Source organism: Hydra vulgaris, chromosome 01 (genome assembly GCF_038396675.1).
Source record: "Hydra vulgaris chromosome 01, alternate assembly HydraT2T_AEP".
Taxonomy (NCBI): domain Eukaryota; kingdom Metazoa; phylum Cnidaria; class Hydrozoa; order Anthoathecata; family Hydridae; genus Hydra; species Hydra vulgaris.
Window position 1 is genome coordinate 50,436,872 of NC_088920.1, and position 72,089 is coordinate 50,508,960.

General features: G+C 28.2%; 4 protein-coding genes across 4 annotated transcripts; 3 read left to right on the top strand and 1 right to left on the bottom strand.

Moving 5' to 3' along the window:
• The first annotated feature begins 5,721 nt into the window (after window positions 1–5,721).
• LOC136075413 (uncharacterized) lies at window positions 5,722–25,402 on the top strand. The gene is made up of 9 exons (XM_065788499.1): window positions 5,722–5,930; window positions 6,005–6,132; window positions 17,152–17,256; window positions 21,184–21,431; window positions 21,511–21,680; window positions 22,222–22,909; window positions 23,034–23,508; window positions 23,607–23,759; window positions 25,030–25,402. Exons 4-5 carry the CDS (start codon window positions 21,197–21,199, stop codon window positions 21,597–21,599), a joined length of 324 nt encoding a protein of 107 aa, XP_065644571.1. The 5' UTR covers window positions 5,722–5,930; window positions 6,005–6,132; window positions 17,152–17,256; window positions 21,184–21,196; the 3' UTR covers window positions 21,600–21,680; window positions 22,222–22,909; window positions 23,034–23,508; window positions 23,607–23,759; window positions 25,030–25,402.
• On the top strand, window positions 18,126–19,518 carry LOC136074499 (piggyBac transposable element-derived protein 4-like). Its single transcript, XM_065786825.1, has 2 exons — window positions 18,126–18,729; window positions 19,007–19,518. The coding sequence occupies exons 1-2, from the start codon at window positions 18,126–18,128 to the stop codon at window positions 19,516–19,518; spliced, it is 1,116 nt and encodes a 371-aa protein (XP_065642897.1).
• Window positions 25,403–32,211: 6,809 nt separating the features above from the next.
• On the top strand, window positions 32,212–32,931 carry LOC136074500 (uncharacterized). The gene has a single exon (XM_065786826.1). It carries the CDS (start codon window positions 32,212–32,214, stop codon window positions 32,929–32,931), a length of 720 nt encoding a protein of 239 aa, XP_065642898.1.
• A 33,783-nt stretch (window positions 32,932–66,714) lies between these two features.
• LOC136074501 (uncharacterized) lies at window positions 66,715–67,473 on the bottom strand. The gene is made up of 2 exons (XM_065786827.1): window positions 67,125–67,473; window positions 66,715–67,031 (listed from the first exon to the last, which is right to left on the bottom strand). Exons 1-2 carry the CDS (start codon window positions 67,471–67,473, stop codon window positions 66,715–66,717), a joined length of 666 nt encoding a protein of 221 aa, XP_065642899.1.
• Between the last annotated feature and the right edge of the window lie 4,616 nt (window positions 67,474–72,089).

A 72,089-nucleotide genomic window follows, 5' to 3' on the forward strand; every position in this document is an offset into this window, starting at 1 on the left:
CACGCTTCAATCCATTTTTATATAAAAATGGATTGAAGCGTGCTTTTTCAACATAGCTTGAGAGACATAGTAGATTTTGCACTTTTTACAGATTCTATCAGCTAGGCTAGACTGAATTGATGGACAAAACGCATCATACGGCAAAATTAAAAATCCTTTAGCAGTGCGAGGAAGAATACTTTCAATGCTTGATGCGATGAGCATTAAGACGGATGATGGAAACAGTTCTTTTGCTGCTTCTAAGACATCTACTGCCTTGAGCACGCCTCTCGTTTAGTTGACAGGGACAGGTGGCGGAAGAAATCTTGCTCTAATTAGAGTAAAATAGAAGCTTCTAATAGTCCGACAACAAGAACGATTCTCACATTTCACAATTTGAGTAAAATGTTTACTTGCACGAGATGATCGGCGATCCAACGTTGATCTTGTAATAAAAGGCTCCTTGACTCTAGCTCTGGTTTAAATAAATATAATACTAAATAACTTACAACTATTAATATTCTTCTCCCAGTGTTCCAGGGTAGAAAAGATGTTGTTTACCTTAAGAAAATAAATTAAATAGTGTATGCCAAATAATATAAGATGGATTTCCCTGACTTGTCCCTGATTCTCAACCTGTTTTTGCTGACTTAACTTAAAGCTACGACAGCTCAACTTCAGAGAAAATCCACTTAAATTCTTTCGGAAAAATGGTTTAGTGCAAATATATATAAATATAATTACAAGTAATATTCAAATTATCCATAGATGGCCATAACAAAAATCTGCTAAATAAATTTTAACATTGTGCGTATGATATAAAACTGCCATACGTCATGTAAGTTTGCCACATTTCTGATTTCCCCCTGGTTTTTTCAAAACCCAACCTGATTTTCCTGATTATTCCCTGATTTTTTTGCAGAAACTTGAATTTCCTGATTTCCCTTGATCTGGCCGACACCCTATAATAACTTCCACATAATCTTAATACATATTCTGAAAACGAAATATTGTATAACTTTTTAAAATATTGAAACTAATTATTTTAAATTAATTGCACAGTTGTAATAGTATGGGAAACTATTGGGGTATGGACTTTTCCTTAAACAACTAAAATTCAATATGATAAATAAATCTTAACCATAGTCTGTTTAATATTATTATTAACAACGCATATACTATATTTTATTCTAATATATTACAATTAAACACTTAAAATCGTACACTATTATTAAAAAGCCTGTTTTTGCTAACTCATCTGCAAGATTTGCCATAATTAATTAATTTTGCCACAAATAACATACTTGAATTTTTATTTTTGCAACCATTAACAAGTTTTTGTTCTGTGTCCATCATGTTCGTCATATTGTGAAAACATATTAAATTTAACTGAAAATTGCATTATATTAGACATACTATATTATATTAGGAAATATTTAGGCGTTTAAAAAATATTTACATCTTTCTTACTGTGCAAAAATTTGTGCAAAACATAAAGTATAAAAATATGTGCAAAACATAAAGTAGTCCTTCTTATCTTACTTCACATTCCATATTAAGTAGTTTAAGTAGAACGTTGGTGTTACTCAACTTATCCCTATAAATTATTATTGGCTTGTTGAACCTGCTTGCCATTATTTGCTTCTACATATATATTGAACTAAATACGTAATATTATTACAAGAATTTAAAATTATAGGCTAATGTTTTATAAATATATATATATATAAATATATGTATACATATATATATATATATATATATATATATATATAATATATATATACATATATATATATATATATATACATATATATATATATATATACATATATATATATGTGTATATATATTTTAGGGCCCTACGAATCACTATTTTTAGTTTCGAATCACGATTTAAAGCAGCCTTTGATTCGCAAATCGAATTGAATCACAATTCCAATAAGAATTTTGAGGATATCTAAGTTTAACTAAAATATTTTTTGATTTGAGATTCAACTCGATTTGTAAATCAACACTTGATTCGATTCGGATTCGATACCATAAAAGGTGATTCACAGGGCTCTAATATATATATATATATATATATATATATATATATATATATATATATATATATATATATATATATATATATATATATATATTTATATATTAATATATACTTATTTATATACCTATACAGCCTGCAAAACTTGATGCCGCAGCAAAAGCCAACCTATCTTTGCTTTACGACACCATACAACTGCCGACTTGAATCTCATGAAGTATTGGCATGCTAAAATAAATATATGTAAAAAATAAATAGTATTTGTTTAATATAATTTCATCATTTAGTTATTGTAATTATTTTTGGATAAATTTTGAAAAATTTAGGCTTGGCAAGTTTTTTTATAAAAAAAAAAGTTCATTATTTTGTTTTCAATTCATTTTATTTTTCAAATTTAAATATAACAAATTTTTTCGCTGACCTCGGCTAAGTATGGCGTTCTCGTGCCAACCTGAAATCCTTCAAATTTTGCAGGCTATATATATATAAATATATATATATATATATATAAATATATATATATATATATATATATATATATATATATATATATATATATATATATATATATATATATATATATATTTATTTATATAAACAAAATACAAAAAATTATTTTTTGAAGATTTTTAACTATTAAAAATTTTCGTCTTCTATCAAGTCCCATCTAATTTATAGCTTTTGTCAACAGTTGTTCACCGAAGCGCTTTGCAATGGGTTCTTTAATTTTTGCAATTAACACACAAAATTGTTCTTGGTAGCATTTTCGTGCGTTTTCCCCAGTATAGTTTCTTTTCGGATCAATTATATATATCTTCAAGTTTTCCGAACTAATTAATTTTGATACCAAGTTTATGCCATATTTGGATGGCTCATTCTTAAAAATGGAGTATAGATTAATTCGTGTATCTACAGTTACTAAAAAAATTAAACTACTATTATCATTATTATTATGTAACTGTTTATTTATTATTATATTATATTATTATATATATTATTATTATATATATATATTATTATTATTTATTATTATTATTATGTCTACTCAAGGAGAATATATAACTTCTTAGAAGTGGCAAAGACTAACAAGAAAAACCATTGATGTTCAAACCACAAATTTGTGTATTTTTAAACCCAAAGTTTGATTTTCTTTTAAAGTAAAAAAAAAATGAACAACTGTGGGTCAGACCCTGTATTCTTCAAATAATATAGTAATTAGTCACTTACAATTGGTTTATGCTTCCAACTGGTTCTATGCTTCCACAAGTTGTTGCAGTATGCCCAATGTTCTTTTCCTTAAACAACTAAAATTAAATATTAGAACTAAATCTTAAACAAGACCTGTATACTATATATCATACATACTATAAAGCATACATTTTATGATGTACTAAATTAATGAAAAACGAAGGAAGAAAAAGAATTTATTTAAATAAATATTCTTATTTAAAAATGTAAATCAGTTTATAGGTAATCATATTAACGACGTCATGACTCTAAAAGAAATCAAAAGACAAGTCATGCTGAATTTATTATAACAAAAACATGAAACGTTCATTGCACAGACTTCTAGAAAAAAGCGTAGAAGAAAAATGCAACAGTAGGTTTTGAAACAACGCTTCATATTTTGCCTTTCCATAGTTTTTAAAACTGCTTAACAGCGAACCCACTTGTAATGCGTTAGATACGTTTTTAGGTGTAATATATTCAGCTAACCCTCTTCCGTGTCTTGTTTTTCGAGTCTTCTAACGGCTATAACGTCTCTGCCTTCTTTTTCTTTAAGCTATGTTCCATAAAATCTTATAACAAAATTTAATAATTTTTTGTATAAGATTTCAAAATGTTTTTCTTGCCCGTCGTCCTATATAAAATCAATATTCAGTGTATTATTTGAACGAGTTACTTTAATAAGATGACTATGTTTCAAACGACACAATAATGAAAAATCGTTTCGCATTGCTTTGCAAGTATCAAGTATTAAAGCATAAAAAGTAGATAAACGTGGAAATGAATAAAACTCTTCTACATGTTTCAAAATCCATTTTTTTTATAAGAGACTTTCTTCTTCGAGTAACCATATATCAAGAGTCTTTAATTAGAGCTATTCCGTCTTTATATTCATATAGTAATATGTATTCCCCTCGTTCGCTCGTGCCTGTTCTTAAGTTCTGGATTCTGTTTCTATATCGGCTATATTTATTTATTTCTTTTAACAACAACAAATAATCGTTCCAATTTTCTTCCACGTGCTTTAAAAACGTTTGTCCGAAACAACTTTTGCAATATTTTTTGTTATGAATTCTACGATGGCTCTTCTTACACTTCTGTAATGAATATATTTTTATAATAAAAAACTTTTTGATGGTCTACCTTTTTTATGCTTGTTTTTTAATCCTATTAAAATACTGTTTTAAATACAGTACCAAGTATAGGTATACCTCCTAATAAGTTGCCAAGGAAACCTTTACCACGTTTTCTAAGCAAACGTTTTCTACCTTTCCTTATTAAAGCATGATAAGTTCTAGGATGTGCTGTACGTCTTTTATGTATAAAAGTATATCTTTTATCCTGTTTCCTATAATGATTCTTTCTCATATTTTTAAAATTTGATTTCTTTGTTTTTTATGATCAACAGCAGTCCAAACAAAATGATATTTCGGTGTACCCACTCGTCCTAAATGTCGATTTTGTTTATTGTTTATATACTTGCTTTTTGTTTTTCGATAACATACGAGTCCTTTTCTACAAACTTGATGCTTTACTTTCTTTTAATTCTTCTACCGCTTATTGTTCTTAATTCTAAATTATTAGGATCTGTTAGCTCATTTTCATCAAAAGAAGTCCTATCAAAAAAATCAAAAAAAGCATCTCTATGAAAAGGAAATTTACCACCTACTGTATACTTAGGAAGTTTAGTTTTATATTTTGGAAATAAATTACGTTTCACTACTGAAAAATCAATATCGTCTGTTAAATGCATGTCACTTTTTACTTGTATTTTTTTTTAACTTGCATTTTATTTTAATATCTTTTTTACAAGATAAAAAGATGGTGTCACCCTGACACAACCTTACTTATTATGTCTTTATTTTCTCTTAGTAGGCCTACTTACTTATCTTTTACTTATAGTGCCTGCTTACTCACACACTCGTGCGCTCACTCGTTCTCACACACTCAGACATCACTTGCCGAGTATATGCTACTCAACGTTTTTTAAAATAGAACTTTCTAAACTTTCTAGATATTACTCGCCGAGTATATGCTACTCAACGTTTTTAACATAGAACTTTCTGAGCTTTCTAGATATTACTCGCCGAGTATATGCTACTTGTGGAACAAGCGAGATTTAAACCCTTACGGGTAAATGATATGGCGTTTGAAACTTAGTGCGGAATGGTTATGCACTAAGCTACGTCGATGTGATGGTTCACATATTTATAAAATTATTTAAGATTTTATTTTTACACTTTTCGTAGTTTTTTTCTTCACAGAGTTTTTAAAAAGTTGTTTACCACATTTTTATTAATTAAAAATTGGTAAGTTAGTCGTTTTTAAAAAGCGCGATTAAAACTCTCTAATTTTAAATAACATAGCCCAGCACTTTCTTTTTACTTGATAAAGTTGCATCACTCTGTCTTTTATACTCGTTAATCTGTAGAGATTAAATTTTTTACATAAAAAGGGACAAGCTTATTACAGAAACGCTAACTACAAAAAATGCAACAGGTAGATATTATCGACGAGCAAAAACTAGAAGAAATGATTACAAACAATTTACAATAGATTGACAAAAATGATTACAAAATATTTACAAGATTTAGAAAACGGTCAGGTCTTGGAGTTTTCGCCATTCGATTTAAGTATAAAAGAGTTGTTTCAGCCTATGAATGTAAGCGATAAGGTATATATTTTTTAAAACATTATTTTTTAAAAAAAACTTTTTTATACTTATTTTAAAAAGTTTTTTATATTTAGGAAAAAAAAAAGTCAACATCATAGAAGATGATGATGATAAACACGTGCTCATCTTCCGTCCATTAGCAAACGACAAAGAAATGGGCGAGTACGAAAAGAAACGTGACGTTAATTTTACGATTGGAAAGGTATGTTATTTTTTATTTAAAATATTTTATAAAAAAAAATCTTTTTTTGTAAAGAATTTATATTATTTAGAAAAAGAGATCGAAAAATAAAAAAAAACGAACCACATTAGGAAAATTAAAATATAACATTAATAGAGCTTTCTTTATTAAATTATAAAACTATTTTTTATATTATTAGTCTCTTTTTATACATTATTTGTTTATAATTCTTCTTTTTGCTTCTTACAATTGATGTTTAATATCGACATACAATTCGTTTGTCGTTTTCCAACCTTTTATTTTTCTTACCCACTCTTCCTTGTTTGCGGTTTGTTTTATTATCTTTGTATAATTTATTTGTTCTCATGATAATATTCTTTTACAATTACTCGGTAAATACTCGCTTGCAGTTTGAGTTGATGAACTATGTTTTGAAGCAGTTTGCGTTTGAATTGGTTTTTTTGTTCTAGGAACTGTTGTTTTTGTTCGTCCCATATTTTCTTTTACATTATTTATTGATCTAGGAGTATACCTTATTTTAGGCATTTTTTTAAATGGCATTTTATTAAAGTTTATATTTATATTTTTTTATTTATTGCAAAAAAAATAATGCGTTTTTTTACATAAATAACAGGAGCTAATATCAAATTATTTTTTAAGCAAAAATAAAATGTTTTTTTATTATAAACAAAATGAAATATGAAGCTTTTTTGACGGAGACAAAATGAATTCTTATATCATTCATAATGGGAAGAGAGTTTTAATAAATATTGTACAACCACATAGTGCTATGAAAGGTAAAATTATATTTTGTTTTGTTTTTTACACTATAACAAATCTCTTTTTTTTTTTAAAAAAAAAAAAAGAATTTTTCAGACCAACGTTTAGAAATGTTTAATAACAAAAGAAAACGAGCTTATTAACATTATTCACCACATAAGTCAGTTTAAATTAATACTTAGTTTTTTATAAAATAAAAATTTTTTTTCAAATTTTTCTTCTTTTTTTTTTTTTTAGAGAGTCCTGATCCACAAAAATTTTTTATTTTATACATTGTATTTTTTTTTATAAATGAATTAAATATATTTTGTCTTTATTCTTTTTTTTAATATATGGTTATATATAGTTTTAATATGTTATTTACGATTTTTTTTATAAATACAGTATGAATATAAAACAATTTATAAAAAATGTGGGTATACAACTTGAAAACAATTGGCAACAATTGGCCATTTTTAAAAATTATCAAAGAAGAGATATTAAAGTTATCGATTTTAAATATGTTAGAGACTGTGATAAAATAAAAAATTTTAGTCTTGTATTTGTTGCAAAATCTCTCGAAAAAGAAAGCTTTAAAACGATTATTTTATATTTTATCACGTTGGCAAGATTACGAAAATAATAAAGAACTTTTAAATATTATACATAACACGAAATTATTAGTAGAAAATTATCTTGTATATCATTATTGCATGTAAAAATTTTTTTTAGCATAATGAATATTCACAAATAAAATTAAAAATAACAAAACGTTTTCAATGTCGATGGAGAACACTGGCAGAATATCTGGATTTTAAAAAATATGAAATGGAAACTATCGAACAAGATCATAAAAAAGTAAACGAGAAAATGTATAAGGTTTTAACTTTATTATTTCAAAAGAAGGATTCAGAAAGTGACGCAATAAAAGCTTTATACGACGCATTTTGGTGTTAGTCGTTAGCAATGATATATATTACATAGATATCTAACTCGAGCCGCGGTTGTGAGGCAAATTTGTTTGTTGAAAGCCATATTGAATACTGGCAAAAAACGCAAAAAAGATATAATATTTTAAAAAACATCTAATTTTACTTTACTTACTAAAAAAATGGTTATACCTTGCTCTGCTTATGGTTGTGTAAACCGACTTACTAATGGTGTTGCGATATCTTTTCATAAAATCCCTTTAAAAATAGGGAGCTGTGTCAAAAATGGGTTGTGGCAACAAAACGTGCTTTGTTCTTAGTAAATATAGTTATATATGTTATGTTCACACTCATAAAGAAGATTACAATTATTAAAATGCGAATAAATCTCGTTTAAAGGCTAATGTTGTACCATATATATTCGATTTCCCGGCGAAAATGCATTGTAAAAAGCCAATCAAAAGAAAACATGTTTCCAGGAATGTAACCGAGACATACAATCAAAAAAAGATATCTCTTTCGTTGCCATCTTCTTCTCAAAATCATATTTTAACTAGTGTTGAATTTACTATTGATAATCTAAATAATAAAGTTGACTCTCCATCTAAAGTTAAGCTTAAAAGAAAATTTAAGACTCTTAAGCAAAAACTAAGAAGAAAAGAAATAAAAATCAATACAATGGCTAAAATTATTAAAAAACTTGAAAATGATAAGCTTATATCTGCTGATACAGCTCAATTTCATGATAATAGTTTTTCTTCTCTTGTTTGTGATTTATTTAAATCTGAACTAGCGAATAAATGCAAAGATCCTAGAGGTCACAGATATTCAGAAGAAGTAAAGAAATTTGCTTTGACACTTCATTTTTACCTCGTGCCTTTACTTTTGTCAGATCATTGTTTGTTTTGCCTTGTATAAGTTCTTTATCAAATTGGTCTTCATCTATAGATTGTTTACCTGGGTTTTTTAAAGATGTTTTTTCTTACATACAACAAAAGGGATTAGAAGATAATACATATAAATATTGTGCATTAATCTTTGATTTTATGCATATTAAATCAGGTCTTATTTATAATCAAAGTAATGGTAACTATGAAGGCTTTTCAGATTATGGAAACAATATATCTGCTTTTGATCCAAATTGTATAGCTACTGAGGCTCTCGTCTTTATGCTTGTTGGACTTCAAGGTCATTGAAAATGTGAAATGATTTCAACAACAAACTTGGTTTGTCTTCTAAAGCAATTAATTTGTGTATTCAACATGGTATAGATGTTCACAGCGTAACTTGTGATGGTGCTTTTTCTAATTTTAGTGCAATGAAAAGTCTTGCTTGTTCATTTGATAAAGTTGAAAATATGAAAACTCATTTCAATATTGAATCTTATGATAAAGTTATTTATTTTATTCCTGATCCTTGCCATATGCTAAAACTTGCACAAAATGCATGATGTGTTCTTGGTTTATTTATTGATGTTCAAAAAAGATTTGTAGAGTGGGAGCACATCACAATTCTGCAAAATTTGCAAGAGGACATAAGATTAAAGTTTGCCAATAAGTTAGGCAATGGCCATATTAATTTTCAAAGACATAAAATAAATGTAAAAATAGCCGCCCAAACACTTAGTAAACCCGTAGCAGATGCTATTGAATATCTAATGCTATCTGGCCATCCCACTTTTCATGATGCTCAAGGAACATTAGATTTTATAAGAACAATTAATAAACTTTTTAATCTACTTAATTCAAGAAGTCCATTTGGCAACGGTTTAAATAAACCCTTATTTCTTGATGACAAAATCCATTGGTTTAATGTTATTGAAAAGTCAGTTAAATATCTCGCTAACCTAACTGATAAATATGAGACTCAAATTCTTATTCATAGAAGAAAAACCTTTGTTATTGGTTTCATTGTCTCTGCAGCAAGTATTCAAGATTTGTCTAACAATTTACTATCAAGATCAGATTCATTTAATTCCTTCAAATATGTGTTGACCTACAAAATATCTTAAGATCACCTGGAACTGCTGTTTGCTTGTATTAGAGGAAAAAATGGTTTTAATAATAATCCAAATAATATTCAATTAAAGGCGAGCTTCAAAAAAATCTTTTTAAGAAACTTTCTGATTGGTTCAGAGCATGCAAATTGCCTCACTTTTGAAAAAAATTCAGCTGGTTCAATATTTTCATGGAACTGGAGTAAAAGCAGATCTCCAATCATAGACACAGAATTAAAAGATGAAGATGAAAATATAATTAAAAACTTATCACATAGCCTAGAAGAGATTTCAACATCAATAAACAAAGAAGCAATACTTGGTCATGTAGCTGGTTTTATTATTAGAAATCTTAAAAAGAAATAAACTTGTTGCATATGTGCTGAAGCACTTAACAAACCAGGTAATTTAGTTTGTGATCATGACTACACAGTATTTCACAAATCGTTGCAGTTATCTTTTATAAACTTAAAAAATTTTGGTGGATTAAATATAGCATCTATTAGCGTCATTAAAATTATTGAAAATGTGACCAAATTTTCAGAGTTTTAATTATAGGCCTGAATTCAACAATATTAACCACTTCTTCACGAAAAGACTTGAAATTAATAATGGTTTATAAAATTAATCTTGACCTTGCATGTGAAAAGTTGTTTCCGGAACTAAATGAGCATGATTTAGATCACGAGATTTTAACTGAAGATATGCACTCCTCTCAACTTTTGAAAAAGACAACTAATAAATATCTCTCAATTCGTCTATTTCCTTATGGAAAACAGTATACTAACGATATTATCCATAAAAATAAAGTTAGTTACGTCAGCAGTTTAATAAAAAAAATTTATTTAAAGGCATATAAATATGTGTTAAATTTTAAAAGGAAGTAAAATTGTTTTGGAGATAATGCAAATAATTTCGTTTTCTAAGATATTCTATTTTTATGAAAAAAATTTATTAAATTTATTAAAATTTATGTTAAAATTATACATTTTATTATATAAATTTTTTTTTAAACATCTTCATAACCAGGTTTTGTGTATATGTATAAATATATATGTATGTATATATAAAATATATTATATATATATATATATATATATATATATATATATATATATATATATATATATATATATATATATATAAATATATATATATATATATAAATTATGTTAGTGTATTCTACAAAAAGAGTGCTCAATGTTCTTAAGGAGCAGAGCAATAATAAATTAGTTAAAACACTTATCTAATTTTTTCTTTCTTCTCACAGTGTTTCTCCATCAGTAGGTTCATCAGGAAGAATCTTCCTAATGAACCTACTGATGGAGAAACATTGTGTAGAAGAAAGAAAAAATTAGATAATTGTTTATACTAATTTTTATATTTATACATATATATATATATATACATATATATAAATATATATATATATATATTTATGTATTTATATATAGATATATATATATATATATATATATATATATATATATATATATATATATATATATATATATAGAATAAATCTATTGCGGCGGTAAATTCCGCCACCTCAAGCTGAGAATTTTGCTAGAGTGGCGGTAATTTTTCTAAGATAAGGCAAGCGACTTAAAACGAAGCAAAACCGGAAAAACACACACAACGAGCTGGTGAAAAAAATGGATCTACATAAGGAACAATGCTTTTAAACAGCAGCTGAAGCTCAAGATTTTATTACAAAATTTGCAAAAACTCATCGGCATCCTCTGCGCCAAAGAAATAATGTAACAGCTTTATCATATAATAAGAAAGTGAGTATATCACATTTTATGTAAGGTCACATTTTATGTAAAATAATATTGACGCACCTTTAAAAAAACATTTTTTTTATTTTTCTGTGACAAACTAAATTCTGTATGCATTAGTGTTTTAACAATAATATTTCTTTAAAATGATAAAAAAATATTATTATTTATCTCATATTATTAATAGATGATTGATTTTTGTTGTTAGAGTTCAGCTGTTAGTGTTAATGTTACAACAACAACAAGAACAATATATTTACCAGTAAATATTATACAAAGTTGTTAAATAACATAATACCGATTGGAAGGTTCGCTTTCATATAGCTTTTCTAAAACAAGTAGAGCAACCTTGTAAAGAATACAAATTTATAAAGGACAAAGACAAGAAAATAAGCAAGTGTAAAAAATAAATATGAATAAAATAAAGAATAATCAAAAACAAACCCAAAAAAAAAAAAAAAAATAGAATATAATATACATAAATATATATATATATATATATATATATATATATATATATATATATATATATATATATATATATATATATATATATATATATATATATACATATATATATATATATAAGGTAAGTGTGGGTATTAAGGCCCACCTAAAAAAATGAAAATTAAAAAATAAATGCTGATTTTTTTTTTATGTCAGTGATAAAACCAGATAACTCTAATATTTTAATGTCGAAAAAAAGTTTCACAATTTATTTTTTCCCTAAGTTTGGATTAGTGGGCCTTATTACCCGCCGGGCCTTAATACCCACACTTACCTTATATATATATCACTATAACATTGATTAGGTACGTAACATGAAATTTTTAAGTTAATCAAACACTAGATTGTTATATAGCATTAAAAAGGTTTTTAATTCAGTATTTTCAAGTTGAAAAAATTATTAAAATTGAACAATTCTACAAAAAGTTATGGCATTTTGAGTACCGAATTTTTGATATATGGATTTCTTGAACAAACTGCTATCAAATTTGAGGTTTTTTTTAACATAAAATGCATTGTACTTCTATTGCTTCTATAGAATGTACAAGGTAATGATTTTATTGATTTAGGACAGATGCATGCATTGTTTATAAACATCAACATGTTGACTGTGAAAAAACAAAGTATTCTAATCATAGCCCATTAGCAGAAAAATTTAGTCAAAGTTTTAAATTATATCTTTTTATTCGTCACACCTAATATAACAACAGTAGACTTCCATTAATTGGAATGGTCACTTATTGAAGTTCCCGATTATTTGAAACAGTTTCCATTTTCGAACTTTCTTTAATGGACTCATGCACTTATTTGAAGTTTGGGTTATACAAAGCAAATTCTTATTCCCTGTGGAGGCATGAACAACCGTGAGTTTTCTGTAATTATTTTCGTTACCGGTATATGCAATTAACATATTATCTATTAGTGAGATATTATTTTATATCAGGTATATCCCCATACTATAATAATCAGAGGTGTAACGGATATGGTTTTTTGTGTATCCAGCCGGATACGGATATGCCGGATATTTATTTTTATATCCAGCCGGATATGCCGGTTTTATGGCGATATTGAATATCATTATTTGCCTAATCAGAATAGAATTGAGTAAAAGGATTCATTTTTAGTGAGTTATTTTGTATACAATATCATTTAGAGTGACAATAGGCATACTCAATGACAGATTAAAGGGTGCAGCTTTCCCCGGCCCTCTAAAATTGGGACTCAGCAGGGGCACCCAACTTTTTTAATACATGTTATTACAGTTGCGGGTCTAATCTAGCCTTTCGTAAATTGTGTCCCTTTTATTGTTTCATTGAATTATTATTATCTAAACTTTTTAAGCTAAGTTTCTAATATTTTTAGCTGTCATATAAATACTTTAATATTTTGCATATATATATATATATATATATATATATATATATATATATATATAAATATATATATACATATATATATATATATATATATATATATATATATATACACATATATATATATACATATATATATATATATATACATATATATATATATATATATATATATATATATACATGCATATACATATAAAATACATATATATATATATATATATACATATATATACATGCATATACATATAAAATACATATATATATATATATATATACATATATATATACACATATATATATATACATGCATATACATATAAAAAACATATATATATATACATGCATATACATATAAAATACATATATGTATATATACATGCATATACATATAAAATACATATATATATATATATATACATGCATATACATATAAAATACATATATATATATATACATGCATATACATATAAAATACATTTATATATGTATATATATATATATATATATATATATATATATATATATATATATTTATATATATATATACATATATATATATATATATATATATAAAATATATAAAGGTATATATATTTTATATATACATTGCAAATAAGAAAAAAAAACTTGTTAAAAAAAATGCAAATGTAGCAAAGTATGTTTCTTTGAATAAAATACATACTTTGCTACATTTGCAAAAATAATAAAAATATTATACTGAATTTCTTAAATGCATAAATAAATTTCGAGGAGTTTATACTTCTACATAATTGGAATTTTGATATTAAATCGTTTCTTTGAATGAATATTTTGAAATCATTTTTCGAAACAACAAATTTTTATTACATTTTATTATCTTTAAATTGAGTTTCGCAAGAAGCTTTCATTCATTATTTTTAAGCTAACGTTCTATTTGTTCTGTAATAAAAGAATAGTGTATAGGATATAACGTTATTATCTATAGTATAGATAATAACGTTATATCGAAATTATCATTTATTATTATAGATTCTATACCAACAAATATTTTGGTATCAAATGTGTGTATTATAGTTAAATATTTAATATCAATTGTGAATACGTATAGTTTTATATATCAGGAAAATTTAATAATGAGGAGCTTTATCGGGTCATTATATAAAATAAATGACGCAAGTGATGCGTATGCAACCTGTAATATCTGTAAAAAACAATTAAACGTGGAACTAAGGAGGCTGGGCAAAAGTGTTTTAGTACGACACCTCTGCATAACCATATTAAAATAAATCATCCAAAAGAATATAGTTAAGAGAGAAATAAAAGTGAACAGAAAAGAGCAGCTCAGCTCACACCAGCAGTTTTCTCAACTGGTACAACAGAAAGTGAGGAAATCGCTTGTGAAACTTCTGAGCAGACTTCAATAAATGAGTATTTAAAGTCAAAAAAAGTATGGAACATAAATGATTCTTGATCCCAAGCTATTCATCGTAAAATTGGGTTAATGATGGCCTTAGACAACCAGCCGTTTACTTTAGTTGAAGATACAGGTTTCAATAATTTATTAAATCATCTAGAACCTAGATATTCCTTACCAAGTAGAATATATTTTTCCCAAACAATAACTCCTCAACTTTACATGAAATTAAAGAATAAAATTTCTATTAAGTTAAAAAAAGCAAACCACATAAGTTTTTTTTCAGATATATGGACATGCCCGATATCTCACGAATCGTTTATTTTATTGTCAGGACACTGTATTGATAAAGATTTTAACAGAATTGATGTGGTATTACATGCTTCTCATTTTTCTGAAAGCCATACAGGAGTAAACATATCTAAAAAAAGTTAGAAAGTATGTGGGATAGCTGGAAAATTCAAGTTGAAAGACGACACCTTCTAGTAAGAGATGGTGCTAGCAATATGGTTAAAGGGAGTAATCTAGCCGAAATTCCATAAATCCATTGTACCATTCATTTACTTTAATTAGCTGTTTCAGATTCAATCATGAGTGAAAATATTGTAATTGATGTCCTTTCAAAATGTCGTCGACTTGTAACTTATTTTAATCATTCGTCCCTAGCATGTAGCAATTTTAAGAAAATTCAGCAACAACAAATCTTGACAATCTTTGTCTTGTTCAAGATGTCCCAACAAGATGGAACAGCACTTATTTGATGCTTGAAAGATTAAACAAATTAAAAATTTCAGTTCAACTATACTTAGCAGAACGTTCTGACTTATTGACTTTTTCTACTTTTGAATGGACACTTATATCAAGCATTATTAAACTGTTAAAACCCTTTTTCCACTTAACTCAGGAAATGAGTTCAGAAATAACAACTTTGTCCTCTGTTATTCCAAATATATGCACATTAAATAAATATATGTCCAAATGTCAAGTTGATTTAAGTATTCAAAAAACTCAGAGTCAACTTAAAACATCTTTAAAAAATCGATTTTTTGCAGAAGCAAACGATGTAAAGTCTTTGCACATCACGAAAAATAGATGCTATGTTATGGCTACATCAATAGATCTAACATATAAGTTTTCTTTTTTTGATGATGATACCAAAAAACAGGCTAAGTATTGGTTAATAAATGATGTTTTATCCTATGAAAAAACAATAGTTTGTTCAGAAGAAGTAGATTTTCATGTAAATGAATCACCACAATTAAAGTTTTCAGTAAATACTAAAAAAGAAAACTCACTTGAATCGTGATTTAAAGAGATTATAAATGTAACATCTGAAAAAACGATACCTTCCAAAAAAGGAAAAGTAGAAAAAAAATCGAATGAGATATTGATTAGAAAAGAAATAAAAAAAATTTATTTTTGAACCACTGGTAGACAGAAAATGCTGTCCATTGAAGGCTTGGATGCAAGAAGAACAATTTCCTCTATTAAAAGAAATTGCTTTAAAACACCTATGCACTCCAGCATCATCCGTATTTTCAGAAAGAATGTTCTCAGAATATGGTAACATCTATGAGAAAAAAAGACCTAGATTATTACCTAAAACAGGAGAAATGCTTTTATTTATTCATCACAATGGTAGGAAAATAGATTAACTCTTTTATTTGAATTTACTTATTTGAAATTAGTTATTTGTTGAAATTTTGTTTGTTATTTTCTATGTATTTTTTCTTTCTTATGTAATATAAGACTTGTTGCTTCATAAAATTTGTTAATTGGAGTTACGAGCCATCCATAAAGTATGTAGACACGCATGGAGTGTGGGAATACCAAAATATCATACCTGGCCATATCCGGCCGGATAAATAATATATCCGGCCGGATACCGAGTACCGGATTATCCGGCATTTTGGCCGGATAATCCGGCCGGGTATCATATCCGTTACACCTCTAATAATAATTGCAATATATATTGCATATCCAAGGAAGTTGTTTTATGCAGCCCCTTACATTTTGAAATTGCAATACTGTAGCAGTAGGCCCACACTTTCCGAAAGTAATTTTACAAGAGTAATTTATGGCTCTTGAAAAAATAAAAGTTTAGATATGTTCTTGATATTTTTAAAAAGTGGGTTATAAACATCACCAAGAATATATATATATATTTTTATATCTGATTAATAAAATAATAAAATTTTACATTTTTTGGATTTATATTAGGTGATCATTAATTCAAGATCACTTAAATTTGTTTGATTTATAATATAATTAGAATATGCTTTTTCTTTGCTTTTCTTAGGTTTCCCCTAATAGCCAGCTCCCATTAGAAATTTAGTACCAGTCATTAAACTGGGAGTGTAAACATTCTGGAGCAATTAAATCTCGAGGAAAAGGAAAGCGTCAGGTAGTCGTAATAACAAAACAATATTTATAGTTAATATTTTTTTATATTTAGTTATTTCACAATGTTATATATATACCTAGCTTATTTGTGTATGAATCCTACCTACCAGTGATTTATTTAGTTTTTATTTATTCCAAACTTCAGCTATAAGCTTTAACACTAGAAGGCTAAGGTTTTTTATATACTTAGAAACCGCAAAGTGGATCAATTGATCCAACTTAATATTTATATGCATTTAGACTTATTTTCTTCTTTAAATGTATGAAACTAACAGTTAAAACTGTTAATTTTGATGTAAATTATATAAAATATATAAATTTCTTTCACCCTACATATGTATATATATATATATATATATATATATATATATATATATATATATATATATATATATATATATATATATATATATATATATAGGTTTTATGGTCAAATTACGGCACGTTTTAATCTAAGTAGAAGTTTAGCAGCATGATTTGCCTAAATCTGAATTACTAGCTGAATTACTGAATTATTCAAACAGATTATTTAAACGGAAAAAAAATGAAACAAAATGAAAATATTAGCGAATAAAATAAAATATTGTTCCCGCATATATGGTATGTATATACTGCCACCACAGTACACTAATAATACTGTTTTACACTATGAAACTTACTACTATATTGCCCTGGAGAAAAATATCGTAAAAGCTAATGATATTAAAATGAAACGCTTAAGTTCAGCAAACGCTGATGGTGCTTCATCATCAGATGATGCTTCATCATCATCATTCATTCAAAACCTCTGTTGTAGCACATCCTATTTCAAATGACCAATTAGTTACATATCAACGTCTACAACGTGTGTCGGCGCAATAGTGTTTGTTCATGTTACAAGAACACTCGGAAATTGACAATGGTGATGAATCAGATTCAACAAAAGAAAATGACGAGGCAGATGTTGCTGAAGATAATCTTTCTGATGGTGATGAAATTAATATTTTTATTTACAATTCAGAAAGTAGGGGCAGTCATGACGTAGAAGAAAACTCATGCGGTGGGAGTAATGATTTAACTGTTAAAACTCAAAGAGATGATGTAAAATGGACTATTGTGTCAAAAGTTGAGGTAACTGGAAGATTTCAAACTCAGAATGTGTTTACTGCCAAGAGCGGAACAACTTCTTATTGTCGTAATATTTTGACACCTATTGATGCATTTAGAATAATTATGGATGAAGGGTTTACACGCTTTATCAAAAAATGCACTATTTTATCTGCCAATTTATCAAATGAAGGATGTAATATTAGCGACATTGAACTTGATGCTTTCATAGGCTTAATACATCTTCGCAGATGCATGAACGCAAGAAATTTTCCAGTTAAATTCCTTTGGTCTGAAAAACATGGCAACAAAGCTTTTATAGAAACTATGCAGCGTTCTCGATTTAAAGACATCATGAAAAACATTAGATTTGATATACGTTCAGAACGTAGAGAGCTCCTCTAAAGTGATAAATTTGCTCTTACACACTAAAAAATAAAGGTAGAAATTTTTAGTTAAGGTAAGATATGTGATATACCCTTAGTAAGGTATAATTTTCTACCTTATAAGGTAGAAAATTATACCTTTAAGTTAGAAAATTGTTTTTAAGTTAGAAATAATTGTTTTTAATATAATTTTCTACCTTAAAAGGTAAAAAATTATACCTTACTAAGGGTATATCACATATTCTACCCTAAGGTTGATATTTCTACCTTTTTTTTTAGTGTGTATATCACGGGTGCTGGCAAGATTTGTAGAAAACAGTCTAAAATGCTATATACCTGTGGAGTCTTTAACAACTGATGAGCAGTTGTTCCCATCTAAAGCTCGATGTCGCTTTATACATTATATGCCTAACAAACCGTACAAGTTCGGAATCAAATTCTGGAATTTAGCTGATCTAAAAAATAAATATGGTCTCAATATCAAACCGTATGTAGGCAAAGATGAAAGCCGTGAAGAAAATTTGGGTACTCATGAGGTCATGTCACTAATGGAACCTTATTTTGGCCGCGGGTATAATGTTACTAAAAATAACTTTTTTGCAAGTGTCGATCTTGCAACAAAACTTATGCAAAAGAGAACGTCAATTGTTGGAACAGTTAAACATAGTAGAAAAGAAATTCCAGCATTTAATCCACTTCCACATTCGAATTTCTACATAAATAGACCATTAAACTTGGTTTTCTACCAGGCAAAGAAAAAAATCTGTAATTTTATTATCAACACTTCATAGAGGGGCAACTAAGCAATGTGATGGGAAGAAGAAAGCAGAAGGAATACTTTATTACAATGCGAATAAATGTGGAGTTAATATGTTAAATTTAATGTGTAGACAAATGTCAACAAAATCTGGGTGCCGATGCTGGCCGCTAGCTATTTTCTTCAATATTTTGGACTTAACCGGTGTAAACGCTTGGATCATTTTTAAAAAAGTTACACAACAAAAAATTTCGAGACAAAAGTTTCTTTACACTTTATCTGAACAGTTAAGAGAAGCAAATATTACTCACCGAAAATTACTTGCTGCCAACAGTAATACCACAATAGCTACCAATAGTAATACACAATAATCAACTCTGAGATGTCAGATAAAATCAAACTGCAAACGAAATCTGACATCAACAGTATGTGCAAATTGTAAGGAAGCTGTTTGTGGAAAGTTCTTGTCAAATATATGCAAACATTGCAAATAACCTTAATTATTTGACTAAAATTGTTATGTATATGCACGTTTTCTATAAGGTGGATCAATTGATCCAGCTTAGGTTTATTAGGTATAAATATTTATAGTCGCATCTCTGAATGAGTTTTTTATGTAGTTTTTCCGTTTTTCAGTAAATTATATCTAAGTAATAAAAGTCATAAAACATCATTTTATCAACATTAAAATTTTAGCTTCAGCAAAGTATCAAAGTCGTGATTAGATCAATTCATCCACCTTGGGGCTTCTAGTGTTAATTTCTTTTTTTTTAAACTCATACTTCTTTTTTAGACTCATACTTTTGCTAATGGATGTTCTGTGAATATAACCATTGTGTAAGAACTTTGATTTATAAATGTTTTTATTGAATTTCATGTTAGAATACATACTAACTACATGGGTCATTTATGGGAATAAAAAAACACCATACGTCATTTGGAGCAAATAAACACTATATGTAATTTAAAATAAATAAACACCATAAGTCATTTAGAATGAATAAACACCCAGTCTTCTCCGTTTGGCAAGCGCTCTCGCGCTCTTGCAGTTTTGCGCTCGCCCACACGCCTGCCAAAACTTTGATCAGTGCTTTTCCTAGCGCTCGCCAGTAATTTTCAAGCGTGTTTTTAAATTGCAACAAATCTTTTTTTCTATTTATTAAAAAGTTCTTTTTTTTTATATAAAGAAGTACAAAAAAACAGATATTTGTTTAAATCGCGCACGACAGACAAATAGTGACTTCCGGCCAGCGCTTTTTCGTGCGCTGGCAGTAAGTAAGTCATTTAGAATAAATAAACACCATAGGACATTTAGGATAAATTTTTATTTTGTTACTTTTTATTTATTTTATGCTATATTTTATTATAAACCATAAATTATATCCAAAGACATTGTTGACTGAGCTAAGGTACAGTGCCAACTAAGCTATCTGACCATGGAACATATATTATGTGTAGGAAGAGCTTTTATAACTTGGATGGTAATCTATTGATTGTCACAATAAATATATTACTCCTGCTCTGTAACATTTAAAACCGTCTAAACTACACATGTGTAGGGCCATAACTGTTACAATTTAGTACAAAAAGAAAACAAACACTTTGCTTATAAAAAGTACTTTTTGAAACTAAAAAAAAACTTTGTAACAAAAAGTTTCATTTTATGTTTTCATGAATCAGTTTATTTATATAATTACAGATTCAATCGTGTCATGGGTAACTTTGTTGTATCAACATGTCAACTAAACCACAGTCATGATGTTTCTCCCGAATTGATTAGGTTATATCCAGAACATCGTCGCCCTTCGGGGAAGCCGGCTGAAGATGTTGATAACATGTTATCCGTAAATGGAAATCCAAGTCTTGTTTCACAAGTATTACACAAGGAAGGTTTAGCTGTGCGTGTTAAAGATATGCACAATCGAAAGCAAGTCCTTGTAAAATCAGGTTAATGAATGAAGTTTAATTCTTATATGTTACTATTTTATTTGTAATGCATTCTATTAGGTATTTTTTGTATTATTAGGTTCAACGATGACTGCAAGACTACGCTCTATACTTGCATTACCAAATGTTCATTTCCGCTTTTTAGAAACAGAAGATCATCAATTTTAAGGTTTGTTTTTTTAAACAGATATGCAAAGAAAATTGTTCTACAAATATGGAGAAATGATTCAGATGGATGCCACTTATAAGGTTCAAAAATATTAATTTAAATATCTCTGTATCATTCACTGTATTTTACTTCTTATGGCATGCAACTTAGTATGTTAAAATTTAAAAACAGGATTGATAGGTTTGAAATAATCTTGGTTTAAACCAAGTTATAAATAAATTAACAAACTGGTTTGTTGAAAAAAAAAGATTTTTTGAAAAAAAAAGATTTGTTATATTCACAAACAAATCAAACAGATTTAATGATTTAATAATAGTAATTGTATAAATATTTTCCAAATTTTATAAAAATTTAAAAGAATGAGCTAAAAAAATTTTACTCTCTAACCCTTATAAATGCCTTCCAAAAGTCCTTAATAAGCAAGACATTTTGACTAGAGACAAGTTTAGCGTTGAGTTCAAATGAAGGTTGTGTGGAGATAAAGAACTGCTGATTGACAGATTGACAATTTTACTCAGTACAATGTAATTGTGTTTTACATATCTAATTCCTTACCATAATGCCAGGGATTGTATTTATGCTAGATTGTTTTTGTAAATGTTGAATAAATATGTTTTTTAGACAAATAATTATCGTTACCCTCTGTTCACTTTGTTGGTGGAAGATTGTGATGGCGTTGGACAACCAATTGCATTTGCCATAATGACAAGTGAAGAACAAATCTACATTGAACAGTTTCTGGAATATTTAGCGGAATGCAATGATTTATCAAATACACAATGTGTTGTTGTAGACAAAGATTTAGCAGAAATTAATGCCATTAGTAAATGTTGGAATAACGTTAAAATTTTGATATGTTATTTCCATGTCCTACGTGCAATAGACAGGCATTTAAATCTATTACGCCTAGATCAGACACAGAATGAGTTTTTTTGTCTTATAAGTCTTTATAATTTTGCTTCAAAATGAATAATAAGAGTTTAAAGCTTTTTTATAGATTTTTATAAAAATTTTCAAGATTTTTTGTTGATGAATTAGCATTTCAATGATTGATCTGATAACTGATTTTAATAAATATTATTGTTTGTATATTAATTTGTTTTATCATTTACCTTTTTTAGTATACACAAAAGATGCTAAACGCCAATACTGAATTGGAGTTTAATTCAGCTATTGAAAATTTAAAAGTTATACCATGTTTTTAACAATACATTGTGAAAAATTGGATACCATATAAAGGTTCTATAACAGCTTTTGGTCGCAAAAATGTACGTTACCTTAGCAATTGCACAAATAATCGAATAGAGAGGTTTAGTTTTTTAAAAACTTGTGTTTTCTAGAATTATTTTTTTGTTTCTTTCTTGTGTGAAAAAGTTTATTATACTTGTCTATATACTTAAAATAATGTTTGTTATATTATGTTAATATACTAGTTTCGTCAAGTTGTATCCTGGCACTACTGGTAACTTGTTATCTAGTACAACTTAATTCAGAAGGGGTATTTCATAGTAAAAAATTGCTTTAAGTCTTCCGTAATGGCATTTAAATGGCATTTTGGAGAACCATCTAAACCACACTAGTGTGGAAACACGGTTCTAAAACTTTTTTTGAAAAAGGTCATCATAACAATACATATTGTTGATATTATTTTAGCTTCCATGGTACTTCTTAAGAAATTAATTTCTTCTTTAAAAATTGATATGGATGTATTAGTGAACAATTTACTGGGTCATCTCTTCGATCTATGGAATCTGCTCATCGGGATTTTGAAAATACATTAAAAATGTTACACTCAGCAATTCTTCTCCTTTATAAGAAAAGTATTTTATGATATGTACTCGTTATTCTTCTAATTTATTACAGAATGAGGTAGAGATGGCTTGTTGTAATGGGTATACTGTTAGCGAAGTAATTAAGTTGTCATTATTGATATAAGTAATGCTTGTATTATAATAATCTTTCCTATAGCTTGTTTTTTATTTAATTACATTTCTTTTATATACTAGAATCATAGCACATCAGGGTTTGTGGTAACCAGCTATTCTATGCATATTATATAGATTGATTTTTATTGTTCATGCAATTTTAAAAAAGAAATGGGGCCACCTTGTCGTCATTTTTGAAATAGACTTATTCAGACCAGAAACAATTGCTTCCAGGTAGGTTTTGTCTCTTTTGGCCATCATAGTAATTTCAATATGTGTTTATATTATCATTTTAAATATTATCAACAATGATAAATACTATCAACAATGGATATGTATTAATAATGCAGGTGGCTCTTGTCTACTAATACTCCAAACTTGGCCAATGTTTCACAAAGCACTACCATCTCTATTCCGCGTGTTACTCCAAATTTGTTACGTTCCTCGAGGTTCAATTTTATAACGTTGTTAATGAAAAAAATTGCATCTTACGTAGCTGATCAGCCGCAGAAAACATTTCCATTATATTACGAAAGTATTGAACGTCTGCAAAAATTTATATTTAATAATACTCCAGAAGAAGCTTTTAAAGCTTTAGAGAACATTGAGTCAATTTATTTTTGAAATAAACAACAATGCAGTTGTTTCAGGTTCCTCAAAATATGTTAATGTCTTAGATAAACAACTAACTGTTAATTGCAGTCTTGACACTGCCATTGTTGCATCAACTGATGTTTCATTAACTGATGTTGCATCAACTGATTTTGCAATAACTGATGTTACAATAACTGATGCTGCATCAAATGTTAAAACAACTGAGGCTTCAACAAATGGTGTTGCATTAACTCAATCTAATAAGTGGTGTCTATTTCCAAACCTTTTACTGAAGAATTATATTATTGCACAATACCAAAAGTACGTGGCAGACCAGCTGCAACCAGACAGCATGCATTCAAAATATTTGGTACTAAAACAATTAGGCCTTCATCCTTATCGCCTAAGACCTCAGAATCTCTGCAAAATATTACAATGGAAAGTAGTGTAATCCAAGTTCAAGAAAATGACAGTTGCAAGGAATGTGGTTTTGATGATCTTCCCAAAAAAAGAACTAAAACAATTCCTTGGATTCAATGCGATCATTGTAATAGTTGGTATCATTCTTACAGCTCTGGTTTCAAAAAGAAACTAAAGTCAAGTGAACAGTTTAAGTGAAAACAATGTGCTTAGTACATTGAATACTTTTCAGCATATTTTTTTTACATAAACTAAAATGAGATGTGTAAAAATGAGATTTTGTGTTTATATAATTATATATTATAATTTATATTTACATATTTAGCATAAATCTAAAGAGAGAGACTTATTTATATATATATTTATATACTATTTGTAAAATATTCTGTATAAAGTATAGTATTAATATACAGTATCGGACAAAACGAGTGCAACCAAATAATGCTAATTTAGTTTCTTTTTATAAAAGTGCTGCATTTTTTCAATTTAGAGCAATAACTATGTAACTGTTTAAAGACAAAGTTCTTCAAGTTTTATTCATCGCAAAGTTCATTATTTGTACACGAAAATTAATAAATTAATCAAAAGTATTAAAAAAAGTTGATTTCCTTCTGGACAAAATAAGTGCAACTCGACAAAATGTTGACCAAGCTGTATTTCGCTATCAATATTTCGTGGCGAATCCTTTGTTGTCGATCACAGCCTTGCAATTATTAAACAAAAACAACAATGAAAAAGCAAACTTATCAAATCAAAGATACTTTCGACGCGATCGATGTACTCAGTTTCAAGCGTGTTTATTACTAAATAGATAATTAATATTGTCGATTTGTATTTTTTTAAATAGAATATATTTTTAATATTACTATTTTTTCAATATTAGTAAATTTGATTAACAATATAATATTAATAATATTAATCGAACACATCTTGTATTTTCTTTTTTTAAATTTATTTTTTAAAAAAACAGATAACTAATATGTCTGGAAATTGTATTTGTTCTAAAAAGTTCGAGCTTACACCCGAGGAAGCGTTATTTGTTATTAAACACGCGAAAATATATCAAAGGACATTTGTAGAAAAAGCAGTCATTTATAATCATTTTAGCGAGTTGGGAAAACTAGTAGATCCCTCTATAACATTTGAAGACATAAAATTAGAATATTCAAACTTTCGTCAATATCTAAAAAAGAATAATTTTGTAGATTAATAATTTTTTTGGGAATTTTTATTAATGATTACACTTCTTTTATTTTTTGAGACTTTTTTTACAACCGGTGACGATATTTTTTGACGGTGCCGAGAGGCGAACAATCGCTCGGGAAACAAAAACGTAACATTCATATATCATCAACCATCGTCATCTGAATAAATTGGTAATGTGTATAAAGTAAACTTTTCAAAATGACTGTAATTGGAAAATTGTTACAAGAATTTAATTTTAGTTTATTATGCCTATTTCTTTATTTTAAGGCAACTTTTGTTATTATTATGCTTTTTTTTTTTTCTGTTACAACTTGTAAGGCTTTACAACTTTGCTACATGAGTTTATATAAAAAATTATTTGCAATTTTTGTTTTCGTATTATGATTCTCTGCCTACTCAAACTGGTAAGACAATATTTATCAACTTTGCAATAAGATTTAAATAAAAACATATATTATTTCTTTGTGGTTTTTTTCAACTGGTAAAGTTTGTATATTTAAAGATAGCACACTGATTTAAAACTATATTATTTTTATTTTTACCAGTGTTGTCACTTATCTTTCAAATCATCTATGTTTATAATCATTTTGTTAATTCTACTTTTAATTTCATTTGCAATATCTAATTGAAATATTACTTATTTTATTGCTTTAATATTGTCATTATAAACCAACTTACGAAGATTACGTAAAGTATAGGTCTCTCTACCCTGGACCGCTAACCAACGCATCATTTTTGCGTTGCTTGTGGATAATGGGGAGCACAATCTATCTTTTACATGGTCTAGTCCTACATACCTGGGTGGTGGGACCCATCACCAAAGACAAGATGGCAGAAGAGGCGGAAGCGACCAAAGAGGTCCGGGTGGAAAAGCAAATGTTCATGTTCAATGCCAGGTCCACCCGATTTTTTTGTTGTTGTTGTTGTTGATAAATAAAGTTAATAAAATTTGTAATTATTGCAATGCTAATTTATAAATGAACTTTAACAATTAAAGTTTTTAAACTTTAACTTTAGTGTTTAGCAACATTAATTTCTGGGATGAAGTTATGTTGTTTCTTCATACTATCCTTTTATAAAGTTTTTCTAGTTTTTCTTTTATCTATGCACCTGTCAAATTATTTAGCAAAATACTTTAATATTTTCTTGACGTGCAAATTTATGTTTGATTTAGATAAACAGTATTTTTTATAATATAGCAGGTTATAAAAAACTATTCATAACAAAGTTTATAAATAAAAACTTTTATTTTGCTTTCCACTATTTTTGCATATCCACTAATTTACAGTTAATTTTATTTTTAATAGTTACTGATACATTAGCGTATTAATAATAATCAATACGTTAACTTAATGTATTAATAACTATTATAGTTTATATAGAAACAATAACTAAATATAGTAACAAAAACATAAAATATATAGCAACAAAATATAATTGATACAAACATTAATTGTAGAAACGGACATGTACTTTTTGTTTTCATTAACAGCAGGGAGTTACATAAGGAAACTGTAGAAAAAATCACTAGTAGTGAATGTAGCAAAACAATGGAGACATAATTTTAAAAGGCACTATAAATGTTTTGTTGATTTTTGCAATAAACTATTTCCAAGCTACCACAATCTCAACAATGACACAAGCATCACTCTCTAGTCCTAGTATTTTACCTTCAATTGAACACAAAAGTCTTTTATGAAACACTATGAGCTTTTACCAACAGCCAATTGTAGTAATCATGTTCAAATAGTGACACTTGTGGACAAGAAATATCAACTAGAGAAAATCTATTGAAGAGTCGGTTATGTAATATGGCTAATCAATTAGCTGCCTCTTCCAAGAAATACAAAAAAAATATAGCTATAGTTAAATTTAAATTAAATAATATGCCATATAAATTAAAAGTTTTAAAACAAAGTGTTAAACGAATAGAAGAGATTATAAGAAGTTTAAGAACGGAATTGAAAGAACTAAAAAAAAATTGCAAATATATTATTTTACTCGACAAATTCGCAGTCATACAGCTAAAATAAAAAAATTTAAATTTAATGAAAAAAAATCAAATAAAGGTCACGTATAACACAGATAACAGGGCAAAAAAAAAAGTAATTGCAAGTTTGGAAAAAAATTTGCTTCGAAAATAGGAGAACACAACCACACTTTTGAACATAAATGAAGAAAGAAAGACATATTCGTTATAGATGAGAACGATTATTTATAACATGTTAATATGTAATGTCTTAACAGGTAATATTCCTAATGATTCAGAAAATTGGACAATGTATGGGTTTTGCTTTCTCTGATATTCCAAACCGCAATAGCGTTGAAAAAATGGCTCGGGAGCTTGGCAGCTAAATGGGCAATCATCAATAGTCAACTTACTCTTGGGTTTGATGCCACAACACAAGAAGGTATCCATATTACAGTATTTACTTGACGTCAAAAGATCAATTCCTAGTTGTTGCTCTGGACCAACTACCCGGTGGGACAGCAGATGAATATGAAAACCATATATGTAATACCATCGATCATGTGGCTTTTATTCATTCTCATTTTCACTTGTGCAGCTGGAACGAATCTTGTAATTCAATTGTTAAAAATATTCCTAACAATGTCTGACCGAGATGCTGTTAATCATCTTACCATAAGCAAAGCATGTGCAACCTGGGGGAAAAGTCTAAATGAGCTGAACTACCATTTGCACTCTCTTAATACAATTGCAACATCATGCCGTACAGCACTGAAGTCTCTAGAGAATGAGAAATGCAATTTGTTTAGAAATGACTGCATGGCAAACTTGATTATATTAGTTATAAACAAAATGAGATTTAAAGATGTAAAAATGCGATTCACAAGGTTTTGTAAATTTTTTAGATAATAATGATTTACCACGAGGTATCATTCCTAGGTATCGTGGAAACAGACTTCACATTCTTTTGCATACTTGCTTTATTTTAATAAAGCATCACAGTAAATTTAAACAATATCTTACAATTGGAACAGTAAAGTTTACAAGGAACTCTTCGAACAGTATTTTGTAGTGCAACCGCAAATAAACAAATGTATGTACTTGCGGTATTTGGAAAACTTCTTACTGGACCCTGGATGAAAAAGTTTTAAGTTACATCAGAGCAAGCAACTTTTGATCATATTGCTGGTATCCAGGTTGTGAAAGATGTTATACAAACAATTCAAACACGCAAATCCAATCCAGCTGGTTTGTTTTGCAGAAAGACAGATTTTTTTGAACAACCGCTAGAGCCGAACAATTTAGAATCAGTAACAAGTTTATGCTCCGCTGATAAAGAGCTTCTTAAAGTGACTTCAGCTTGTCATATTGCAGTGGAAGATGTTTTATATAGACAATAGTAGATATTTTTCACTTACCGTGACAGAGAAATTTAAAGAGGAAACAGCTAATGCAAGGCTTCACAATATAGATAGTGAGGAATTGACTGGTATGTTTAGTGATGCAAAAGTACGGGCTACTAATGCAACAACTTGCTACTATTGCAGCTCTTGCAAACGAAGGTCAAAAAAGAATAGGACTGCCAACTATCTAGACACTCTAGATTTAAGTTGAAGAGAAAAGCTTGCTAAATGGTCAATTAATGTAGCACGTAAAAACAGATTTACAAATCGACTGCATCAGTGCAAAGTAAGAGATAAGATTTGCAAAAGACAAATATAATGCGCTAAAAATTGGATGAAAAAGAATAAAGAAAGTTAGAGCGCGACCTATCTAAATTGAATTTTGACAAAATTATTAATTCATATAAGCACTTGTCCAATGACCAACTATTTGATTTAGAAGATGTCATGTCAGATAGAATTGTTGCGAAGAAACTAGAGCATGAATGGTACGATCCAAAGGCATGTAAATGTGTTTTATATAGCGGCAGAGTAAAAAAAGTTAATAAAAGAAAAAATGACTTTATTTACACCATTTCTTACTGGAAAGATGATGAATCTGATAATGAAGCTGCTGACTATTGCATGAAAAAGATCCAGCTTGCGGCTGATGTTGTTTCCGGTGAGAAACAATTTAATTAATTCAATAACACAGCAAGTGTTGTGACTTGCAAAAAATGTATTGCAAGTGTTATGACTTGCATAAATTATATGGCAAGTGTTGTGACTTGCATAATACAGCAAGTGTTGTGACTTGCTCAAATAATACAGGAAGTGTTGTGACTTGCATAAACTATATAACAAGTGTTGTGACTTGCCTAAATAATACAGCAAGTATTGTGACTCGCATAAATTATACAGCAAGTGTTGTGACTTGTTAAATTTTTTGATAGACCCATCTGGCTTAGCTTCACGTGTCTATCGTTAAAAATAATAAACACAGTTTTATTTCTGGAATTAATCATTTTAATCATTAACTAAAAGCCAAGACAAAAATACATTATATTACCTTTAAAATAGTTTCACATTTTTTAACATTTTATTTGTTTTTCATTTTGAAACAGGAAACTTGTTTGTTAACCAAATAAAATGTCTAGCTCGTTAACTATACTATATGGTCCTTAATTCTGTTAATGTAATAATCACATGAAAGATGTCATTATAGATTTTTGCTAAACTTGATTAGTAAGATGACATGTTTATTACAGCCAATTGACTTATAGTTGTATAACTTTTTTTTCACAATAGTTGTATAACTTTTTTAGTCATATATATCCAATTAAACATCAATTTTTGGTTAGAAGTGGAAGAGGCATTATATTGACCCTTCCTTATGACATATTTGGATACGCCCTCCCTTATACTACACTCTCTTATGACTATGGATGCATATTATACACTGCACTGACTACATTATACGCTGTGCTAACTACAATGTACGCTGTGCGTACTACATTATATGATGTGCTAACTACATTATACGCTGTGTTGACTACATTATATGATGTGTTAATGCATTATATAATGTGCTACTAGATTATATGATGCGTTCATTACATTATATGATGTAGTACTGCATTATATGAAGTGCTTCTACATTGTGGGTTATGCTCACTCTATTATATGATGCGCTCATTGCTTTATATGATGTGCTCACTTCATTATGTGGTCATTCTTTATACGGAGGAGATTTAAAGGAGGGTGAAATCTAGAAAAGAGGGGTTTTTATAAAATGTATTTAAATTTTAAAAATGACATACTTTGTCGCAGATAATGAGATTGATGTTTTAACAAATATTGGTTTACAAAATCTCATTAACGGATTTAAAACAGAAAGATTTGATATTTTGTCAGTTTTAGCTGCATCTGATGAGGAGCTATCTAGACTTGGAGTTATCGCACTTGGTGATAAAATCAGATTCTTGTAGAAACAAGCATCAACAACAAGCAAGAAAATGTAACTTGTCTTCGACAGAAGATGTAAATCAAAATGAAAATTTAACTTTTTCACCAGCATTAAATCTTGGAAAATTTCAAGCAAGGGTATCTGAAAGAGATCGTTTGTTCAGAGGAAGAAGAATGAGAGGGAGTGAAGGTATTTTTCAAGAATATTAAGTTAAAACTATGTAGAATTTGTAACTAGTTACATATAGTTACTTTAGTTAACTATAAATTAACAAAAAAAAAATTTAGTTTAATAAAAGTTATTATTTAACAAATTCATTGCATTTTTAAATTGGCTAACACTGACAGCGTCTATTGCAATAGACACTATTTACAATATTGTTAATAATAACATTAATGTATTGTTAACATTTTGAATAATCAAAAACAAGTAACATGTTACTTGTTTTTGATTATTTAAATTGTTAACTGTGACTTGTTTTTGATTAATCAAATAGTCCATTTTTCGAGTTCTTCTGGTAAATTTTCTTGTAATATTTAAAAATTTTGCAATTAATATTTTTTCATGTTAAATTTTGAAAATCTACAATAAGAATAACCTCTTAAAAAAAAAAAAATTTAACTATAAAGTTTTATTAGAATTTAAAAATTGTCTATAAAAGCTACAAACATTGTGTTTTAACAAATTATTATAGATTCTTAGTTTTTTAATTAACATATAATTGTCAAATATTTATTTTAATATTTATGTAAATGATTTTGAGATTACATTTTATGTTTTTGATTTAAAACTATACACAGTTAGTAGAAGAAACCTGAACAAATATTTCTAATATATTAAGATGCTCGTCTCAAACCAGAAGAAGAGAGGAGAAGAACTTGGACTGTTAATTTTATGTGTATGGCAAATATGTATGCTACAAAAATTCCTACTACTGACCAAAAAATAGTTTTAAAAAAAGCAGACCTTGCGAATAAAAAAATTAAGCTTGTATTAAATGACAATGAAGAAGCTGTTTACAGTAAAATTATTGAAAATTTTCCACAAGTTAAAGAATCTGGTGGAATTGAGTTAATGGCTTATTTAGCGAATTCTTGAGATTTAGTATTATTAAACTGTAGTCTTGCTGCAAAAGAAATTAAGTTAAGTATGGGCGGAGGCCAAGGAAAAGTGTATATTAGATCAATACAAAAGTCTTTGTCGACTATAACAATAAATGAAGAGCTTATAGTTACTTTAAATAACAAGTGTTTGAATTGTAGGAAAGATTTCTTCTTAAATGAGTTAAGAAGTCACATACAGATTTGCTTTAATGTTAGCAGTGACGAAAATGATGATGTTTTTGAACTTCCTCTGTTTTTTCCATTCAAAGGCAATGACAATTGTAATAATTTAAATAATAATTTTACGCAACAAAATTGTTATTCTATGCAACCTTTACCCCAGTATGAGCTGCCAGAATATGAATCACCGAATGTGAATTTGTTTTTACCTATTTTGGAATTTAAACAAGACATAAATGAGAGTGATCTATCTGTTTCTTCAATAAACAGTGATAAAAATGTAGTTTTTAAAGAAGATTTAGATACAAAGATAGAGAACATTATCCAATACTGTCATGAGAAAAATATTTCAGAAAATCCTGTTGAAATATTGCGATATATGCAAAAAAAGTTGATCACTGGAAGGCCTCTTAAAATCACAGACCTTGCTGTTTGTCCAGATGGAGAGACATCTTTTATTCTTGTTGATCGTTCAAATATATTGACGACTGCGTTCAAAGAGTTGCTGGATATTAAAAATAAATTGATTACTCTGGAAGTACAATTTTATAATGAGATAACTCTTATAACATTAATTATATCATAAAAAATGATTTCATTTGTATAAAAAAAATAGTTTTTGATGATTTGCTTTTGATATAATAACTAGAAGAACAATTTTTTAAACGTTCATAAAATAAGGATGCTAAAGATTTTGGAGATCCCAGGAAAGAGTTCTTTAAAATTATTGTACGAAAGATTAAGGAAAAATATTTTAACAATGGAATGCTCGATTCATTCCCTGAAGATTATTATGCAGTTGGTTTAGTATTTGGTACGACTTTAATTATTCTAGCATTGTTTATTTGTTTATGTAAAAATTTATGTATAAACTATGCATGCGTAACATGCATTTAAAATTTTTTATAAAACTAAAAAAAATATATTCATAAATATTTTTTTCTACAACTTTAGAATTACTTGCGTGCATATAGACATTTAAATGAGTTATATAACAGTTATATAGTTTGAATTATATATATATATATAACATTTAACTATTTTGAATTGTTAAAAAAAGATGTTGAATAACTTTTTTGTATTATTTTTTCATCACAGGTTTTTCTATATTGCAGAATGGTAAACTTCCAAAATTTCTATGCAAAGTCAGATTAGATGAGATTTTTTATGCCACTGCGCCGAAACCCTGCTATAATGAAATGCGATCTGCCTTTAAAGAGTTTGGAATATATCAAGTAAGAAACAGCTGTGTTACTGATTGTTTTGCTATAGCAAAACAATCAGTAACATTGCTGTTTAATATTATGATGTTTTACACTGTCTAATAATATCCCAAATGTTTTTAATGCACTTAATTTTTTTTATACATTTACTGTAGTTGTTTGATTTGATTTAAAGATTGCTCATTCTCTACCAGCCATTTTGCAGCTTTTTAATTCCTGTGATGTAGAAAAACTGACATTCAAGCGATTGTAAACACTTTTAAAGCCATCATTCGCAGAAATAGCATCAAATGATTACGTGTTTCAATCTAAAATATATGCTAAGTTTAACAAGTACCTTCGAGAAGCGGCTTGTAAGTATTTTAGTATATGTTGGTTATTATATTAATATCGATTAGTTTATGCTGGTAAGTATATTAGTATACATTTTTAATACCAGTTTTTAATAGTTTCTTAATTATGTAATTCATTATTATTTATTAATTGAGCAAATTACACTTCATTTATTTGAAATTTTTTTTAATTCTGGTAGAAGAAATGGCGTTACTTTAGAAAGGATTTTTACAATTTGTGACTAAGGCAGAAGCAGAACCTGTGTTAGGGGATATGAACTCCATCCATCCATTTCATTTATTGGTGCTGAAAATGGTTGGATTCCAACTTCAAATACATGTTCCAGTGTATTAAATCTACAAAGGCCTTCCATCGAAAGTAAGATACCTTTAGAAGAAAAATTATTTAGACTTTATGACTATGCATTCAATAATGGCTTTTTTGGCATGTTGTAAACTTTTTTACGAAAAATGTTTTAAGTGTTAATAATTTTCTTTGTTGAGCTTTATAACTTCAAATTGTTTTGAAAAAATTAAAATTGTTATGTAGATTTCATAGCGAAATTAAATTTGAAAAATAGTTCAATTTTGTTATGTAATTTTTCAAATTGGTCGGCCATCAAAAAGTGGGGTTAATAGTTCTCCACCTTTGGTAAAAATGTTCACAAAAATTATTAAAAAGTATTTGATTAGGTTTAACATAATTAATTATAAAATAGTTTAACTATATCTCTAGCTCTTGTATACATAGTTATACCAGAATCAACGTCAAATAAAGATTTAGGGACTTTATCTAGTTCCAAGTATAACATTGCTTGGCCTATATCGGGTGCTTCAAATATCGGACGTTGATCAGAATTGAAATATTCATGAAGAAATCCTTCTGTGCCGTAGTTTTCAAACTCGTTATTGTTAAGTTCAATACTCATTGGATTATTGAGTTGTCCACTCAGCCAAAGTTTTAAGGGTGATGTCTTAATCGTCCGCATACGATGGTTTGCCCAAGCGCGTCTCCATATATCAAGTTTATCATTAATTTTTTCAAGAAAAACGTAGTGTAATGCGAACAAATCTTCTGCATTGGAAGAATCGAGTATGTAACAATCTTCCATGTAATAAAATAGCTCATAATAGTAGCTTAATACACCAGAAAAAACGTCTCTCCACAATCTTTCTATTCTTTGATTATGAGTACTCTTACCGGTTAGCATACTTCCTCTACATTCTCCACGATTTGCAATCATGTAATCTGCAATACGTACAATTTCCATACCTTTGTCTGATCTTACTCTACTTGGCAAGCCAAATTCATTAACACCTTTTAAAAAGCAATTAAATACGGTGTTAGCTTTGTTGTTGGTTGAACACCCAAGGGCAACTGGCAAACGACTAAAACCATCTATAACTCCTGTTATTATAAAATACCAACGTACTAACTTATGATTCGTATCAACGTGCCATAGATGATTTGGCCCTTTTACATTGTAGATTCTGCGATGAAGACTTTTTTTCTTTCGCTCTTGGTTTCCTAAATTGTCTACTCAGTATTGATTTTTGCAATACCGATCTTCGGACACTTATGCCTTGACCTTTTAATATTTGGTTAAGCATTCTTTCTCCACATTTTGGAAACTCGTTTGATAATAAAGCTACTCGCGAATCAAGATCATCGTTTGTAATATTAGAAAAATTATACTTTTTGAGATTGTAATCGTACATTCAACGGTAAACAGTTCTCTCAGCAACATTTAGAAGTTTAGAAATGTCTTTAATTGTAAAATCTTCTTCTAAGAGATTCTCTAACACATGACAAGGTATTTCAAACTTTAAAGGTCCTCCACGTTCACTTGGATACTTATTAAGTATTTTCGTATTATAGATTGAACATTTAACTTTTAATTCCATTACTTTTTGCTTGTTTGATACACCTAATACTTCAAAGTCTCTCATAGACAACTTTAAAATCAGATCAATAGTTATCTTTTCCCGTTGAAAGTTTGTAATCAGATGAGAAAGTCCAAGATCTTGCATTACTCTCTTTAGCTGATGGTCTGCCATTTTATTAATTATACGCGTAATCTATAAAGTATCAAAACTTTATAAAATAGTGATCACATCATATCATGATGTAAGTACGTTATATAATGTAGGGCGCACATTATATAATGTAATAGCACATCATATAATGCATTAGCACATCATATAATGTAGTGAGCACATCATATAATGTAGTGAGCACATCATATAATGTTGTGAGCACATCATATAATGTAGTGAGCACATCATATAATGTCGTGAGCAGATCGTATAATGTAGTAAGCTCAGCGCATAATGTGGTTAGCGCAGCGTATAATGTAATCACCACATCGTATAATGCAACGAGCGCATTAAATAATGTAGTCATGCAATAAACACAGCGAATAATGCAGTGAGCACATCACATAATGAACTGAACGCACTTAAGGCAGCTTTGGCGTTCAATATCAACATATCTACTACGAGTTTTACTTTTATTGGTGATTTACTATAAATATTTTGGTGGTTGTCTGGTATGAATTTATTTTTTAATTTATTACCAATCTAATTCTAATTTCAAAATTTATTTTTTAAATTTTTTGTTCAAATTTAAAAATATTAATTTTTTTTAAAGTAGGGTGGGGGTAGGGGGGGTGGTGTAGGTGGTAGACATACGCCCCTTCCGTAATAGAAACACCACTTTTATACGTAAGAATATATAACATAATTTAATATTGTGTACTAATTTTACTCATTTTAGTAAAGATATATCACATTTATAAAATCAACTCGTTTTTGATCCTAAGGTGTATCAAACCATCTCCACCACACCCACCTCTATAAACACCTCTCGTATATATTGGTGGTTTACTATAAATTTAAAACAACTTTTTTGTTTATTTATATTGCTTATGCCTTAAAAAAAAAGTTTTTTTTGAAAAAAGTGTTCAGTTTTATACGGGCGAGGTGGTGGTTTGGTGCCCCCTATGTACATTCGATACGCCCGGTGGTTAGAGTTGTAAGAGTGGGCTACAACTCATAAAGTTGTAGCCCACTCTTACAGCTATCTTTTGACACCAAGGTATTTGTATTTCAATAGGAATTGGCAAAGATATAACAGTTTAAGTGAAGAAAAACATTATTTCGACTAGATTCTTCGACAAATTCATATGTAGAAAAGTCGGTACACATAAGGTGTAGTATGGTCAAAAACTTCAAATTTTTGGATATTTTGAATATAACTTTTCTTGGCATTTTATTCATGCTGAAAACGATAGTGTTATTTATTTTTTAATGTATTTTATATAAAACCGTCTATTATTTATATAAAAAATAGTACTAAAAAATATTTTTCCTTAGCAAAGGCAGAGCAACAAAGGTAAACATCGTGTATATCATCTTATCAAACTGCCTTACTAACAAAAAAATTAACAAGTTACAAAATTATTTTGGAATTGCAACTCGTCAATGCTATGGGAAATTTATTTACGAACAAAAAAAAGCTATATCAGCTGTATTATTTAATTGCTCTGAGGCATCATCTTCTAATGTAAGATATGCTATGTGTCCTCAAACTAATAATACTTGGTGCAAATACCAAGCAGATAAAATTAATAAAACAAATGTTTATAAAGAAAAACCTGGACTGCCTATTGTTATCAGAGACATAAACCAGTATTCATAGATTTATCAGATAAAAGCTTGTTAAAAAAGTGCCTTCATGGAAAAACTCAAAACAATAATGAAGCCTTCAATGCAATATTTTGGAAACGGTGTCCAAAAGATGTTTATGTGGGGCAAACTGCTTTAGAGATAGGTGCAGCATCAGCTGTTATTAATTTCAATGAAGGATTAGCTGGTATGTTGAATGTTTATTTAGAGCTTGGTATAGATCCTGGGAAAAACTGCATTACATTTTGCAATCAAAGAGATAGTCAAAAAGTTAAAAATATTGCAAAAAAATTGACCGATGAGGTAAAGCAACGTCGGAAACAAGTAAGGGCAAAACGAAAAGGTTATAGTGATCAAGATGAAGAAAGTGAAGGAATAGCTTACGGTCCTGGATGTTTTCAGTGATTTTACTATTTTTATAATTAATATAACTATTTGTTTTAAAAATTTAAATTTGGTTATCATATTTTTGTTAGCTAATATTGTTATAGCTAATATTTTGTTAGCTAATATTGTAATAATAAATCAACATTGTTGTTAGCTAATACATTAAAGAGTGATTAGAAATCTTTAGAAATAAAATCAGAGCTTATTTTATATTTTAACTTGCTTTTTTTTTATGTTTATTTTTTTAAATTGCTGTTTTCTCAGAACGACATTTTTGAGCACAGTGCGATAAATAACTTGAGAACTACTTGTTATGGTGCTATGAAATTTTGAACAGTTGTAATAATATATATAATAAACTCATTGAAGCAGTATATTTTTTTAATATTATTTTTTGGCAGAAATATGGGCTCTTAAAGGGGGCTGTTTTGGGGTAAAATTTGACCCGTAAGCTGAATATACTGTATCTCCTTGGTGCTTTAAGCTAACTTTATAATTTTGCTTCCATGAGTTCTTTAATATATTATAAGTAAAGACTGAAAGTTTTAGTTTTATAGCATCTACCATTGTCTCAATATTTATCGCAGTGCCTTTTGACTTTTTAAGGTTTTGCGACCCAAAACTTGGATCTAAATGTAAAATTTTGATTTTTTTTTAAAATGTTTTATGCAGTTTTTTAACATCGTATGAAAAAACAAATATTGCTTGGTTAAAAAAAACGATTTTAGAATTTTGCCCATTCTACCACCTTAAACTGTCACTTTGAACCAATAGTTCCATTTTGATAATTTTTTCACCTTTGAAATTATGTAATAATCCTCTTTCTAATGACATATAACATTACTCGTGTACCTAATATATCATAATACCTAACATTTACTCACATACCTAATATGTCATAATACTTATACAATAGCAACTAGGCACCTAAAGTCAAAACATGGTAAAATGTTGATAAGCTGGAAAGAAATTGAAAGAAAATCAATTAATATTTTCACATTTAATCATGTATTTATTCTTTTTTAAGTTTGAGGTGGAGGGACACAATCTGCTCCTGATTTGACGTGCGCAGCTAGTATATGTTTTAATCTAGTATAAAATTATTAAAATTTGTTATTATCTAGTGCGCAATAATATCATTATAATCTAGTATATAATAATATGATTTGTATTTTTTATAGTAGATTTAATTTTATTAAATAAATAAAAAAATAATTATTTTTAATTATAGGGTGTTAAACCCTACAACCCGCCCCTCCCCCTTCCACATACGCCCATTTTTTAAGCTAGTCCCACCTTTTTCTTTGAAAAATTCCTATAACTTATAAAAAAATTATTAATAGTGCGTTTTCAATAAAAGGGTGTTTACCACACGCAATATACACCCCGACTCAAAGATCAACCTCGTATACTAGTCCACCAGATACGGCCTGAAGGTGTCAGCTAGTGTTAATGTGTAGACTATTCTTATATCTATCTATTGACACCATGTTTAAGGCATTTAAATAAGAATTGACTAAGTTATAATAGTTATAGTTAAAAAACACTTTATTTTGACCAGTTTCATCAACAAATCAATGTATCCAAAAATCGTTACTAAAAACGTCATAACTCCTCGAGGAATCGTTCGATTATGATAATTTTTTCACTTTTCAATTAAGCTCTTTCTAATGAAATATAACAGCCTTGAATTAATTAAATTTAAAAAAATTATGTAGGATATCTAACATTAACAAAAAAGCAACTGTAATTTTATAAATATTCCACAGTTTTTTGTTAAACTGCGAAGACAAGTTCAGCTTATTAAAGACCATTATCAACTGCTTTGCTGACAAAGAGTGCAACGAGGTTAAGAAGTGACAAAGTGACAACGAGGTTAAGAAGAACGAAGTTAATATGAGTGAAAGTCAGAAGAAGTCGAGTTATAAAGCAGAGAGAATGCGGACGTATATTGCATTGGATGTTAAATGTGCTAATAATACTAATAATTTGCTTAACTAATAAATGTTTTGGTGTAAACGTAATTATCATTGCTGATGACGTTTGTTAAAAATACAGTTTTAGACAATGAATGAAAGCAATGAAAGAATGGGAACCCCGTCAATATTTTAAAAGTATACGATGGCTTTGTCACAGGGAAATGCTTTAACAATTTAATGATCAATTGCTACGAGCTCAAAGCCTATTTCTCAAGTGCTATAACCATATACTTATATTACACTAGTTTAATTATTAGACTATTAAGTTTTTCACAAATCCTGTGGCCTAAGTTGTTTGACATTCATATATTATTACTCTGATTGCTCTATACTAAGTACTTACTAGTTCGTTTAATTGAATCTATTCTCTTATTTGAAGTCTTTAACGTTTACGTTTTAGTTTAAGTTTTTAACTTTGGATAATTGTGAGGTACTTCTTAATGGTTCGGTGTCATTAAAGCGAAACTTTTAAGAGCGAAAATTTTAAAAGCGAAAGTCGAAAAAGTTGAGTTAAGTCGAAAAAGATGAGTTAAGCGAAAAAATTTTTTTAATAACATTGGTAACATTATTATTTTTATAAAAATGAGTTATTATTTAAGAAAGGAAAACGCAATTGATAACTATAGTCAATTGAATTGACTATTTATATTAAAATTGTTAATTTTCAAAGGTCATATTTTCAAGGACAAGAATAAGTGGAAAGAAGACTAGGTATTTTTATAGAATTAGAGAAATCAGTTAACAAACTCTCGATGGGGCTTTGACTAATTTAAATTTTAGCTTTATTTGGGAGAGGACAAATATTAACAAAGACTGCATTTTTTTCTTTTGAGTTGCGTCTGGGGCTTTGACTAATTTAAATTTTAGCATCATTTAGGAGAAGAAGAATTGTAAACAAAGACTGGATTATTTTGTCTTAAATGTGTTACAACTGTGTCTTAAACGTGTTACAATTGAAGTGAGCCATTTTCAGAAATAGGCATTTTGCTCCAAAATAAAGTGTAAAATTTGAGTATTTATACAAATGATAAGAGGCGAAACTAGTTATTTAAACTAGTTAGTTAAAAAGTTGAGTGTTTATACCTAGCAGTTTTCACACAAAAAATTTAGTTAGTTAGAAGTGGTTCTTTTTTATGTGCCATCATATCGGCCAGTTATATTTACTGTAGAATTATCTGCAAGGCAAAGTGAATTTTTCAATATTTGTGTTAAAAATAATGTTATCAGATAAACTTATTTATAATTCATTTTACAAGAGGTAGTGTAAGATTATTTTATTTTTGACTACATTCTTATTTTGTATTGAGTTATTTTTATTTTTTAGAACACTTCAAGAAAATGATTTAATTAACAACTGTGTGGATTCTTCTTGGCTGATGCCTAAAAGATTTTTTGATGGCAGTTTTACATTAAGCGTTTTATTATAGTATAAAAACATGCCAATAATCCAAAAATTATTCTGTTTTTTGGATCGTTTGCATGTAAAATTAAAAATTCAGTTATTAAATGTGAAAAAGACTCTGCTGAAAAAAAGAAGCTCATAAAGTGTGCTTGACTAATTAGTTTAACAAGTTTCCATCGTGATGATTGACTGGTGAGAAACTTATTTACTTTTTATGTTTTAACTAAATGATATGTTATTGTTAATTATTCTGTTATGAATTGTTTGTGACCTAAGTATAGTAAAGTTTTTATCTCTATATATGCATTACTTAGCATAAATATTTTTTTTTTTACAGATTGGTTGGTAATAGCCTTTATTATCCTATTTTTTTGATGTTCAGTATACTGTTATGTTGTTTTTGAACTAGATAAAATAGTTTATAAAACATAAATTACTGCATAAAACATAAATTACCGCTATAGATGAATCTAATTTTAGTTTACTTCTTTGGGAATTTTATTTCATTTACTTTTGTATTTTGTATTTTTTTGTAATAATTGTATTTTTGAATTTTTTAGTGTTTATTGTATTTTATTGTATTGTAGTTTATTGCATTTTTGAATATATTGAATTTTATTTCATTTACTTAGTTTATTGTATTAGTAATTTTTTTACCAATATAAAAAAAAAATTACTAAAAAAGTATTTTATTATAAAAAAAAGGTGTAAAATGCATAACATCCAACCTAATATTATATGTTGAGTTAACATTGGAAATGTTTTTTTATTAAACATCTTCATTACCAAAAAGGCTGCAAGCAACTACTATTACAGAAAAGATGAAATTTATAGAGCAAGATAACGATTAACAGGAAAATTAATAGATTGTGAATTATATGAATCAGGAAAACAAGATGAAGCAAGTGGAAAAAAAAGTTTAAGGAAAAAAACTAGACGAATAAGAATTTTTGGAGCACATAGGAACAGTCATAGTATTAGGATTAGACTTTATTGAATGATGAGTAACACAATTTTAGTAGATGGCACAAAAGACGCTCCTAAAGCAGTGTCCATTATAGTATTTATAAAAAATAGAAAAAGCAACATTATGATAATTTATAATGGTCGGAGGTTGGCTGCAAGCAACTCCTTGTTGGCTGCAAGAGCAGGTCAATGTGCAAAAACAATTCGTTTTTGCACCATGTCTAGAAGAGACAGGGCATCACTGGAAGATCTGCCCAAGATATGGCAAAAGTGTTCAATACAAGGGTGGATTTAAGATTTATAAAAATAAGGTATTTATAGATTTTTATAGAGATGTTTGCATTGATGAATGCTTATAAACTTAATAACATATCAAAAGTTGACAATATATTCAAAGACTGAATATACACATAGCAATTAAAGTACATCTTTAGCTCATTCACCAAATAGAAAGACTCAAAGAACCAAATTGCATAATTAAAGCGGATTATTACTGAGTGTAAGCAATGTCAAATTAAACACAAAATTAAGCAGATTTGCTCAAGAACACTTAAATCTATCAACATTTGTTTAAAAAAATATAGAACTTACAAAACCATTCATCCACACTATATCAGCAAAGAACAACATGTAACCCAGGAAATTTACAAATATATCAAATAGCAAGATGAAATATCTACTTTAGGTCTGTGCTGACTCTGCCTATTATTATTGAGTTTTACTATTTTTAACCAAAACTAACCTGTTTGCATTTTTTAGATAACATTTTATTTTATAAGGAATAAAGCCTTCTGTGTTGGCTTAAAATCAGTTATAGACTGTTAAATTTTTTACACTACAAGATCTTAAATAGTCAGTGCATGCATTAGTTTAATAATAGTATTAGCCAAAGAACATTATTTCTTATAAGAAATCATAAGCATAAGAGTGAGTGATCAACTTGATAAACATAAAGTGATAAAAATTTGCCTTAATTTATATAAATTTATCTACTAAAACAATAATTTATATTAAAAACTAACATTTATATTTCTCTCTTGTTTAATTATGTAATTGTTTAACTGTGTTGATATATTTGCCCTGGGGCGTTTTAGTTTATGACTTAAAATTTAAACATCAATTCTTGAGGTTAATCTATTTCATCATTTCTAAAAGTATGAAGGATAAACAGTTTAACTCACCATACCTAATTAAAATAAAAGCACATTTTTAATTTGCATATTTTTAATTCTATGGGGGTCATTCCATGCCAAATGGACAAAAATTTTAGGATTTCAACATAGACCCATCAGATTTTGATGAAACTTAGTAGGTTTGTTAATATCAATGAGAAAAGCAATTCTTGAAAATTTTAGCATAAAATCTTTTGTGATTCACAAGGTACAGTCGTTTGAAATTTCTGATACTTGCAAAAATAAAAACTTCAGTAGCAAAAACATGTTTTGTTCATACTTTGATGCTCTATATTTTAAAAACAAAATTTTAGAAAACCTTCTAGTTTTTTTTATTGTGTACAAATCTTGATTTACTTTAATAAAACTTTGACATTGAATTCTCAAATGTCACATTTTTTCCATAATGGCTACCTAAAAAAGCTAGAAAATTGTTTGCAAATGTAAAAAGTTGATTTTTGATGAGTCAATATACAAAATCTGCAATTTAAGAAGTGAAAAGACATACTTTTTTAGTTTCTATATATGGTAGGCTTCCAAATTTTTTTTAAATTTACTGATAAGATACAAATTAGTAAAAAATTATAGACTTCTAAAAATGGCTACAGCTAAATGTTATGAAATTGTGCTTCCACTTCAAACCACCGGTAACCAAGGACCAACACTGGTTTTAATAATTTTTTTTCTTCTAATTTAATAGACTTTATTTCAGTGATTTCAGAAAAAAAATAGTGGGTACTCATGGGGAAGTTACAAAATCAGAACAATAAAAATTGCCCAAAGTGCATTAAAAACAATGATAACAAAGTTATCGTTGTACTTTAGTTTGTGTTATATATTCTAATACAAAGTATGTATGAATTTAAAAGTATTTCACAATAAGTACTAGAAATAAGTTTTTAATTAAGCTTGAATTAAACTCAGTTCTTAAATAGCCCTAGCTCCTACCTGCCCCCTCCCCCCTTATCTTAAGCATTTACTTTTTAACATGCACATTTTTGCCTAGAACTTAGAATGAAATATGTCAGCATTGGCCCTTAGTGGCTGGTGAATTGTAACTCAGATAAAACTCAATTTTTTTCAGCTAACCGTTATTGCAATAATTTAGATCTTTCTATATTTAAGAATGGTAATGTACCCAATAAGTCATTTACCATTCGACTTCTAGTATTAACTCTTACTTCTTGGATCTTTCTTGGAAATCATATATCAAATCAATTGCAAAATTAGCATCATCTAAGGTTGAATCTCTATGTTAAAAAAAAAAACTATTCTAAATTTTAACTCTCAATTAATGTAAAATAAGGAAATAATTAAATGCAACAAGTTTTATTTATTTATTTAATCTAATAAACTCTAGCTGTAACTATAACTCATAGCTAAAATACCAAAAAATAAATAATTCTAAACTAAGTACAACAAGTTCTTTTATTTACATAATAAAATAAACTGCGCCTGTAACTATAACTGTCAGTTAGAATGCCAAATAAATAATTCTAAACTATAACTGCTACACTAATAAAAAATGTAAACAATTTAAAGAAAACAAAATGCATACGCCAAATAATCTATAAGATATCATCTCAAAATCACTAAAAAATCTAAACATCAATATGCTTTAAATTTGACACATAAAACAAACATAAATTATAACAGAATACCTAACACTAAAAAAACTAAACTAAAAAAACAAAAACTAAAAAATTTTTTTTACCTAGGCTATAACAAATCAATTAGGTAATTAAACTTTGGCATCAATTCTTAAATATTTTTTAAACATCAAATCTATAATTATATATCATATTGTATCATTTATATAATTTTTAGTGATGTACGAATAAAAAAGGTTGACTGTGGCTAATAAACGGGTTTAATGTATGTATGTATAGGTAATATATCAATTTGGGTATATAATTTGCATAAATATGTTGTGCCTATGCACCAGCAGTGGTATGGCCTATTAGCTTATGTCGATGCCTTGAGTAATGCCAATTAATCAGCTTAAACTATTGGGTAATTAATCAACCATAGTTAATACCATTAATTGGCATTAGTCAGCCAATTGATTGGTGCTGGAACATTTAAGCCTATTAATTGGCGCTGGTGCATAGACACAACTTATATATGCAAATTATATACCTAATATTGATATTATTTTTATACACATACATTAGACCCTATCACAATAGCCACAATCAGCCTTTTTCATTGATACATCACTAATAATTTAATATCAGATAAAAATTATATAAATGTTGAAAAATATGCATTACTTATCCTTGTAATTTTAATTAATAACCAGCTATAGTTATGAACTGAATCCAAGACAATAACCCTTCTCTTGCAGACTGTCTTAGGTTTAGAACTTCTTTATTTATATTCAGTATTTTGTTTTTGATTTTCTTGCCGGTCGACCTGATTCCAATTCATCAAGTTCATCATCATTATGGGCTTTGTGTAGCTTTAAACTTGAAATAGATTCATATATGTTAAGAGATATTTGTCTATTAATTTCATTATGAAAAGCATAATGCCAACCTGCGCAATTAAATAATAGTATTATGTTTAAAGCTTATAGGCAAGTATTGAATATTCTCAAACAATAATTATCCCTATTGCAGCAATTTTTTTTAAAATACATTTTACCTTTAACATGATTTGTAGTTCTGGGACCATCATTTATAAACTGATTCCATATACTATAAGGAAAAAGTGTATTTGGAGAGAGCCAAGTATTGTAAAAATATAGCAATAAGTCTGCAATTCTAGTAATATTAGGAGCACTATGATTAATTTCTTTCCAAAGTTCTTTATAAATATTAGGGTCTGCAAGTGGCAATGCAGCAAGACGATGAACAAGCTTTTTCACATCTTGATTGTCATAAAAACTTATTGAATCTAAATTTTGTACCTTTGATAAGTTTTTAAAACTTTGATAAGTTTTTAAAACTTTGATAAGTTGATTAAAAACCGATTAAAAATGGCGTCTACTTATTTTGGAGTTTTATAACTTGTAGTTGTTTGGATTACCTTTATACTAACGGCTATAGCAGATATTGTTATAAAATCGGAATTTATTGAAACAAGGCTACAGGGTGCTTCACATTATTTGAACTGGCGTAACATTGAATCAAACATAAACATACAAAGGTTTTCAATCTTCAGATTCAATTGGTCTATATTCACATTTGCAAGATTGTTAAATACTAACAAGACTATCAATTTTTTTTTTAAATTTTTTTAATTTTTTTTTAATTTTGATTATTATTGCCATTACTAACAGAAGAGTAAATGCATTGAGTATTGTATTGCATAAAACAATATCCTGGTACACCTGATCTATGTTCAAAACAGCAAGCTTTCTTAAATAAGACTATACTAACCCTTGTTAACAATATAAAAGTAAAACAAAAGTTAAATTTGTTGCTGATCTTTCCCATTCACACAATTTCTATTGCATATTGTTAATTAGCGTATATATATAGTGTAACTGATATATGTATTTATATGTGTGTGTACATGTGAATAGTGTATATATTGTGCTTGCTATATTCTATATTAATTTATTAGTGTAAATTCTATATTAATTTATATAGTTGCTTTATTCTAATAAATTTATATTCCATCTATAATATAAGTTTGTGTACTTATACAGCTTTATTCTTATATAGTCTTATACTTAAAATATACAAATGCTCATTATTACTAAATAGTATTAGTGTATTTACCAATATCGTAAAATTATATTTCATATTATTAATTTATATTTACTGTTATATTGCTTAATTACCCCTATATACTTAAAAACAAAATATTTAGTTATCTAAACTTATATTTTCAGTTATGACTATAATATAAAGTTTCTCTTTTTAACTTTGTTTAAAATATTATTATAAAAAGATATATACATACTGTATACATTAATATATACATACCATATACACATTAATAATATCTTACACATCAAAATTGATTTACAACTACAAACCTAATCCATTAAATCCTATACATTATCATTTCAGTTTTGCTTTATCATTTTAATTTGTTGCTCAATCATTTTGTATGCATTATCTCTATATGGTTAGAAACTTCTAATAGACTTATATGTAATTCAAAAATAATAATTTATTAAATATGATATTAAAACAATCCTGCAAACTTTGCAAAAAAAATGTATCTAAAAACCATAGAGTCATCCAATGTGACTGCTGCTTTTCTTGGATTCACACAAAGTGCAATCTAATCAATAAGCATACATATAACATTATCTCCAATGATTCTTTAGAATGGTATTGCTCTGACTGTATTTCCGAAAATATACTATTTAGTACCCTTTCCGATCATGAACTTAAACTTAAACTTTCATGCAAGAATCTACCATTAAAGCTAATAAAATCTCTTGAATCTCCTGCTCACCTAAAAAGTCTATATAGAGATATGAATAATGTATATAATCCAACTATTAATTGTAAATTTCTTGATGTTACTGAATTCAATAATTCTTTAAATCCTGATACTGATATATATCTTCATCTCAATATTGCTTCCTTGCCACAACATATCGACGAGCGTATAACCTCAAAAACCAAAACTCTCATTGATAATATTTTTATAAACTCCTATTCTCCTGAAACAATCTAACAGTTTCTATTTCAGACCACATGGCCCAGTTTCTCTGTATTCCTGGTATTACACCAAAAAAAAAGAATATAAAAATCTCTAGAAGATGCTTTAAAAACTTTGATACTGACACCTTTATACAAGATGTATCTAGTATAAACTGGGAGGTGCAAATAAAAGACGTCGATATAAATAAAACAATGATAAGTTTTTTAAATACATTTGAAAAAGTTCTTGACAGGCATGCTCTATACAAAGTTTTAACAAAAAAACAAATTAAACTCAAATCTAAATCATGGGTAACCGCTGGTATTCTTAAATCCATCTTAACCAAAAATGTCATTTATAAAAAATTGTTAAGTCAAACAATACTAATACAAGAAATCTACTCTTTGATAAATTTAGGTTATATAGAAATAAAATAAGCAACCTACTTAAACAATCCAAAAAAATGTATTACATTACCTTTTTCAACAACAACCTAAACAGCATTAAGAGAACTTGGAAAGCAATAAAAGAAATTATCAACATCAGACCTACTATATAGAATAACTCTTTCAACCCCAAAATAAATGATAAAGTCATCTCTGATCCAACCACAATTGCTAATATTCTTAACAATTACTTTGCTACTATCTAAGAGAATCTAATAAACAAAAAAAATTATCCCTAAATACGATTTTAGAGACTTTTTAAAAAATCCTAATGAAAGTTCTTTTTTCCAGCCAGTGACTGAAGTTGAGGTATCGAGTCTCATTATGAAAATTCAAAACAAAAAAAGTCTGGGACCAAACAGCCTTCCCACATTTATTCTTAAGCTTATTCCAAACATAATCTCAAAGCCACTATCCATAATTATGAATAACTCATTTAGAAATGGAATTTTCCCAGATCTCCTTAAGATAGCTAAAGTGACACCAATACATAAAAAAGGTTCTCTACTGGATTACTATAATTATCGCCGAATCTCTCTTCTCTCAAATATAAGCAAACTATTTTAGAAAGCTATGCACAATAGACTATACAACTTTCAGGAGAAATTCAAGTGTCTTTATAAAGATCAGTATGGGTTTAGAAACAATCATTTAACAACTCATGCACTAATTGATATACAATTTGTGTGTGTGTTTTTTTTTGTGTGTTTTTTGTTTTTTAGTTTGGTGTTGTAGTTTCTTATTATGGTGTTTACTTAAAATTAGTACTTGTACTATATATAAATATTCCATGAAATGTAAAATCTATTTCAGAAAACATTTAATTTGAATTTTATATCATTGATTAACAAATACAAACAATATATGATATAAAAACAATATATTGGATATAATAAAAAAGCCTAAATGCTATTCTATTACATAATTAAGTTACAAAAACATCTCTCCATACTGCCTGCCCAAAATGAAAAAAAAATCCACGAACTGTCACTCTTGGGAAAGTTATACTTAATGCAGATACAACTGCTGATTCAAAATCAATTAAAAAAAAAGAATCTTCACTTCCCAAATCATTTTCTATAAATAAGTAAACTTTTATTAGGTATATACTAAACTAAAAAAAGTATATTTATAATGATATTCAATATGTTAAAACTTGTAATTAATGCAATATTTTTTTTTTAAACATCTTCGCTTCCAACAAAACTGCAAGCAACCACTAATTAAAGTTGGAAGTTACTGGAAAAAAAAAGATAAAGATTGTATAGCAAGATAACGATTTACAGACGACTTAAAGGATTGCAAATTATTTAAATCGGGAAAGCAAGATGAAAAAAGCGAATTCCAAAGAACTGATATTCAAGAAAAAAAACTAGACGAATAAGAGTATTTGGAGCACTAACGAACAGTCACAGAAAACTGATAAGGCTTAATTAAATGACAAGTAACACGAGAATGAATTTTAGTAGATAGCACGAGGGACGCTAGCACTTTAGTGCAGTGGCCATTATAGTACTTGTAGAATAGAGTAAGAAAAGCAACATTACAACGAGAAGCTAAAGGTTGGAGGTAGGCTGCAAGAGCAGTCCAACTTTGTTTACAATGCGTTTTTGCAACTTTTTTTAAAGAGAAAGGGCATCATAAGAAGATCCGCCCCAGATGTGGCAACAGCATTCCATACAAGCCCGGATTTGAGATTTATAGAGATAGAGAATAGAATCCGGAGTGAGAAAGTGGCGAGCGCAATAAAGAAATGCAACCTTAGCAGATGCTAGTTATGCAACTGATTTGATATATGGTTTCCAAGAAAGATTGGAAGTTAGAGTACTCCTAGAAGATGAGAGTAGATGTACTCATCGAGTACATCAACGTTTATAAATATAGGAAGAACTAAATTATTGCGATATCAGATTGCTCTCCAGAATTTTTGAAGGTAGGGATAACAGATGCCGCTTTCCAGCAGGCTGGAAAACAAGACTCTGATAAGCACTTGTTGAATAGTTTTGAGATTTTTTTTACAGATGACAGCTCTGGAGAATACTTCGCAAGATAATAACAGGTATTTTGTCTGGGCCACAAGCTGTTGAAGAATATACGCAGGAAATCACTTTAGATACAGAAGCTGGAGTGATACGAATATCAAGCAATAAATCAACCTGTTTGTTGGCATTATCAGGTAGAATGTAACTAGTGGAATCAAGAGATGATATTGATTAAAAGTTTAAAGCAAACAATTCAGCTCTGTCTTTAGGTTAGGTGACAAAGTTTGAACCATGAAAGAGAGGTAGAATTAAAGATTTGCCTTTATTATTAATACTCTTAAAGATTCAGAAGTCTGAGAATAGCGGACTTTGGCATTAGACAAAACCTTTTTACAATGGTTTCTAACAGTAATAAACAGACATCTGTTTTCTGGAGTTGTTTTGCTGATAAATATGGAAGCAACGGCTTGGATTGGCGATTGCAGCCACACAATGGGAGGAAAACCATGGAGGAGAGTATGGCTTGCCCTGTAATCGTCGAGAGGGAACTAAAGATTCCATACCAGCCTGAATTCACGAAGTTATGAAAGATGCGCATTTGACGACAAGAAGACAAAAGATTTCTAACCAAGGACCATCATGAAGAAAATCGAGGAAAGAATCCCAGTCAGCTTTACTAAATTTGTAAGAGGTATGATAATAGGGGGATTTAGGTAATGAAGAAGAATGAGACATTAGTTTTAGAGAGACCAAACTGTGATCAGAAGCACCTAAGGGGGAATGTGGAGAAACTGAGCACTGACTAGAATCAGAAAGTCAAGTAGAGAAGGTAAATGATTCGAGTTGTCTGTAAAGCGAATTGGAAAGTTGACTATTAGAGTTAGGGATTGAGAAAGGCAAAAGTTGTAGGCTTTTATGCCTGCAGAATCACTGACACTAGAGCCATTCAGAGTGGTGAGCATTAAAGTCACCGTCAACAATTATATTAGCTAATGGATAAAAAGAGAGGGCTTGGTCAATATGATCAGAAACAACATCAAAAAGAGTGGTCTTGAGATATTAGTGAATGTTAGGTTTAGAGAACTTGGTGATGATGATGGTTTTTTATGTTTTAAAGTTTATGGTACTTTATTCATTAATAAATTAGATTAAAGAACTTGACTCAAAGCATAGATAGTACTCAGAACACTGTTTAATAGCCGAAGCAATTGCCTCATTACTACTAATAAACCCTAAGCTGTAACAAATGGCTCTAAATGTGGCCTCTGCAATGCACACCAAAAGTACAAACAGGGGCACCATCCATGCGCAACATGGCACTCTTAATACTTTGATATTTTTAGCCTAAAAAGGCAGCAGGACATGAAGCTGATTGTACTGGGTTGCGTGTTACCAGTAGCAGGATAACATGACCTGACCATAATGCCTGACCGTAATGCCTCCACAATAATAAGATAAAATTTACAAGAACTTACCCATAAATATTTCTTTTATTAGGTTAAACAACCTCACATAGGTTATTGTCTTTTTATCAGGCAACAAACAGTACAATACAGGAAACATCTGATCGGACATAAAGCAATGAATTGTATAAAGTTTGGCGAACAAATCTGGTGATTTAAATCTACTATCTATATACTATGTTTTCGAACGACATAACCGTTCAAGAAAAACTACAGTTTCAAATGTAAGAATTTTATCATCAGATCCATTATTTTTTAATAAAAAAATATTACCGTTGGTGATTAAATATTCCTATTCTAACTCAAGAATAAAATATTTTCTATTAGTTGCTTGAGGTTGAACTACTTCTCTTTTTTTTCCTTTTTAACAATTTCTTTTGTAGCTTGATAACGTGGAAAAATTGCTACAATTTCTTGACGTAAATTTAAACTTGAGCCGCAAGCATCATCAAGCATAATTTTTCTGTTTTCCTTAAAAATCTAAAGAGAGAAGTAAATACATTTATAATTATAGCTATAATCAAACATGTGACTAATGTAACATTACAATTATATAAATTTGTATTTTTTATTAATTATTATTTTAACATAAAGGAAATTTATTTAACAAATAACTAAACTTAAGTTTTGCATAGGTTTTATTGGAGATTTTGTAACAGCATCTCTAATTTTAGTATATAATTCTTTTAATCGCACTCCTGTGCTATCTTGTTCGTGGTTGTGAGAAGAGGAAGACATCATGTATAACTCATTAAGTGTGGTAATTCTCGCTTAGCAACCAACTATTCAATATAATTCTTGCTTTGCAACTATTCAAAGTAATTTTCGCTTTGCAACCAACTATTCAAAGTACATCTCCAATAATTTTTATCATTACGAGAAGAATCTTTTCTGAAATTATTTTCTTGAAAAATAGTATATACTGCTTTCCTTCCAGTATTAATAAACTTAATTGAACAATCCATTTCTGCTATTGATAACTTTTACTATTTTCTTCTAGATTAAAATGTATATGTATATCATATCTTTAATTTAAGTATATAACAAATAAATAAATATGTTCTTGTATATTGCAATATAATATTAGGGTTTGAGCCTTAAACTTATCAAGATACTCGATTTCCCGGCTTTTGATTTTCCTGACTATTCTTTTTTTTTTTTTTTTTTTTTAATTATAAAATAATAAATATTTACAATTTTTTAATAACATTAGGGTAAAACCACCTATTCCTGGCCACTTAATTTTAAACTTCGTTATATATTACCGCGAACGGCATAGGATCATGAAAAAATATTTCTAAACTCTTAATAAACTTCTTGAGATACAATTTATGACAAGTTTGGTAATTTTTGTCAATAAATTAACAAGTTTCACCACAAATACAATAAGGCTTAAAAAACACCAAATCCTGGCCGGAGATCCGAAACATGGCCATTGCGAACTTATTCCTGGCCATCAAGTTTTACGAAGTAAAAGTAGTGACAATGATTTTAAAAACACAACAAATTTATTGTCTCGAGTTTAAAAAATAAGTTCTGCACAAATTTTTACTTGTGTATATTCAGGAAATATAGAATAAAAGCAAAATGCGAAAATAATAAAAAAATCCTTTTTTTAACAGCTAAACAAAAATAAATTTTAAATCGCTTCACAAAACTTAGCAAATGTCTTAAATGAATAAAAACATAAACTTGCTATACTTATGTAATTAATACTAATGTTTTTTGTCATGTCATAAAGTAGCAGTTTAAGAAAAAAGCCAGCGTTTGATAAGATTTTCAGTTTTAAAATGTATTTTACAATTTCAACAACAATCTCAAAAATATACCAATTCAAAATGGTCCTTATGAGGTTTAGTAAAAGAAGTATATTAAATTAGGCAACAAAATACATAAACATAATATAGTGATACTTTGCAAATAACTCAACATTGAATTGCTGTTTTTTTTCAAAATAAAAAAATTAAAATTTCAATAAAAATATTTAACAGCAAAATAATTAAATATATATTTAAAAAATAAAGCAAACAATTACAACACTTTTATCAGGATACTGATTCGTCCATCGTTTTTGGATCATTAAGTTACATTAACATTTTTCAACATTGTTTGCAAGAGTTGCTTGTATCGTCTGTATTTTTTTTTTGTTTAGATTGGATTAAATTTTTTTTATTTGGTTTTGTTTTATTATTCATATTATTTGCTTTGTCAGATAATGGAACTTTAGTCTTTGCAATCAGTTTTTTCTCAGCAATCTGAGATTTCAATAATTTACACTCTTCTTTTTCCTTCAACTTTTGTTGAAGTGCTTCAAATCTCTTTCTGGACCGATTCTCTTTTTCTTTATTTTTTTCTCTTTTAGTTTCCAGAATCTTAGCATCGCAGGCTTCCTTAGATGTCAATATGAAATATGTTGGTTGCAGGCCATTTTTTGAAAATTTTTTAGTAGTTGGCAAAATCTTTTTTGGGTATGGTAATATATCATTGTCATCGTCCTCAGTGTTTAACAGATTATTTAAACCATAAGATGTAGATGCATTGGTGAGAAGAGTATATGTTGTATCATTAGACTTATTATTAACAAGCGGTGTTGAAACATGGTCAAGTGCTATTGTATTTTTTGGAAGAGCAGTTAATACATCAGGAGATAACATTTTCAAACTTTTCCAACTCATAAAAGTTTCATCACTCTTAATGTCAAATCCTTTATCAAAACAAAAAGCAAAACATTGGCGTTGTTGGTCTGTTAAAACAGATTCCAGATCATCAATGGAATAAGTTGGTAAAACAAGACTAGAACTATTCACTTTTTTCTCTACACAATTCAATAGCAAAATCTATTTGTACATTACTTACTGCAAAGTTTGTTTGATGTGGTTGTAATATAATTTCAGAAGTTTTTTCAGATTTTTCCAAAAATGGATTAATAATATGCTTCTTATCTTCGTCAAATCTTATACTTTTTTCATATTTAGCCTCAGTTAATTGTGATGGTTCATAAAGGTTGTTTGGCAGATAAGCCTCTGGTGGAATTTTATTGGGATTGAATGGAAATATACCACAGGCATTAAACCCTGAGTTAATGTTCTTTTCCAATAAGGCTTTTACCCATGCTATTCTAAACAAAGCACAAAAATTCCTATGTGACACTAAAACACCTGGATACATATTCATCATATCTTGGCAAGCAACATTATAGTGTTGTTTGAGTGGTCCAAATACACTCCGATCACAAGGTTGAAGCCAATGTGATGTGTGTGCTGGAAGTTCAGCTATAATGATGTTATTCTTGATAGCTGATTCAATCAATTCTATGAAATTATGAGAACTATGACCATCCAAAATTAATATTTGAGGTCGCTCAGGTCCTATATTTGTTAAAAAAGATTCCGAAAACCAAAGTAATGCAATACCTTGTTTAGTCCACCCAGAATCAGAAACACTCCAAGTACTTCTTTCAGGAGCTGAAAGAACTTCAAAGCCATTTAAAGCTCTTCTGGTTTTACCTTTCACAATAATGTGAGGAGGTATGTGAGTGCCTGAGGCACTAATTGTGGCAATTATTGTTATTGTTTCACAATTTCCACTTGTCCGACTTTGCATATATCTTGAACATGACTTGGTAACAACCTTGTCTGGCGTATGCTGCAATTGCAAACCAGTTTCATCCATATTCCACACACAATGGGGTTTGCAATAAAGACCCATCTCATCCATAACTTGCTTCAGCGCGTTAAAATAAATAGAAACCTTTTCCTTGTATATACGCTGATGGCGAATAGCAGCTGTACCCTCAGGAACTCTTAGTTGAAGAGTTGAATGTCTTTTTTTAAGTAGAGACTACCATTTTTTAGATGGCAGACCATTCTTGAATGGAATACCCCGCTTTCTTGCTATATCCCCAGCATATTTCATAAACTGACGCCTTCCAAAACCAATACCCATAGATGCTCTTTTAGATGCATATTTAACTTAAGCTCATCTTCACTTCCAAGTTTTGTAGAACAACCTGGACGTGCACCCATTTCAGATTTTCCATTAAGACGATTTTGCAAAGTGCAACGAGGAACCTTGTAAGTTTTAGATGCAGCACGTTGAGTCATTCTTTTTTCTTTGACTGCAGCCACTGCTTCGTCCATTTGGCTTTTTGTCCATTTTAAAACTTTAACTCCTTTCCTCGGGTTAAAGTTACAGTTTTTTGTTTTACTTTTTTTATTTTTGCACATTTTTTTTATTTGAATGGGATGCATAATTTAACCTAAAAAAATTTACTTATAAAACCAAAAAGAATAAAATGTTTCAAAACAGAAAACGTTTTCTCTTATGAGATTTATTTTAAAAAACTTAATTTTAAAAACAAACAAGAAAACATATATAAATTATATATCACTTTCACTCTATATATATATATATATATATATATATATATATATATATATATATAAAGTTTAACTAAATAAAAGAATACAACTTTATGATGACCATCATAAAGTTCTATTTTTTATTTAGACCATCATAAAGTTGTATTTTTTTATTTAGTTAAACTTTATATCTACCATCATAAAGTTGTATTTTTTTATTTAGTTAAACTTTATATATATATTGATCTATTTTGTAAAAATTACTTTTACATTATATTGATCACTCTCAAACAAACAAGAGAATTTGTATCTCAATTTGATACAATAATAAACATCAATATATATATATATATATATATATATATATATATATATATACATATATATATATATATACATATAAATATATATAAATATATATATATATATATATATATATACATATACATATAATATATATACATATATGTATATACATATACATATAATATATGTATATATACATATAATATATGTTTATATACATATAATATATGATATATGTATATAATATATATATATATATATATATACATATATATATAAACATATATATATATATATACATATATATATATATATATATATATATATATATACATATATATATATATATATATATATATATATATTATATATATATATATATATATGTATATATATATATATATATGTTTATATATATATATATATATATATATATATATATATATATATATATATATATATATATATATATGTATATATATATATATATATATATATATATATATATATAAATTTAGCATGAAAATAATAAAATAGAATAAATAATGTAGATAATAAAAATTTGACTCAACTTTATAATTAAAACATTTTATTTTAACTAACTTTGTTTTTTTATAACAAAATTTATATTACAATTAAGACCTTATTCATGGCCAAGAATAGGTTGACATGTGACCATGATTAGGTCATTATTTATGGGTAACAAAAACTAAAAAAGTGACAATTTAAACACAACCAAACGAAGTAATTTTTATTTCAAATCAAAGTAAAATGTTTTTATTACTAGAATAAACCATCGCAATTGAGTTAAATGTTATTATTGTTATTAAACAAGATATATCAGCGAGACGTTTTTTCGCATTTTTGTTTTCACGTTCGGAATATTTTCCACAATATAAACAAAGTTAGTATAATTTTAAATCTCAAATAAAATAACGTAGCGTTGATCTTATGTAAAGGACTGAGGTTCCAAACTTAAAAGTTAGATTAAATTTTCATTTCAAAAATTTGGAAAGCCACCAACTAATTATTTAAGACAATAAAGTTCATTGAAAAGTGGCCAGGAATTGGTGCTGGCCAGGTATAGGTGGTTTTACCCTAACTAAGGTTTTATGTTTTTACAGTATATGGTTTTACAATTTTTCACAAATATATAAATTTTCTGTTTTGTAAATTATAATAGATAATTTTTGTATTTTTAATTTTTTGATGTTTTTAGATTTTATATTTTGTTGTGTTTTTTAGTTCAATATTTTTTTGTTTCTTATTTTTTTTTGCCGTTGTGCGGAAAGAAATCGAGAGTTTAGATTTTGTTAAAAAAAGAAGAAATTTTAAAATATATTAAGGAAAGGTTTATAAGGTAAAATGAATGATTGGTATGCAAAAAAATTAAAAAAGGAATCACAGGACTTATAAATAAACATTACGTTACGAACACTATAGATAAAAAAAAGTTATGTGATAAATAATATTTCATAAAATAAGGGTTGGCAGTGATTTGCTTATTTTATATAATAATAAGTTTGTTGTATAACATAAAAAAAAAATTGCAAGAGGGAAGGAAGTCTTTTCTAAACATACAACGAGCCGTTGTTTTAATTCAGCTCATATGTCTAGTTTCATTCTCTACTTGACAGAAAACATTTTTAATACAAAAATACTCACAGAAAATGTCCGTTGTATTTCTACGGACATGATAATTGTATTTTAAGGTAATAATATTCCTGATGTTCCTGACTATTACCCTGATCACTGCCATTGCGTCAATTTTTTTGTTGCTGAACATGTGGTGGCATCTACTGTTCCATATTGCACTCATGATGGCTTGAGTGAGTGTCAACAGCAGCTGCGAAGTGGGGTTTTTTACCGATAAATTCGCTGTTTCAATCGAGAAAATCGAATTTATCGGAAAAAAGTTGTTTCGGGATGTCAAGGAGTTATATACATGTTTAAAATACTCCCAAATTTCAACAGAAGGAGGACAGTAGGCAAAGATATGCATGTTGTCCTCGATTTTACCACAAGTTTTGCATTTGTTATTTTTGACAATCTGTTGCCTTGTGCTTTTGGCTAGCAAGGCCGCAGCAGGTAAACTATTGTGTAAAAAACGAAAGAGGATGTTTTGAGTCGGTACGCATGCGTGGGAAGTGAAGTTCTTTTTCCAAATTTGGGTCCACGTCATCGTTGTTTTTGTTGAACTGTTCCAAAAAAGTTCTGCTGGCACGACTGTCTTTTTGTTTTTGCCACTTCTAAGTAAAAAATTTTCGTTGCTTTTAGAGGGATGTTAAAAAGGAACCCGTTTTTGCCTAATATTTTGATTGTTGTTTTGTAGTACTGAGACGTTTTGTTGTCCCAGTGTTTTGGAAAATTGTTCTGCTTTAAAAAGTTCCAGCTTTGGTTTTGGTTCGTAAATTTTAGAAGTGAACTCGCCAACCAATACTTTGAAAAGTAGTAATAATCGTGTGCTTTATCCTCTTCGCATTCTTTCAATTGAAAGAGTGTTTTGAGGCGAAGTGCAAGACTGACTATTCGCTTTAACGTTCTTTTGCCTTTAAACTTTTCGCTTTCACCTCCTGTCGCTATTAAAGTCTTCGCTTTAACGTCGCATTACCCTACCTATTTGGCCTTTACACATTTTTAATATAATACAATTAATTTTAAGTATACAGATAAAGTCGGGTTTAGTTCTACTAAAATGTTTTTGGCGTCTTAATCCATAGCACAGTGGTTTAGTTACACTTGAAAAGTTAATGACATGATTTTATGCTTATTATAGATGTTTATAAGGAAAGGTTAGGGTCATTACATTGTATTGGAAACGATTGGTCCCACATGAAATGTTAAAAGTTTATATATTAAAACAAATAATACATATTTTTATACATCTTACATACTTTGCAAGTACCTACAACTTTAAAACTATTTAACATAATAACAAATAACTAAATTTATAATACTAAAAAGGATTATCACACTTGAAAGATGCATCTGAACCTAATCTGAGTTTCTTAATCACTGAACTTAATCCTTAGGTTATACCTGATGTTATGAATTATTTTTGGTTAAAGGATTAAATCCTACGTTGATTCCGCTGCATGAGACTACTGATTAGACAACCAAACAATGTGTTTTTACGAATTTAAAATTATCACTATAGCCCTATATTAAATCCAAAATAAAATATTTTTTACATGTCAATGCAATCATTTTCGATCAGAATCATTATCTGATATGTCGTCAATCGTCATTGCTCGTGAGTCTTCTAATGTTTGCGGCATCAAGAGTCCTATTGTCTCACTGGAAAACGGTTTGTTTTTTTTCTGGGGTCTTTTTCTCATGCTGCCTTAGCAAAGGATCGGAAGATAGCAGAAGTCTGTTTAAAATATTTTTATTACAGTTTTCTCGCAAAGACTTTCTCGCATAATTCTGCCGATAAAGACGGAAATGTTTGTTTCTGGCTTCAGCTGCTTCTTCTGATAGCTGGTCAATTGGCAATACAGCCTGTTCAATTATTGTGGTGCCATGTCTTAAAACTTTATGCATAGTCGGCGTCATTGGGTGCCACCCTTATAAATCAACGTAAAGTTTGGCCGTTTTATTTGCAAAACTTTTCAATTTTTATATATTAATTTGATGCCCACCCGAAATAGCTTCCAAAATGTCCTTTCATTTTTTATAAAGTTATATCCACCCCTGTGATGCGGTAAGCGGTTAGTGGATCAGCGAAAAATCTTCTTAATGTCTTCTCAATATTACTGTTTCCAAATCCAGCCTTAGTTATATCAACCAAGAGCCTTAATTCATCTTTGAAGGCATTTTAAATTTTTTGTTTTGTTTTTGTTACCATATTTTTATCTTCTGTTCTTGCTTGCCATTTTTTTATTGGTATTTTATACGATATTTGCAGCCAGGATTCAAAAAATCTAATTCTTGCGTGCAGTATTGATAGCCCAAATATCAGAGTTTCACGGCTTTCTGTCGTTTTTTTATTGAAGTCATTAAAATCTTTTGAAGTTTGCCCACATACATAGCATCTCATTGTTGATGTCGTATTTTTAGAAGTATTGTAAACATTACTATCAATTATAGCAAAACGAAATATAAGCTTTATTTGCGAATTACTAACAAAAGTGTTTAGTATTTCACTTTTTTTAAGCCTTTTATTTGGTTCTCTACGTATTCCATTTCATCATTCGTTTTGCTCTCGTCTCATCATCATCATTGTCACTCATCTTCGTCTTTGCTCTCCCGAATAAAACGTATTCTTGTTGGTCGGCAATACCTTGTAGATGATGGTGCTGGGTTTTACAAAGCACCTTCCTTTGGTTATCGATATAGCATCGAGCCAAAGGGGCACAAAAGGACTTTGAAAGATGTTAGCGTTGCTGTTTTGAAATTTTTGTTAATATGTTTGTTGTTGCGAGCCATCAAAACCCCATTTTGAAATCAATTCTAAATTATTTCTTTCTGTTTCATTTAAAGTTTCAATAACTTCATTCAATAACAACATAATTGGCAAGACGTGTGATCTAGAAGATCTTGTAATTTAATTTCTGAACTAAGTTCTTTAAGTGTTATCGATTCTTCTGATGAATAACATTCCTCTTTGGCTTTTTTAAATTAAATAACATGGATATTCTTGTTGGCTACATGAATAATTTCATACTGTTTTCTTGTCATATCAGCTTCCACTGAAATTGACAACGCTTCTGATTGTTTGTGCTTTTTAATGATATCTTCAGAAAATGTGTCACTTTTTCTATATTGTTTGGCAATTGTGGGTGTTAATAAAATTTCATTCATAACGTTAGTCGCGTCACTGTTCCCCGCAGCACGTTGACTCATTTTAAGCAGCATACATCAACTGCTCACAATGTATATGTTCCCTTAAAACCGTTGTTTTTCGTCTTCTCGTTGGTGAACTTGTTTCACAAAGTTCTCTTGTCGGTCGGCCGGGGTTTTCTACCGTCCAAGTTGGTAGAGGTATGGTGGTATTAAACAATTATTTTCTTTTTTACGGCTAGCGTCATCCCATTTTTATTTAAATTGGAACTTAAAAGGTGAAAAAATGATTTTTATTGCACCTTCTTCATTTGCATGGCATTTGGCTATGTTTTTAAGGTGTTCTATTAAAAATACGAAATTGCCGTCAATTTTTTTCTCGGAATTTACTTAATTGACATTCAAAAACTCTTTAATATCGTGTAAACTAAAAAAAAAGTTAAATTTTTTACATCATATATAATTGATTAGTAATGTGACTGTGACATAAAATAGAGAAAATAAATATACCAAAAGTATAAGCTTACCTTCTTTTTCAATATCCAATATGATTTTTAAAATTTGCCACAAACTCAAAAAACAATTTGTAATAATGCTCGTCAACAGGAACGTTAAAAAATAAATGAATTCATTATCAAAATTACTGTATTAGAATATCGTGCCCGCCTAGAATATCATATCCCCCATAAGAACATTAAAAACGCAGATGCTAATAGCATTTAGAAGTGCACCTAGGCCGCCCGAAAGAATAATCGGACATAAACAATGTTTACAGATGGTCAGAAAGTAATATCAAATTTTTGCTTAAAATGTTATTTAAGTATAAACTGATTCATATCCCATATTTTACTTAGTTTTAATAAAGTTCTTATGCAAGAGGGATATAATATTGTAAGTAAATTAAAATATATCCAATATTTCTTAAGTTTTATGTCAAATACGATTATTATACAATGGAGATTTAATACTCTAACCAAAATTTGATACTATATGCTATAATTTACTAAGTTCTATGTCAAATACGAATATTGCACAAGGGGAATATAATATTCTAAGTAAAAATTTGATACTAAATCCTATATTTTACTAACTTCTTTGTCAAAAACGATTCTTATACGAGGGAGATATGATATTCTTAGTAAAATTTGATATGCCGGATTTGATTTTTAAACAAATTGATGTAATATAAGTTGTTGAATCGAATGATATTCTAAATAAAAAATTTTTTTCACCTAAAAAAATTATTATTGTTAAACTTCTTTAATAACTTCGTTAATATTAAAATAAAATTAACTTCGTTAATAAGACCGGGTTTTAAAAAACAATTAACAATAACAACGTTTTTTTAAAAATTATTTTTCAAGAATTAAAGTTTTCAATTATTTCGAAATCAACTCTCATTGTGGCAGACATACCTAAAAACATGATATTAGTCCAAATAATTTATTGTTTTATTTACGAAGGCGTTTCATTTTATTCAAAAATTTTAACGAAATTAGGTACAAAGTTGATAAATCAAAAAAAAAAATCGATTGTATTAGTAACTTACATTAGCAAGAGAATGTTTGAGCAAGTTAATAAAGCAGTTGTTTTTTTTACCATTACCAATTCATTCCAAGTAAAACCATCGATTTGGAATGCAATTATCGCAATTTATCTACAAAATAGTAGTGGTTTTTGGGTAGTACACCGACTTTTAGTCGATAAAAATAAACATGAAATTTTAAAACGTACTAATTTAAATGGAAGCAAATTTAGATCATATGCCCATTATCTAAATTTTTAATTTGTTGTGTGTTTGGTCCTACTTTATTCCCACGTATTCGACAAAGTATAACTTGTCAACTTCTCTGACCTAATAATCTAAATATGCACCACCATTTATTGCTTCTTTTTTTTTAATTTTTTTTTCTGTCATAATTACAATTACAGTTAAGTTACCTCCTCTTTTAATAAGTAAATGTACCACTCACTTTCTAAACTCTATAACACCTTCAATTGAAAAGTTAGGCGCCAACTTTTCATACAATTTTTAACAAATTATAAATTTTTTTTTTACAAACTTTTGATTTAATTCAATGATAAAACTACAATTATAAAGAAATCATTGTCAATTTTTATTAATCCGTTTTAAGTAAATTTTTGAATTATGACTTCATAACTTCAATGGTTTCTATGCAAACCAAAAGTTAACAGTGAAACCATTCATTGTTAATCTATGATTTGCAGTTTTAGCATGCAGTGCTATGACCATGCAGATTCGATTTAAGTTCTTATTATGTCATTTAGACCTTTTCCTTATCTTTTTTGTTTAAAAATTATCAGGCTTTGACACTCAGTAAACATTTTTTGATGCACTTTTAATTTTTTTAAAATTATGTTCAAATTTATCCTAACTATGTATGTTTAAATAAAATTACTTTAATAAAAAGGACAAAAGGCTCCATTTCTCATCAACACCGTATCATTACAGCAAGTAACTACTAAGATAATTACAAAAAAATTAACTGAATTTTTTGAAAATCATTTTTTGAATTCGATTTCAAATTGGAAAATGTAAAATCATTGATTTCATACTTCCATTTTCTTTCTTCTTTTAGTATAGAAGTTTTGGCTTCACCAAGAGCGTTGATATAATGGATTGAAAATTTTAATAATTTTATTGTAAGCGACCGTTGAAAATTTGCTTAAACACAGCATATTAAAAATCAAGCTTAAAGAGCCCGTTCTGAAAAGAAACTTTATTAGCATTAATACCTTCTTAAATCTTTATATTATTAAAAAAGTAGAGATAGTACAATACAATAAATTACCACATTTTCCTTCTTATCAAGTCAGTTTGATGTGTTAACTCCTCTAACGAAAGTAACCCAGCTGGTGCCTATACTTCGATTTAATACTTATTATAAATTTTTATATGGAAACGCTATATATATATATATATATATATATATATATATATATATATATATACATTTATATACGTATATATACATTTATATACATATATATACATATAAACATACATATATATAGATAGATAGATAGAGATAGATATATATAGTTTAAGCAGCACTGCAGTAAATACCTACTCAGGTATTAGATGAATTTAAAGTGACGTAGCGCGTTTGCATTTTTTCGGACGCAAAGTACACTGGCAGTATAGAAAGAAAACACGAAAGAGAAAATGTGGAGTGAATCTGAATACTTTTCAACGTTAGAAGAAAAGAATAAAGATGCATATAAAAAAAAATTAACTTTGTCAAGTGGAATGTTTCTTCCCGACCCTTACGTACTTATAAATTGGAAGAATGGCGTTTCAATAATGCCCGACATTACATGGGGTGACATGTACAATTATCTTATTAACTCGCCAAGTAACTTTACACACGATTCAATGAAAGCCTATAAATCATTGGAATCGTACAACTTTTACATTTGTGGGTATGTTCAGGATGTATACTATAATTAAATGAAGAAAAGAATCAATTTTGTTTCATTAAATCTGAGGTATCGTTGCATATTACAAAGTCTACAGTGAAACTGACAAAAAAAAAATGTTCAAAAAGTTAAAACAATAAAATTCATTTTGAGTGAAATGTAATATGATTTATCTTTTTTTTATTTAATCGACGTTTAATTTGTCTTAGGTGCTTCCAAGTCAAAGACAAGGAAAGAAGCAGAAATGTTACGATGTGTGGGTAGCAATAAATAAAGTTAATGGCTGGATTTTAACAGCAAATTGAAAATGCATGGCAGGGTGAGCGCATTAGTTAAATGATTTAATTCTAATTTTTATCAAAACAAGTGTTTTAAGAAGTTGAATTGATCATATATTTTTTTAAATTATAGATTGGGCTCTGTGTGTAGTCACATCGGTGCTTTGTTATTTAAGCTTGTTGCATGTGCACAGCTTGGTATAAAAAAATATCTTGCTCAAGCAATTGTGCAATTGGAAAAAATCGCGTAAATCAGCAACGCCAGTTACACTTAAAAAAATCAATTTTTCTCGACCAAAGAAGCATGAAACTCTTCCAAATATTAGTGACAATGAAAACTCACAGGATGAAAGACCTTACAGCTTTAAGGATCCTATACCAACTTCAGATATTAAAAAAAAGTTGTTAGAACTCAAAAAATTGTATAAGAATGCTGCTATTCTTCAGTCTGTAGATATTAAAAATGAAAGCAAAGAACATTGTAGTGATACAGATACTGCAGAAAAGGATGACAGTTACAATGAATATAATTTGCCGGAACCACTTACTTCACTATATTTGGCCTGCAGCAATTAATTTTGAATATTCCACCTTAACAAAATATTGCGCAGAATCATACGAGGAGTACAAAATCACTCAGAATTTTAACATGTACAGCAATTTACTTCAAGTTACAAAGATTCAAAGCGCTAGCAGAATCTGGAAGTTGCACAGGGCAGGTAGAATAACCGCATCGTTATCGAAAATTGCTTATAACATAAACGTTGATAAATACCCTAAGTCGTTTACAAACACAGTGATGCAATACAGTGCAGAAATCATTACAAAACCTACGAGTTATGGTAAAAAAAAGGAGACTAAAGCCATAAATTCTTACAAGCAACTAGTCGCGAAAACGCATACAAATATAGTTGTTACAGAAACTGGATTGCATGTTCTTAAAAAAATCCATGCCTTGGTGCTTCACCTGATAGTATGGTGTGTTGTGATTGTCATGGTTCAGGGGTAGTGGAAATTAAGTGCCCACATAAATATAGAAAAGGGTTAGAAAATTGGAAAACTGATACGGATTTTCCTGTAAATTTTGGCAATACAGTAAAGAAAACACACCGGTATTACTTTCAAATGCAGCAAGAAATGTATGTTACTAATACTACATACTGCCATTTTTACATTTGGACCGAAGGTAAAAATGAAAACGATACAATGTTAATTAATGTTCCAATTGATAAGGTTTTTTGTGAAAAACTGGAAACAAAGTTGACAACAATATTTTTAAAATTCTTACTACCTGAAATAGTATCTAGAAAAAATAACCCGTCTAGAAAAAATAACCTTTTGACCGATCAAACATACTGCATTTGCAAACGCCCAATTTTTACCCCAATGATTGGATGCGATGGAAAAAACTACAAAATAGGATGGTTTCATTGCAGTTGTATTGAAATAAAAAATGCCCCTGAAGGTAAATGGTTCTGCAAGGAATGCATACAAATAAACTGAAGGACATATTATATTTATAAAAAATTTTTAAGAAAAAAAGGTTTTTCACTCCTATGAGCTTGGAGGAACAACACTACTGCTAATATTTACTATTGATGTTATCATTACCATTACATTGTTAAGTAAATCAACTTGATTTATTGGGATAATGCTCTGAAGAATTCGAAATTTTCTTAACCGTCCAATTACCCTTTCAACATGAATTCTTACATGTGCAATTTGACGTGATCCATCGACTTCAGCAGAAGACATTTGCTTTTTTCCTTTGGTGAATTTTGGTAATTTTAAAATCCCTCCCTGTGTAGCAAATTCTTCAACAAGGGTAAATCCTCTATCAGCAAGTACACAATCTCCATGGGTTATTTTTTCTAAAAATCCGGATTTAATTGTAATTTCTTTATCTGACACTCTGCCACCCCATCAAGGTGATAAAAAACTTACAGCACCTGATGGAGTTATACCAATGAGATATTTAATAGTGTTGTTGTTTTTATAATTTAACCAAGTTTGGGCTCGAGCATGAAGACTAAAAGGTCTTTCAATAAATATTTCCATACAATCAATTATTGCAACACAATTATAAAACTTTTTGCGAAAACTTGTTAGCAAATTTCTTCTCAAAACATGCTTTTCTGGCCAAACAATTAAAAACTTACCATTTTCAGCAATAATTGGAAGCCAAGTTCCATATATTCTAGTAACTGTTGACTCAGAAAACCCAAATCTAAAGCTCAAGTCTTTATTTAAAAATCCAAGTTTGATTTTCATTAATATTAACAATAAATGGTCTTCCATTGGTATATTTGTCATTGGTTTTACAAAATCATTAAATAATGATAAATACCACAAAAATAAATTTGCATTTGGCAAACCAGTATAAAAAGATAAAAGTGAATTATCTTTTAGTTTTTCAAATGAAATATACTGAGAAACATATGCTGATGTTATGGCTTTGTTTAAGGTAATCTTTAATTCAACATTGTTTTTACTCAAAGTTTTGACTTTGGAATGTAGATCAGCAACAAAATTAACATCATCAGTCTGAGATTCTAAAAAAATAAACATGTAACCATTTATTTTATCAAAGAACGCAAGTAACTTCTTAAAATTAAATTACAACTTATTTACCTTGATTTAATTTGAAAGGGTCAACAGATGTTACTGCTTACATCTGTCATGTTAGCTGACATCTGTTCATTATCAGCTCTTGTTTGAGATAATCTTCAGTATTTTTTCTTGTTCTTTTACAGCTTCTTTCAAATCTTTCAATACTTTGATGTTTTTTTGAAAAAGATTGCTGTCTGTATAAAAAAACAGATGGAACATAATCAGGACTATTAGGATTAATCGATTTTTTTCCTAAATAGAGAAAATAAAAATGCAAACTTCTTTTGTTTTATCAAAATAAAAGAAGTTATGTTAAATTAAATACAAACATTGTTTGAAACAAAGATAATAATAACATTATAAAAACTTCTAGTTATCAAAAAAATTAATTAATTACCTGAAATAAAATGTTTACTACATAATCTTGCGTTGTCAATCATACTTGTTGACCAGTTTTCACGTTTTAAAGCTTGCAACCACAAAACTCTTCTGTTATTTGATTCTTCTGTATTTCCAAAAGGAATTCGGTAAAAACTCTAGCTTTTATCGCCTGTTATCCTTTTATTCATACACCCTACAGCACAACAACTGTCAGGCATTATATTTTAGGAGTTTTTAAAAAACTTTAATCTTATTAAGTTACAATGCAGATTATTTACATAAATATTTGTTCAATAAACGTTCACTGTTTGCAAATCGGTTTTTAAATTCCTGCCACCTAGTGCGCATGCGACGGAAATGAAAACATTGAAATTCATCTATACCAGATACCTTTAACACTGGTATATTGTTATTAATTAAGAAAGGTTCTGAAAAAATTCATACCTTTTTCTGATCACTTGCCTAGAGTTTAAGATAAACATAAACAAGTTCATCGCTTAGACAGTCGTTTAACGCATCTTGTAATGAGTAATTGTATACCTTACAACACCCAAATTGGAATAAATACCCATTAGAGGTTACATAGATCTAATCTGAAAAAAATACTCCATCGGTATATCACCTGTTTTGAAATGCAATAGTACTACATCTTATAACTACAATTAAATAATATAGACTGTTAACATAAACTTAAAAACAACAAACATAAAACAATATTCTAAAAACAATTTATTATTAGTTACATTTTAAACGTTATGTTTTTATATTCAATTGGTGTGGTGTTAAATGGTAATTAGTTGATTGGTGTGCCATTAAACTTTATGTACCTTTAAAATCTTCAATCAGGCAACTCTTTTGTATCTGTTACCACAATATACATAAAGCACATTTACATAATATGTATTTATATATTTGACTTTAGCTCTTTAAAATGAAAAATCTGATAATTAATATAATGTCAATTTTATTGAGAGGCGTTAATGTGACTAGATGACTAGAGAGAGGTAGGGTTGAAGTAGAGGTTCCTTTTAATCTTTAATTTGCTGACTATTGGTGCATGTCACAAACTCATTAATACACCCTGCTGGCCCCTGATTGTGACACAAGTCTTTTCTATCACATTCTATCACAAAATAATATACACCTTCACTGTTTTCAACATTGGTGTAATTTTCTGTAACAACATTTTCTAAAAATTAAATTAACAACTTTATTTTACATTTTTTAAGTTGAACTAATATGTTACAAAATCATCAGTGTTTCCTACACTGCATGAATCAATATATATTAGACAATTATCATTATATATTATATTTTAATTATCAATATATATTATATTAAAATTAACTAGATGTGCATGTTTTGCAAATACACTTACCAAATAATTTTTTTTTAACCATGCTGTTTGCTGCGTAAAGTCTGACAATGTTGTTTTATTCAGAAGTGGTAAAAAGTAAGCATTACGACCACCACGCTACATAGTTTAATATTTTCACTTTTTTTCCTTTAATGCTGTAACTTTTAAATACTAAATTATATGATAGCATTTCAGATTTCTGGAAAGGTTTAAGTCATTTTCATTTTTGGTTCATTTTTAAAGCTTAAAGAGCGTCAAATGTTACTCTCGCGGAATTGCCTATATTTACACACACACACACAGATATATATTTATATATATATATATATATATATATATATATATATATATATATATATATATATATATATATATATATATACATATATATATATATATATATGTATATATATATATATATATATATATATATAGAGAGAGAGAGAGAGAGAGAGAGAGAGAGAGAGAGAGAGAGAGAGAGAGAGAGAGAGAGAGAGAGAGAGAGATACATATATATATATATATATATATATGAATAATTGCCATCAAACATTTCAAAAAGTAACATTTAAGTTATGTCTGACACAGAGCATAGTTAAAAGTCAAAACAGCTATTTTCAATGATCAATTAAACCTCTGTAAGTTTTTACATTGTGTACCTTACAGTTATGTTATTTTACCTTCCAGCATTAATGCTAAAGGTAATTAATGACCAAAAGTTACATAAAATTTTGACAGATTGTGAATCAAACAAACATAAAAATACATTTAAAAAACCATAAACAAAGTATAACATACTAAAAAAACTGTAATAAAGAAACATATGTAATGTAGAGTTGTCTAGGGTGTATATCCTGGTATACATAGAGCCTTAAATGGATTTAAAACAGTCAAGCTATTTTAAGTAATTTATAAAAACAAAATTTAAACATTGAAAATCAGGAATTCTATAGAGGAAGTAAAAATGTTAAAAGTTAACTCCCCTTTTGAAACAATTTACCCATTTTATTATGTTTACGCTGATATTAGGCCAATAAAATTTTTCCATAATTTTTGCTTCTGTTTTTGTTTGGCCACTATGTCCACCTAAAGGACTGTCATGCTTCGCTGAAAAACAGTTTTGCTAAAAAATGTAAAACTTGTATATTGTTAACCTTCATACTTCCTACACAATACTTTTTCGCCGCACTTTAAAACGAACGTTTATCATTTTTACCAAGACCAGATGGATATATGTTTTCCGACGAGTATTGGATAAAATTATCAAAGTGTTGTGGGTTTTTTTTCTTCTTTATCCATTATAGGCTGGGAAATAATTAAAAGTATGAATTGTTATATAATAATAACTTTTAAAATTTATATTATATATACTAACACATCCTGCATATAATTTAATAAAATATTGGTTCTATTATGTATTATTTGAACATCATTAAACTCTTTCTAATTCGACTAGGCATTTAGAAAGGTATTAGAATATCAATGTAGAAAACTATATTTTTCTTTTAAATCAATAAAGTATTAAAAATGTAAAGATGTTTTATACACAACTATACACATATAAACAACTAAACACATATATACAACCAAACACATATATACACAACTCGTGTATATTTCAAAGTCTTTTGATTATTTATAATATTTCAACTATTTTATTTTCATTTTTCTATACTTATTAAATTACTTACTAATAATAATAATAATAATAATAATAATAATAATAATAACTAAAAATTACTAAAAAATAAACTTACTAAGTATTACGCTTGAGTTCTTATGAGAAATGTCATATTCTATTACAGACAACTACTTAAATAATGTAATTATTATTTTTTAAATAATTTTATATAATACTTGAATATTATTTAAATAAGATCAACCTGTGCTCCTTGTGATAATTTTTCTTTGGAACTGTTTGGATTTTCACTATAATTAACACTCAAAAGACCCTAGTGGTAAAAAAAATTACTAAAGTCATAATAAAATAAACAATTTATATCTGTCATAATATATTTATTAGGCATAAAAAATAAACACAGAAATCGATTTATATGTGAAACCTTCATTCCTACTAGCAGACTTTTATCTAAAACAATAAAATAAAAAATATACATACAACAATAACAATAACCATTTGTATATTTTATTTGAAAGTAGGCAACAGGCACTTAGAGGAACCACCAGCAAGTGAATGTTGCATTATATATGAAACAGATTTTGATTAGTGAAACAATTTTCTATAGCCCCATAGGATTAAACTTATTGAGCACATAATGTACTGTCTAGACAATGCAAACAAATATTCATAGAAAAAAAATATTACCAAAATAAAAATCTTTATTAGGCTATTTACTCACTAACTGATTGGTTCTGAAATGAAATCAATCATTCAATCAATCAATATACTTGATTGCCATTGGCAATAGGCCAAAAGTATATGATAAAAATGCATAAATAATTAGGATGTTTCAATTAATGGAACTAAATAAGAAATTAGAAGCATAAAGTATAAATAAGATCACAACAATACTTTTTTTTTTTTTTTTTTTTTAGGTTATTCACCTGCCCAAGACCACTA

Bases quoted from the DNA above. Each gene is read 5' to 3' on its own strand.
- LOC136074499 (XM_065786825.1), top strand. From the start codon at position 18,126: ATGTTACAAGAACACTCGGAAATTGACAATGGTGATGAATCAGATTCA. The intron at 18,730-19,006 runs GTAGAGAGCTCC...CTTTTTTTTTAG, and splicing joins ATTTGATATACGTTCAGAAC to TGTGTATATCACGGGTGCTG.
- LOC136075413 (XM_065788499.1), top strand. From the start codon at position 21,197: ATGGGTAACTTTGTTGTATCAACATGTCAACTAAACCACAGTCATGAT. The intron at 21,432-21,510 runs GTTAATGAATGA...TTGTATTATTAG, and splicing joins GCAAGTCCTTGTAAAATCAG to GTTCAACGATGACTGCAAGA.
- LOC136074500 (XM_065786826.1), top strand. From the start codon at position 32,212: ATGGGCGGAGGCCAAGGAAAAGTGTATATTAGATCAATACAAAAGTCT.
- LOC136074501 (XM_065786827.1), bottom strand. From the start codon at position 67,473: ATGACAAATATACCAATGGAAGACCATTTATTGTTAATATTAATGAAA. The intron at 67,032-67,124 runs GTATAACTCCAT...CCGGATTTTTAG, and splicing joins CACTATTAAATATCTCATTG to AAAAAATAACCCATGGAGAT.